At 37.7% G+C, this 72,089-nt stretch overlaps 6 protein-coding genes across 7 annotated transcripts; 3 read left to right on the forward strand and 3 right to left on the reverse strand.

The window, feature by feature from the left end:
• Positions 1–10,831: 10,831 nt before the first annotated feature.
• On the forward strand, positions 10,832–11,890 carry LOC130946616 (LOB domain-containing protein 38-like). Its single transcript, XM_057875418.1, has 2 exons — positions 10,832–11,137; positions 11,225–11,890. Exons 1-2 carry the CDS (start codon positions 10,954–10,956, stop codon positions 11,599–11,601), a joined length of 561 nt encoding a protein of 186 aa, XP_057731401.1. The 5' UTR covers positions 10,832–10,953; the 3' UTR covers positions 11,602–11,890.
• Positions 11,891–14,696: 2,806 nt separating this feature from the next.
• Positions 14,697–15,870, reverse strand: LOC130946967 (uncharacterized). Of its 2 annotated transcripts, none has more exons than XM_057875877.1 (3): positions 15,698–15,870; positions 15,368–15,411; positions 14,697–15,103 (listed from the first exon to the last, which is right to left on the reverse strand). In XM_057875877.1, the coding sequence occupies exons 1-3, from the start codon at positions 15,795–15,797 to the stop codon at positions 14,921–14,923; spliced, it is 327 nt and encodes a 108-aa protein (XP_057731860.1). In that variant the 5' UTR covers positions 15,798–15,870; the 3' UTR covers positions 14,697–14,920. The 2 variants fall into 2 exon arrangements, with proteins under 2 accessions (XP_057731860.1, XP_057731859.1); XM_057875876.1 differs by having other exon boundaries at positions 15,350–15,411.
• Positions 15,871–17,760: 1,890 nt separating this feature from the next.
• On the forward strand, positions 17,761–20,769 carry LOC130945589 (uncharacterized). Its single transcript, XM_057874299.1, has 2 exons — positions 17,761–18,349; positions 18,863–20,769. The coding sequence occupies exons 1-2, from the start codon at positions 17,761–17,763 to the stop codon at positions 20,767–20,769; spliced, it is 2,496 nt and encodes an 831-aa protein (XP_057730282.1).
• Positions 20,770–36,999: 16,230 nt separating this feature from the next.
• LOC130945590 (uncharacterized) lies at positions 37,000–38,052 on the reverse strand. Its single transcript, XM_057874301.1, has one exon. The coding sequence runs from the start codon at positions 38,050–38,052 to the stop codon at positions 37,000–37,002; it is 1,053 nt and encodes a 350-aa protein (XP_057730284.1).
• Positions 38,053–49,322: 11,270 nt separating this feature from the next.
• LOC130944435 (subtilisin-like protease SBT1.7) lies at positions 49,323–51,971 on the forward strand. The gene has a single exon (XM_057872762.1). It carries the CDS (start codon positions 49,404–49,406, stop codon positions 51,708–51,710), a length of 2,307 nt encoding a protein of 768 aa, XP_057728745.1. The 5' UTR covers positions 49,323–49,403; the 3' UTR covers positions 51,711–51,971.
• Positions 51,972–52,777: 806 nt separating this feature from the next.
• Positions 52,778–54,620, reverse strand: LOC130945073 (protein arginine N-methyltransferase 2). Its single transcript, XM_057873736.1, has 3 exons — positions 54,285–54,620; positions 53,659–54,054; positions 52,778–53,225 (listed from the first exon to the last, which is right to left on the reverse strand). Exons 1-3 carry the CDS (start codon positions 54,556–54,558, stop codon positions 52,912–52,914), a joined length of 984 nt encoding a protein of 327 aa, XP_057729719.1. The 5' UTR covers positions 54,559–54,620; the 3' UTR covers positions 52,778–52,911.
• Positions 54,621–72,089: the final 17,469 nt, after the last annotated feature.

Raw genomic sequence — 72,089 nt, forward strand, 5'->3', positions numbered from 1 at the left:
GCAATTCTATTATGGTGGAAATAGCTATAAACCTATCTTGTTGGTCAAGTCAAGGATGCATCTTTTACTCTCAAAAAATCTAAAAAAAATAAGCACATAACTTATTTCATATTCAAATCAACTTCAACTCTATTTCATAAATAAAAGATACATGAGTTATTTGTACTAGTGGGAGAAGAAAAAGCCTTCATAACTTGGACGATGTGAGACTAATACATAACACAAAGTTCACTATTCTAAACAATATAAGACTTGTATTCCCTTCTTACAATTAACTAATATAATTAAGGGCAATTTACGCAAATAAAATGATTGAAGAAAACGTTTACGCAAATACAACATTGGCAATTTCCAGACGCAAATGCAACAAACGCAACTATATATAATCCGCTACACCCTGCAGTGGAACTTAATTGCACGTAATCCGCTACAGGGTATCGCGGATTACGTTGAGGGCGGGGTTACTCATAAACCGCTACACCCTGTAGTGGTTTATGACCAAATGGCTTTTATGCACCTGTAGCGGATTATGAGTATAGTGGGTTGTCTATATATACCGCGTGAGGCTGTAGCGGAAATCATTTGAGTTATTTTGGAAAGAAAGTTAGAGAGAAAAAGTAGAGAGAAGGGAGAGAAAATTTAAAATATTTGAGTAGTTTGGAAGAATGGAGGATGAACGGTGGTTGTACCGGCTCGACGGCATTGCTCACGTAGCCGGAATCATCGATGCAGAGGTAAGTGTCTGTATTTCCAAACACTATTTTAATAAATGTATATTTTATTCAATATTAAGGAAGTAATTCATTAATTAGATAGATAGAGACTTAGTTTAGGTTTTGGTTTGTAAATGAAAATTTGAAATATAAACTTTGACATCTAACATTTAATAGTCAAGGTAGAGAGGTAAATTAGTAATTTCAAAACCCAAGTAGCTTAAGACTAGAAATACAAGCTATAGTTTGGTTGGTGATGTTATTGTTAGAAATTAAGCCGGTGTTCTTTATTTCTGAAAATACTGCCAACCCGATGTGTGTATAGCGTCCGTAGGCAACAGAATATGCCGTTACATGATAGGATCATACCTTACTTAGAGAGGGCTGGGTTGTACCACCTGGCTAGGCTGAACGCGCATTGGTTCTGGTTGGATGAACCTCTGGTTAGCGCATTTATTGAGAGGTGGCGGCCTGAGACCCACACTTTCCATATGCCATTCGGAGAGTGTACCATCACGCTCCAGGACGTGGCATACCAGCTCGGGCTGCCCGTGGATGGCCAAGCTGTTTCCGGGTGCATGACAGACTTCCATATGCACATCGAGGGGGCCAGACCGGCATGGGAGTGGTTCGAAGAGTTATTTGGTGAGCTTCCGCCACCAGATAAGAGAAAATTATACACAGTCCACTTGACATGGTTTCATGAGCGGTTCAAGGTGTTACCAGCGGATGCTTTAGAGGAGACCGTGCGCATATATGCACGCGCGTATATTATGATGCTTCTGTCGACACAGCTGTTCATAGACAAGAGTGCTAATCGAGTCCACCTTCGCTGGTTGCCTTTTGTGGCAAGACTTGATGATATGGACAGCTATAGCTGGGGCGCCGCTGCATTGGCGTGGTTGTGCCGATGCATGTGCAGGGTGGCAAACAGAAACGTCACCAACTTGGCTGGACCCCTACAGTTGCTACAGTCATGGATCTTTTGGCGGTTCCCCCACGCTGAGGCCGCCGGGTTTTGATGCCTTCTCTTTTCCATTGGCATCCAGGTATACTTTAATTCATTCATTCTTTCAAGTTCATTACGTTCTATATTTGAAATTACATACTTACGTGCTATTTCTGCTACTCAGATGGGCCACATATTTGCCCTCTTTTGATGGGAAGGAACGGCGGATTATACAGTATCTTCCGGATGATGCTATACTCAAAGGGTCGTCGCAGGTGCCGACTAGAGTTCCAGCGTCCGATATACCGGATAACAGATGTTTGGAGCGGAGACGACGCATCGGTACACGTGCCATTGATCGCGACTGGCGCTGGCTAGACGACATGATGCAGGAGGAGCAGGTTGGTGGTGATGACGGAGGCCAGGCAGATCATCAACTTCGTCAATCTTCTGCTAGACGACGGGCTGCTCGTGGTGGAGGTCTGGATGAGCACCTCCCGTCGACCACGATGACGAGGCAGGATCGTCCCGTCAGCACCCTACAGACACTCATGCTGGTGGCACCGCGGAGGCTAGTATGGGTGGTACACCTTTTACCCACGTATCTAGCTCTCAGGTACTACATGGGTGTAACACACAGCTGTTAGCCGATCTTGCTACCACTTATTTCACTCTGGATTTGGACGATCAGTTGGGTGGACCCCAGTTCTATGTGAATTTTGATGAGTTCATACGGGGTGACGACGTTCATCAGTACCAGAGCCCGATTCCAGGCGGCCCTTCAGACCCTACGGAGTATAGGCCACAACCAGCGGATATGCCTGAGATCCAGGTTCCTGAGACCCAACTATCGATCGACTTGAATGAGCCCGCAGGCAGCCCGTACGACACTTGGTTCGGGATGGGGGGGACGCCACCATTTGCATTTGGAGTTGGGGCACAGGAGGCTCCGCCGGGAGATCGGCGAGCGGCTAGGGTTAGGCGTTCGACTCGATGTGGCACTGGCTCGCACCTACTTGGTCTATTCGGAGGCGATCATGATGTTGACGGTGACCAGCAGTAGCGTCTAACTCTCTTAATTTCCGACAGTTATCCATGTATGAATTATGACTTATTTATTTTCTGTTAGGGTTAACGACTTGTGACAGTTATATCTGTATTAGTTATGTAGTTATACTTGTATTATTTTTGTACGAGTTACTGCGAATGACGATTATATTTCGTATCAATTCGTGCATTTTGCATCATGGGTTTTAAACCCTAACATATAAACACTACTATACTCATAATCCGCTACAGGGTGTAGCGGATTATGCATAAAAGCCATTTGGTCATAAACCGCTACAGGGTGTAGCGGTTTATGAGTAACCCCGCCCTCAACGTAACCGCGATATCCTGTAGTGGATTACGTGCAATTAAGTTCCGCTGCAGGGTGTAGCGGATTATATATAGTTGCGTTTGTTGCATTTGCGTATGGAAATTGCCAATGTTGTATTTGCGTAAACGTTTTCTTCAATAATTTTATATGTGTAAATTGCCCTATAATTAACCTACTAACTCTACTTGCTCTTGCGTCACAGATCCTAAAGACAGTAAAAATAATAGTGTAATGATAAAAAATTGGATGGCTGTGCTGTCATGGTGCTGAAATGGGAGCAGAAAGCCAGAAAGAGAAAGCGCTATGCATATTTAGGATTAAGGTTATATATTGAGAGAAGTACTAAATTGGGTCCAAATTGAAATTTATCCATGCCACTTTATTGTTGGGAGTGTCCAATATGATAAAAGATGGTCACATTAGCTTCCGACAATTGACTCAGCATCGAAAAGAATAACAGAGATAACTATGGTGTCTAGAACTCTATCTGAGAGATCATTATGGTGAAATTGAAATCTTAGGGACGAAATTGAGTAATTACATGAATCTCAGAAACCATTATAAGGATTTACTCTGCTCGTCTAATTCTGATGAGGAAGAACAGCACTCTCCGCCTATTTCTTGTGTGAAGACAGTGCAGAAAAACTCAAAAAGACTTAAATAACCTTCAATTATATATTAGGTTTGTTTCTTTGTATTAAAAAAATAATCTGGAGTGCATAGATTGTGACTAAATAATCATTTTTGACCATTAAAAAATAAAAATTTAGATGTTAACAAAATAAACTACAAAACAATGAAACAAATATTATAACCATAAAAGATTAATTTTTTTTGTAATACTACTCAATTGTTAAATTTAGAGTTGGCTCTATTAAAATTTTTTCAAAATCTCTAAATTATCCTTGACCTCATCTTTTGAGTTCTAACCCCTTTTTCATCTTCTACAATCATTATCTAACTCATTGCCATAAAAATTAAAGAGCATCTCTTATTTTTCCTTTTTTTCTTCTAGCCACTAATTCACTATCCCTTCTTTAATCTTCTCTGCTTCCTCTCTTAAACCCTTCACCATGCTCTCTCTCTCTCTCTCTCTCTCTCTCTCTCTCTCTCTCTCTCTCTCTCTCTCTCTCTCTCTCTCTCTCTGTTGCCAACACCTGGAGAAGGCAAGTTGGTAGCAAATTGAAAAGGCCCATATAGGGTGAGAGAAGCCCTCGGTAGGGGAGCGTATAAACTGGAACGGCTCGACGGGCGAGATATGGAGAACATGGAATGCATCAAACTTGAGAAGGTTCTACTTCTAGGAGGCGATGTCATGACTTGTTGGGGTTTTCCGGTGTTCTACTCACCTTTATTCTATGCTATTTATATAGTTTGTTTTCTCAAATATTTTGTCCTCTTATAAATTCCATGAGCATTTAAATATGTTAACGAGTTATGATAATGAGTTATTTTTTAAATGTATTAACAAACTGTTTCATGTTGTCTCATTCGTGCTTATCACTTTCGCGGTTCCCGGGACTTATCACCCCAGGGGCTAGATCAAATCCAACTAACGAATGACAAACCACGGTTTATGGCCTGCCAGCCAAATGATTAAGCAATAACGTTTTTTCAAAGGCATCATGTCGGCCTATCAAGTATCCATTTACGACAAAGTAAATAATTCGAAATCTTAGAAATTACAAATGACTTACAAAAGAAGGCGCCTCGTCGGCCCAAACAAAAAGTACAAAGCTGACCAAATTTATAATTCACTTTCTCGGAATGTCAACTATCTTACCATCTTGAATGGTCTTGAAAGCCCCAATCATGGAAGTATCGAAGTCGGAAGATAGCAGCTTGACCTGCGCCTTAATCGCCTCCTCAGTACCTCCAATAACCTCGCGAGCGTTCTTAACAGTTTCTTTGTTTTTCTTCTTCAAATCGACAACCTCTTCCTTCAGGCTTGCGACTTCGACCTTGGCTTCTACTACAGTCGCCCGGGCCGAGGCGGCGCTGAGCTGGCTCTCCAAGGTCATCTCGCGGTCGAAAAGGCGGGCCACCGTACTATCAGATACCTTTAGCTTCTCCTCTATGTCTGCCAACTTGGTCTTGGTGGTCTCCATTTTAGCTTTAAGAACACTGATCTCCTGTAGAGATGAGCGATACTTGCCGTCTAGCACCCCATCTTGGGCTAGAATGGGTTCCGCCTTCCTCGCAATAGTCGCAGCATGGAGCATACAACTATAAACCCACCTAGCCGGAGAGGCCAAGTCGCCACCATGAAAAAAGTCGTCGATTCTTGGCAGAAGCTAAGAGTTAATAAATCCCCCAGCGTCGAAGTTCTTCTCCATCACGGTGAGCACCCCCTCTGGACCAGACGTCGCCTTCCTCTTCCTGGGGTTCTTCACTATGGTCAGCTCGGGACCCTCCTCATCCTCAGGTGCCTCCTCAGACGGGGGAATCACACCGGCGCTGGTGCCGGTGGCTTTCTGAGGAGGCGGTCGCGACTGAACCTCGGGAGTAGGGGAAGGAGAAGCCTCGGCCGAAGGGGTTTTTGAGCTGTCGTTGCTGTTTTCTGGAAGGAACTGGGCCATCAAATTGCTGAGACCTACCTTCTCGGCAGCCATTGATACAGAAACAAGAAAGCAAACCCCAAACATTAGATCACGTTAAGCAAATACACAAGTCCAAACAAATAAACAAATGAGGTAAAAAAAGGGGGGACAACCCGACCACTCACCCACATAACTTCTACTCACGATCGCCCATCAACAAATGGGGTTTGAGATTATTCCTGCTAAAAAGGGCCAATAATAAATTGGCGATGTCCTGATTTTGCTGGTTTAGACCCTTATAGATACTCTTTATGAAAATATTAGCAGCGGCACCGAAACTCCAATAAGTCGGTATCCGGCGTTCCCCCTTTAAATTCAGCCATAAGGGATGCCTGCCCTCAATAGGTCGCACTTTGAAGCCATGGAACGAATCTTCGAACAACCCAAAGATCCATCGACCCTGCACGGCTCAAAACGACATGTACTCTTTCTTATGTTTTTCTTCTTTCGAGTGATTGGTCAGAAGTAGAGGAAGACTTCCACTAAAACTGGCAACTTCAAGTACTCGCAGATCATCTCAAAACAGTGAATAAAAGCCCAGCTGTTGGGGTGCAACTGTGATTGCGCCACATCACATCTATTCAAAAGGGAGATAACGAAATGAGAGAAAGGAAGCCGAACCCCTATGTTGGTGAACATGGACTTATACACCCACATCCAGTCGGCAACTCGGGGGTGTTCATATTTATGTGGTAAATGCGTTCCCGATTCCCAGGAATAAAGGTGTCGTAATGCTCCTCGTCGGGACTCCCTCCGTAGAGCAGGTTGGAGTTGCGAAACTCCTGGAGCTCCTCGAGGGTTATCTTAGAGGTCGTATCCTTTACGTTAGAAGTAACCCAGATGTAACGATCTACGGGAGCTCTCGTAATGGGATGCTGCGCCATACCTACAGTGGGGGCACCACTGAAAGATTAAACTCATGAGGTCGGTACGCCGGGAAAAAAGAAAACTAATGCTATGTGCTGCTACAGCCCTATCGTACACTAATCTATGATTGATCAAAAGCCAAAATCACTGGTAACTCCCTGTAAACTACCTAGTAATGACACACTAAACGCTGGCGAGATTGATGACCAACAACAAAAAGGAAATAGCGCAATAACAGTGGCAAAAGTAAAAGTAGAACCATAACCGTTTATAAGGGTACAAACAATGAAAGCTTACCAGGTAATTATGGAGAAAAGAAGGACGAATTCCAGGGAGAGTGCAAAGTTTGCAGTTGTTGAAATTAACAGAAAGGAGAATGATGGCGAAGGTAGCAATTGGGATGGGAATGAGGAACAAAAGGGAAAATGCAAGGTAGTAAGTGACATAGGAAAGCGCAAAAGTTAGGCGGAAAATTGGTTTTTCACCCAAGTCTCAAATCGGCCATAATGAGCATCAAATGCTCGGCGGGAGAGTCGAGGCGACGTTTCTCATAACAAGCAAAGGCCACGTGCCTTGGGGCACAAACTCCATCACGGATTCCCGTCCCTGCGAGAACTCGACCGGGAGAGGCGAGTAGTTTGAATGCACCAGCTACGAGCTGCGACATACCTGTCACGTTGGGGCACTGTTTCGACCCGACTTGTCAGCGACCCGAGTCCGGACCCGAGCGGCCGAGCCGATGGGACACACCACCCGAACTAGTAGGGGATCCGCCTTCCACTCCTCACCACGTGGAACCTAGATAGCTAGCAGAAGCTTTCAGGAAGGTGAGCCTAACCACAAAGGGCCTACCCGAGTACGGACTATAAGAGGGGAGGGACCTACCCCTACCTAGAGGTACGTCACCTACCCTAACCTTAATAGCGGCCTTTTGTACGGACCCTGACTTGAGCGTTGGAGTCCTTGCAGGTGGCCCCACTGCTTCCTCAACTCGCCAGCCGAAGGGACTTCATCACCAATACCCATTTAGGACCAGTTTTCCGCAACCCTCAACCCCGGCACTCACCGAATCTGACCCATTCAGGACACAACGAACGGAACAGGTTTGATTTTGGTTTTAATTTTGGAAGGGTTTTCACGATTTAGAATTGATTCGGGTTCTAATAATTTTGAAAAGATTTTTATAGTTTAGGAATAATTGTGATTTTGATTCTAGGGGAATTTTCATGGTTTAAGGTTTATTGTGGTTTTGATTTTGAAAAGATTTTCATAATTTAGAATTAATTTTAATTTTGATTTTAGAAAGAGTTTCCATAGTTGAGGGTTGATTTTAGTTTTGATTCTTAAAGAGATAAATGATTGAAACAAAGAGGATAATATATGAGAGAATTTAAAAATTTAACAATTAGATAATATTATAAAAAAATAATTTTTTATAGTTACAATACTAGCTAGTTTTATTTTTCTAAAGGTTAATTTTGTCGACATCTAAATTCTTAATGGTTAAAAATAATTTTTTGCTTTTTAAAACAGTAAATCACTAAACATTGTTAACACACTCTGACAGTTTGACATTTAACATGCACTACTATAGGCTCTATTCCACCATTCCACATGTGAGCCTAATATATGGAAAACACAGCCACCAGACTTAGCCTACATTAATAGCTCAAAACATGAGTGTCCATACAGAAAGGATTAATGTCGATCATATGCCAACGTTTTGCTCTTCTTGAGACACAGAATAGAAAATATCGCTTTTATGTATTAATTGAATTTCTGACAATCCATATATAGGCTTTTATTAACAGTGGATGGTTTAAGTGACATCTTCAGTAGTTTAGCTTTAATGCCAATTGGAAGAGAACCAAAATATTTGTGAATACTAAAATTGCATGGAAATTACCTGAAGATCAAACGCATATGACTAATTAGAATATTAGATATGGGCAAATCGAAAAAACATTGAGTGACATTATGACAGGGTTGTAATAATTCAGCAGCATTCAAATTTGTGGATCTTTAAATTCTGTTGCATTATTACACATTTACACCTGAAGTAATACAGCCATCCTTAGAGGGTACTACACTGAGTTGTGCAATTTGCCAAACGGAGACAGTGGAATCCATGCTCAATAACCTCTTCATTATATGATTAGATCCAACACTCCACCAGTTCCGCCAGGGAACCAGATTATCATGATGTTTTCATCTGGTGTTTTTCATATTTTCAAAAAGGAAATTGGATCCTCTAAATTTTGAATTTTTACTTTAGAGATTAAAGTATGATTCTCACGCTTGAATGATTCCTCTCTTAATTTTCTATCTATAAAATAGATGTGAGAGATCACACTTTATCTTCTAAAATAAAATTCAAAATTTAAAAGATCTAAAACCTTCAAAAAGAAGATTCTATATAATATTGTGTAAAGTGGTTCAATGCTCAATCTTTTTTACATAAATAAGTAATATTTGATGTCTATTGTGGCGAAGATTTCACATGATGTAGTATGGTGGTCACATTTTTCATTCAATGCCAAATGTATTTCTTTGTGCTTTGAAGTGTATTATGTTAGGACGACTGAAATGCCCCATTCCCTGGCCATAGATTCACTAAATATACATAAAAATAACCAAAAAAAAGTTAATTATTTATAAAAAATCAGTTATCTAACAAATTATTATTATTATTATTATTATTATTATATATATATATATATATATATATATATTTTTTTTTTTCTTATTGAAACCACAACCCAACTCAAACTGTTTTTCCATATTTCACAGTAGCGAGTAGCGACTAACATCTCCCAAACTTTTGAATCCTAACACACCATATCTACCAAAGGCACAAGTAACCATAAGATGCTTAAAAGTTTCTACTTCCTTTCCACGCAGTCTATTAGGTAGCGTTTGTTTTGAGGTACTGGGACAGAGATTGGGAGACTGAGACACAGTATCATGTTTGTTGGTTCAGAGACTGGTACTAAAATTTTTGTCTCTGTCTCTAAAATTTCAGTATTTCAATACCTCCAAAAAATAGGGACACAAGGGACTGAAATTTTTAGAGACAGAGACTGAAATTTTAATAACATTTTATACCTAAAATACCCTCATTTCAATTAATTAATTTCAATTTTATCCTTTTTGCAAATTAAATTAGAGTTTTATTCTTGTTTCAATTTCTGTCTCTCACTTTGCACCAAGCAGAATACTGAAATTTATTTCGGTCTCTGTCTCTTAATCTCTGTCTCTCAGTCTCAGTCTTTCAATTTCTATCTCTCTACCAAACGCTACCTTAAAGTGGTCTTTAGTATCCGTCCCACTAAAATAGGCTAAGCTAAAAATTGAATATATAGTTATTCAATTTCACTACATAACTAACAAAAATTTTATTAACTCCTGCTAATTCTTGCTTATAGCTGTGTTTAATGAAAATATCTTTATAAATGTATTTAATAAAAATATCATTTTTATAGTTATATTTAATAAAAGTATCTTTATAGATATATTTTCTAATTATGTCTCTTTATAGATGTGTTTTCTAGTAAAAATGTCTTTAATATTAATTATTGTTGACAATAAGTTGACACATAGTATATTAGTATCTTATATTTTTCTATATTTTATATCATTTACTAATTTGATGGCCGATTTTCAAAAAGTATTTAAAATAATCGATATAAAAAATGAATTTTATTCAATTTTTTTAAAATAAAAATAAATTATTCTATGTAATATGTTTAATAATTATTGAATTAAATGAATTGATTTATCTTGATTAATAATAGTGACATTATTGCTCTCCATTCAGTCCATTGTGTTACAAAGAGACAGGAGTGGAATTTGGTGGGGGACTGTGACTATGCTGGTTTCTTTATTAGTAGAAGCACAGAATGCTCAGTAAGTTTCAAAGTCTATGGATGACAGTATGCAGCTCAAAATTTTAATATTTATAAATTGTAAAATATTATATCTTGGTTAGCTTAAATTAATAAGTTGCCATTAATTATGATAAAGCAACTCATTCCATTTAATAATTATTAAATATGTCATAAAAATTAATTTATTCTTTATTTTAAAAATTGTTGAATAGAATTCACCAATATAAAATATCAAGGTAAAAAATTTACTGATATAATGATGTTGAAAAAAGAGATAAAAAAGAATGAAGAGTGCTAAAAAAATTAATAATTTTTATATTTTGTAATTATTAATTAATTATTAATAATATTTTTAATAGTATAAAATTATATTTAATAGTAAAAAATTATTTTTTTTTTTGGATAATTAATTAAGTATTGACCAACTTTTTGCGAGAGTGGAAAGAGATGGAAGGGCCGCGGAAAGACGGAGGCGGTGCTGGCCATACTTTGGAAAATCTTGTTTGTTTGTGTTAATATAAATAGAGGCAGCGTGACTAGAGTTGGACCCCACTCTGAAATGAGCTGCAACGGTTGCCGGGTGCTCCGCAAGGGATGCAGCGACATGTGCCCCCTGAGGACATGCCTTCACTGGATTCCATCCCCTCAGGCACAAGCTCACGCCACTCTCTTCCTCGCTAAGTTCTTTGGCCGCTCCGATCTCTTCTCCTTCATTTCCTCTGTCCCACACAACAACAGGCCCGGTATCTTCACTACCTACTCTTCTTCCTTTCTTAATTACTCTTTTATTATTTATTTCCTTCATTTTTATTCTACTATCTCTATCTCAGAGCTGTTTCAGTCTCTGCTTTATGAAGCTTGCGGACGAACCATCAATCCCGTCAATGGCGCTGTGGGCCTGCTCTCCACTGGTAACTGGAACCTCTGCGAGGCCGCCCTCCGCACTGTCCTTGCCGGCGGCGTCCTCACCGCGTTGCCGGAGGCGGTCATCATGCCAGTCTTAGACGACTCTTCCGCTTCTCATGCTGCTCTTCATTTCAACAACACAAGCTTATCAGAGGCGTCCAAGAGGCGCAGCGTTAGCGGTGTTTCAACGCCACCCGCTGTGTCAGTTGTTTCGGGAGAACCATCGGAGATGACCTTGATGAGCTTTGATGATGGCATTTGCAGTCACAACCAGAGAAAACTCTTGAATCTTTTCGTGTAAGAGTTACGTACTAGCTAAACTCTAATAATAATAATAATAATAATAATAATAATAATAATGCAATTGCATAGAAGAGATGATAGAGAGACGCAAATAGACTCCATTCCTTTGTGCGGAAATTTTGACACAGCTTTTAATTTTACTGTTATTGTTCTTAATTACTATAACAAAGGTATGGTATCGCGGAAGCCATTGTGTTTTATTTTCATTTAATCTGCTAGCTAGCTCTGTACATATAAATACCTTATTTCTTAACTATAACTTATGTATCCTCGTATATTGCATATCCTTTAGCAGGGTAAAATCTGCTAATACTTTCATGTTAGTTCGTGAAATTTGAGTTTCTGCGAGGCACATAGTTAGTAATAAGATAAATGAAGAATTGAAATAAAGAGCAAAGAATAAATGAAGTAAGAGGAAAATAGTGCGGTGCACGTCATGAAGGCATCAGATGAGGCATGCATGTCTCCGCTAGAAGTGAGTTCCACGGCAAAAGCCACCGTATTCTAAAAAGGGGAATAAGACACGCATATTATTATTCTCCCAATCCTAATCCCTAGCTGCTTCTTACGTATACCTCTCGCCGCGTCCCTCTACTTATTTTTCTCAATGCGGCTCCCATCCTATTCACAATTTGATGAAAATTTGGGTAATTATTAATTTGACTAAATTTTTTAAAAAATATAGGGTTTTAATATATTATCTTATTAATTTATTATCAATAATAATTAATTATCATATTTTAAACATATGTATAAAAAATACATTAAAAAAAAATATATATAAAGACATTTTTATTAGATATAACTATAAAAAAAATATTTTTTAAATACATTCATAAAGACATTTCTATTAAATATAATCATAAACAAGAATTGATAGAAATTGACAGAATTAAAATTTTTATTTAACTATTCTCAATTTAAAAATTGAATGTAATTTTCATCTCACAATTAACCTGTCAACTCAAATCAACTTAAGCGCGCTCCTGGTTTATACTTTATAAGCTTATGCCCTGTGGTCAGTGGCGGAGCTTAGTTCAGACAAGGGGGCCATGGCCCCCCCAAACTTTTTATAAAAAAATTAGTAGTACTTTTTAAAAGATAAAAAATAATTCAATTGGTTTAAATACTTTACTATGACTTAAAGTACCCAATAAGTTCAATAAACAACACTCTCTCTACCTTTAAGTTCAAATATAAAAAATTAGATATTTTTTATTTAATTTAATATTATTTTATATTTTACTATTTATTTAATTTAATTTTTTATATGATAAAAAATAATAGAATATTCAATAAGTATTAATATTATTGTATTGTATAAATTGATTAAAAAAATTCAATAAATATTATAAATTTTTATATTTGTCCTTCTAACTTCTTCTTTATATATTCTACAGGATATATATTCAAATTTTTATATAAAATAATAATAAAAAATCAAAGAATTGATGCATTTTTTAAGAGGAAGGTAATATTTAAGAAGGAGAACATATAAGTTTTACAATATCAACACTTATAGATAGTTCTTCTACTTTAATGAATCACGAAAATAGTGAGATACAACCTTCAAAAGTTCAAAAAGTTACATCTGATGAGTTTTTGACCTTAATTTTTTGAAACGAGACCCTGAAAAACGGCTTTAAATCTGGCAATATCACTCTAACCAGATAGATGAGATTAGACGAGCTTATTTTAAATGGGGTCCATATTAAAAGCATTTTGATAATTATCTTCTATATGGCCCCCCAAAATTTTGTTTCAAGTTCCGCCACTGCCTGTGGTTTTCATATCGCTACAATGCAAATTATTAACACATGACTATACATATCATGCGTTTTTTTGCATATTAAAATAAATTTTTAAAATTAATTATTATGTATTTATATATAAATATATGTATAATTTAATTTATTTTTAATATTTATTTTATATTTTAATATATATATTTTATTTTAATAACTAATTTTAATATATATTTAGCATGTTTGTATTGGATGTTATAGAATCTTCAATATTATTATGAATGGAAAACAAAGGTACGCCATCCCATTCGATAATTAAGGTATATTATAGTTTCAATAGTAAAAGTTTCTACCAGTAAAATGAAATGGCTTATTTTTACTAGCAAAATTAGAAGAAAAGCTTGTGTAATTTATATGATTCTCGTACTTTATCTGTCAAGGCAAATAGCTTTTTTTTTTTTTTTTTCATTTTGTTTATGCACTAAATTGGTATTCAATTCAATTTAACATTTTTTTCGGCTCCATTTTTACAATGCCATTAGGTTTATTAGGAAATGAAGGAAGCAGAGAAAATTTCATTATGGTTGTTCACATGCTTGAAATTCTCCCTCTTTCCTTAAAAGAAACGTTAACAAAAATATGATAAAGGAAGTGCTTTATGTGATTGCATGATACTCATTTATTCTCATCTCCAAATATGAATAAACTCCAATTCACATACAACAAAATCCAAACACAAATAAACTGAAATGGACAAATGGGATAGTTAACAAACAAAGAAAATAGTCAGATCAATTTCTGAAAATTATGCATTTTTTAAATCAGTTCTCAAAAAAAATTTTTTACGCATTTTTTAAATTAGTTTTCAAAATTTTTTTTAATTAAATTATATTTTCAAAGATTTTAAATTAGTCATTTTAGTTCTTTCGCCACTTTTTTGCTAATGACATCAACATTTGTTGATATAACATGTTAAGTGACACATAACATACATCTAATAGTCATAATTAACAGTTAATATGATAAATTTATAAAATCAAATTACATCAATTCTAAATTGAAAATTTTCAATGCTTCAAGTTCTTTTCTCAATTAAATTTTGATTTGATCTAATTTGATAAACTTATCTTGTTAATAGTGAATTAAGATTCCTATATGAAAAGGTGTTATCTTCTATATAAGCATGTTAATTGCAACCGGACAATTAGCTTTCAAGACCTTTGGATCTGACATTTCAATTGCCATCCGCCACAATGCTTGTACTGTGACTAATTTGTATTCTACTTTTGAAGCAAAGTACTCAAAAGATTATTCGAGTTTGAAACGAGGAGTAACCCTATCTCTTTCGTTAGTCATCTCAATAATAAATACATAGATTAACGTTTGATACTTAACTAATGGTTATAGAACAGAGTTGCAGGGTCAAACAAACAATTTCAAAAGCAGAAAATGGCACACTTTAATCTGCTTCCAAGAACTTATACGAAGCCATTTCTCTCATAGGATCAAATATATATATAAGTAGGATTATTATTAGAAGCTAAGGTAGCAAAGTGGAAGAAGAGTGTTTTGTTAATAATAGATAGCAGGAGAAGGAGGAGCCTTTGGGTTAAATCCCCTAGGATGATTGGCACGCTCAATAGATCCATGTCTCACTTTGTCCCTTGAGCCATATGGCACTGGATTTGCCTCACTATAATCATGATCATCATCTACCGACACCCAACCACCTATCACTCTCTTGCTCTCATTTTCCTGAAATTTATTACATTCCATCAACAACTACAATAATTTTGAGAGCTGATTAAAGTGCATTCAAGTATTAATAAAGGTGCGCTCCACAGTACAGATTAAAGTTGTACAGAGAAAGTATAGATTCTTTTTGTGGCTATTTTTTCGAATAATACTATTTACGTCTTTATCGTATAATTCACCGTTAATAAAAGGATCAATATATATATATATATATATATATATATATATATATATATATATATATACCTTAAGTTTCCTGCTTACAGCAACAGCAATCAGTGTTGTTGCATCAGTATCACCACCGTTATCTGAGATGGGATTAAAAACTGTGGTAAGAACTTCAGTAGTGCTATGGTTACTGGTTAGTCAAACACACATCTGGACTATATTGTACAAGAACGAAGAAGAAATAAATAATAACGCAGATAGTGAATAATACTTTTCTTAGTATCCTCAACATTTATGGAGTACTAAAGTAGTAATGTAAAGAGATTAGAAGTTACTGGAAGAGTATGAACATGCTCGTAATTGAAAGCTAGCTAGAAGATATAATGAAATGAAAAATTGCGATAAAGGGGAGGAAAGTAAAATTACCATGGTGAACAATGGGAGTTGAGAAGTTGAAGAATAGGATAAAAGTTGCGGCACCGAGGAAGAGCAAGAACGTTAAAGGCCGGAAGGCAGAAACTTGCATGATGAGTTATGACCGACACGAAACAAGTAGTCAATTCAATTGAAACAAATGGTGATGTATATTTATTGAGAATGTGGATTTTAAATGCGGTAAGTGAAGCAATAAATGAAGGCATGGGTGGATGAAAAAGTAGTGATTAGTAGTAATTAGTTGCTGTGGGAGACGCGGAAATGAGTGATTATGGAATCTTTGTATGTGTGTATCCAGTTGTGTAAACAGTGGGTAACCAACCACAATTTAATGCTCCCCTTAATTACCATACTATTTCTTTTTTTTTTTTTTTTTGGGGTGGTTGTTGGAAATTTTGTGTGTGATGGATTGACAGTCTCAATTTTAATATTATCCACTTACTTACATCACACTCACACAATATTAAAAATTCTATTCATTATTTGGCATCATCTAAATTTTGTATCTGAATGCATTTATTGTAAAACATAGAAGATGATTATTAGATCAAGATTCTGCATACGGTGTTAGAGATCTTAAAACGGAATTTGTATCCTCTAAATTTTGAATTTTTATTTTAGAGTGTAAAGTATAACTTTTTATTCTTGAATAATTTTTTTTTATATTTATTTTTCATCCTACTTACAAAATAAATGATAAAAAATTATATTTTACTCTTTAAAATAAAATTCAAATGTTAGAAGATCCAAATATGTTTAAGTAAAAGGTTTCTGCTATTAGAAATTAGTCATTGACTCTAGACCATCGGGTTAGCTATTGTATTTTTATCGGGTTAGTCATGCCGGTTTCTGACAAAGGCCCACTGCCCGCTAGCATTGGAAGTTCAACGTAGGATGAAAGATGAATGTTTTTAACCAACTTATCTTAATCAATTGATCAGCTTCTTAGCCCGTTTAAAAAATGTCAAAGATTCGAATATCTTTTTATATATGTGATAATGTTAAGACTGACAACACTATTTAAATTTATGGATATTCACTCTTTTTATTCATTCAAAATGAATAATTACCCGTTCTAATGTGAGATGGATTTTCTATGGGATGGAATTTTAGATTGAGCGAGATGAAATCGAATTTAAATAATATCTGTCCTTATCTGTTTTGATTTATATATAATATATGTAAAATAATTAGTAAAATAATTAATAATATTATATTATATTTAAAATTTTTTTTAATTTATGATATGTATGTGATGATGGTTATATAAATTTTAAAATTTAATTTTATTTATTGGATTTTAATAATTATAGAAACAGGTAGAGATATGGTGAACACCTGTAAAAATGGGTTAGGATTCAACTTTTTACTACTGTAAATAAGAGTGAAGCGGATTTTACATAGGTTATTCTAGGGGGCGAGATCGGGTAAGACAAAAATCTATTCTTTTCCATTCCATTGCCACCTTTAGACAATGAATTAGTTAATGATAAATTTTTAAATAGAATTTAAATCTATATCGAATTAGTTCTTAGCCTACTAAGTTAAAAGGCTAATTTTTTCGGATATGATGCACGGTGTAGTGTAACACCCGGTTATGGAGGTTAGTGGTGTTTAACCAGGCTGTGACGGCGGTCAGCGGACGGGGAGAAATCGGACGGTCCGATTTCTTGCAGCAGTCAGGGTCACAAATCGGACCGTCCGATTTGTGGGCGCTGAAGGTGATTTGTTTTGCCCAAGGAAATCGGACCAACCGATTTGAGGGCCTATTTTCAAAATTTTTTATCAGCAAATCGGACCTACCGATTTTGGGTAAGGAAAATTTTTTGGGCGGGCTTTCTGGTAATCGGACCGTCCGATTTGTTTGTTCTTAAAAATTCGAATGGGCCTACATCCGGTCGGATGGTCCGATTTGGGTGTGGTATATATATATAGATGCACCCACTGAATTTAAGCAGCTCATATCATTCTTCTCCTTCGTTGCTACTACTCTCTACAACTCCTCTTTGCAGATCTTTTCTTCTCTATTTGTAGATCTCTTCTTCTCTATTATCATGGATGATAGAGTAAGGTTAAAAGTATATTATGATGGCCATATTTTATTACAAACATCAGAAGGAGTGAAATTTGTGTGTGATAATCCGTTAGATATTGTTATTCCATTCACACTGTCATTTGAAGAATTAAAAGGGATCATATGTGAGAAGATGGATTTTGAAATATCTAGGAGAGTATCGTGTATTCTGTACAGATATCCTATATCTGTCTTTGGTGGGTTCGTGCAATTTCAAACGAAATACGTGACCGACGAGGCGAGCATGCAAGAAATGTTTTCAGTGTATCTTGAAAGTCGGTCGCGAATGACGTTTATCGAATTGTATATCGAGTTCGAGCAATCTGCAGCGGACCGAGATATTGAATTGGAAGAGTACAACAGTGATAGTGAAGAAGACTTCGAAAGTAACTACGAGGTCGTTGATCTAGGTGGAAACGAAGATGAAGATGACGAGGGTATGGTGGCAGATGTAGCGGACGTGGCAAATGCACTAGCAAATCAGCAGCCGTTTGTGGAGCCAAGTTTCATGCGGTCGTTGGATTTGGATGCCATGCATGCACCGGAGTATCCTCAATATTTAAATGCAGGTGCGTCGTTAATTTAAGTTAAGATTTGTGATAGTATGATTTGTGCATGGGTTATTTGTTTAGGACAAATACTTAAGACAATGGTAAGTAGGCAAAATATAGCATGTAATTAGTTTGCCCAGACCGGACCGGCCGGTTCGACACTGGGACAGGGTTGGTTGGTTCGACCGGACCGGACTGTTTGCCCAGACCGGACCGGCCGGTTCGACCAGACCGGACCTGCCGGTCGAACCGCACCAGTTCGGTCTACCAAATTGACCGAGTTGACAGGACCGGCCATCTAGATCGGATCGGCCGGTCCAAATAGCAGAATGTTAGCGTATGAGTTAAAGGTTGCACCGGACCGATTTATTGGACCGAACCGACCCGTTGGACCGAACTGGCCAGTTCGATGACGACCGGCCGGTTCGATAACCGGTTCGGTTTGGAAAAGTACGTTTTCCATTGTTCTGTGCTTATTAGTTTGTTACATTATTAGTTCTGACTACTCTAAAATTTGTGATGTTATTGCAGCAGAGCTTCCCCTTATGCCGGATGGTGAATTTACTGTGGGGATGGAATTCAGTTCTAGGGAGGCAGTAATTAAGGCGATGAAAGATTATACAATCCGCAGAGGTGTGGATTATCGGGTGCATGAGTCAGAACCGACGACATTCTATGCTAAATGCACCCAGTATGGTGCAGGATGTGATTGGCTGATAAGGGTGAGCAAAATGTCCAAAAAGTTCTGCTGGGAGATAAGGAGGTACAACGGTAGTCACACCTGTACTAGGGCCACCATTTCTCAAGATCATTCGAAGCTAGATTCCAACACAGTTGCAGAAGCAATAAAGCCGTTGGTAGAAGTTGACCCGTCTATTAGGGTGAAATCAGTGATTGCGGAAGTACAGTCAAAGTTTAACTACACCATTAGTTATCGCAAAGCATGGTTGGCTAAACAGAAGGCAGTGGAGTCAATTTTCGGAGGGTGGGAAGCTTCGTACGAAGCCTTGCCGATATGGTTTGAGGCCATGTGTCACAAGGAGCAACACGCAGTTGTTCATTTTGAAACAATGCCTGCGTACCAGGGAGATGACTGGGTTCCTAATATTCGTGTGCTAAACCGAGTCTTCTGGAGTTATTACCCTTGTATTAGAGCCTTCAGACATTGCAAGCCAATAGTGCAGGTGGACGGAACTCATTTGTATGGAAAGTACAAGGGTTGTTTGTTGGTTGCAGTCTCACAGGATGGCAACAATAACATCGTGCCGATTGCATTTGCCATAGTGGAGGGAGAGACATCTGAGGCTTGGCACTTTTTTCTCAGTAACTTGCGACAGCATGTTGTGACACGTGACGGTGTGGGTCTTATCTCCGATCGACACGACTCCATTAGGTCTGCTATTGCTCGTAGTCATGGAGCGTGGTCTCCTCCCAGAGCATTCCACATGTTTTGCATCAGACACATAGAGTCCAACTTTCTGAGGAAATTCAAGGCTCTGTATCTGCAGAAGCTTATCGTCAACATCGGTATGAAATTTACTATTACATTTACTCCTGGACTCAGTTATTGTGATGAACGTTTCTTATGGTGGGCCCATTTTTATGTGACAGGATACTCACGGACAGTTCGCGAGTACGAGACGCGTTACCAGCGGTTACATGAGCGAGGTGAGGCTTATACCAACTGGCTGGATCGAATTCCGCGTGAGCAGTACGCCTTGGCATTTGATGGGGGATATCGATGGGGTCATATGACAACCAATCTAGTAGAATGCATCAACTCGGTATTGAAAGGGGCTCGCAATCTTCCAGTCGCTGCACTAGTTAAGGCAACATTTTACAGGCTTAATGAATTGTTCACCCGAAAAAGAGCCGAGGCTGAGGCTCGAATTAATGAAGGACATGTGTTCTCTGAGCATGTAACCTCCAAACTACATGCAAATCAGCTGGCAGCAGGTAACATCCAAGTTAGTTGCTTTGACCGACAAAATGAGGTATTCGAAGTGCGTGAGTGTCCTAGTGGTGTGGAGTATACGGTGGACCTCCGTCAACAAAGGTGTGACTGTGGTGAGTTCCAAGTTGACCGGCTTCCGTGTCGACATGTGTTTGCTTGTTGTGCAAACCAACGTCTTGATTGGCAACTGTATGTACATGATGTCTACAAGATGGACCAGATTCGACGAGTGTACAGGGTTAGGTTTAGGCCACTCGGGAATCCGTCAACATGGCCAGTTTATCATGGACCTCGATTCGTAGGTAATCCATTCCTAAGACGGGTATCCAAAGGTCGGCCAAGGATGACCCGGTTCTTGAATGAGATGGACACTCGGATGTTGCGTGGTCCTAGGCGATGTAAGCAATGCGGGGCCGAGGGCCACAGTCGTAGTAGATGTCGTCAACGTGGTGGGCCAAGTAACCCGGGTGCTACAACGCAATAGAGCTCCTGCCTTAGCGGTTACTCGATTTAGTGTATGACTTTGAGTATTTTATATATTGTATGACTTTGAGTAATTTATATATTGTATGACTTTTAGTAATTTATATGTTCTATTTTTAATGTATCATGTTTAAAACCAAATCTTTTTAGATATTTACTTCAATAGAGACTTTAAATTTTATAAAAATTCGGCAGCATCTCCTCTAAAAGTCGGACTTTGCCACCCTATTCGGGTCCCATCCAAGTATTTCTCAAACCTGTTCTCAACTATTTCCAAACTCAAACATTCAACAAAATTGAACCATTTGTATGAATAAGTATAAAACATGGTACATAAATAAGTCCAACACATGGTACATAAATAAGTATAAAACATGGTACATTAATAAGTCCAGCACATGCTATATAAATAAGTCCAACACATGGTACATAAATAAGTATAAAACATGGTACATTAATAAGTCCAACACATGCTATGTAAATAAGTCCAACACATGCTATGTAAATAACTCCAACACATGCTATATAAATTCAACATCATTTTCTCATCCCCCATTTTACATCTTTGACTAATTTCTTGCATTTCTTTGCAACCTTCTTAAAAGCGGATGGGGTATACCGACTAGCGCTCCGCCGAGGGGGGTCAGCTCTAAGGTTGTATCCTTTTCCCTTTTCGCTAGTGGTTGTACCTATAAAAACATTTGATAACCAAATAGTCAAATAAACTAATCAAGTCAAATAATCAATGACCAACAAATTCACCAAACAAGTAAATCAACAATGAACTCGATTAATGAATACTCAAATCACATAATCGATCACCAACTAATCATATCAACTAATCAAATCGAATAATCAATAACCAACTACTTCAACAAACAAATACTTCCAAAATCAACAATCAAGTAAAATAATCAATTTACTACAACTTGTTTTACCTGCAGTAGGCGCTGAATCATGAACCGGACCATCACCCCCATCATCATCATCCTCAGCATCCGCCTCATCCTCGTCGTCGTCCTCATCGTCATCCGCATCATCATCCTCTTCTTCAACCTCATCCCCATCTGGATGGTCAACCAGAAAGTCATCATTGTCTTCATCAGCTGGCTGGTAGCTCTCTAGAATGAGACTCATTGGAACAGGACGGTCAACGCCGCTCTGTATGATACCCCTCGTGGCATCATCACTCATACCAGAGTCAACAGAAAATCTCCCTCCGGATGTACCAGAGGAAGTGTGCTGTCGTGGTCTCGTATCCAATGACAATCTACCTGGAGCTATCCCACTCGGTTGGGCCATCTGACCGGTGGAAATGTCTCTATAAGCGGGATATGAGTAACCTGGACCAGGAGCCATGAACCCAAGTAGCTGGCTAAAAGAACCTTGTTCAATAGATTCTTGGTGCGGAACACTCCAGTACTGCTGATATACTGGTGGAGTCAGGTAATCCGCAGAATGCGTGTCAGGAATGTATGGAGTGAACTGCTCAGGCTCTTGTTGTGCCTGTGTTTGTGAGGGGGGCGGTGCTGGTGGCCGTGGCGATGGTAGTTGCGGTGATTGTGGGTCTTGGTTCTCCTGGTTATGAATAGGATCACCAGGCTGATTATCTTGCGGTTCCATCTGTGACAGCTGCAAGTGGTCACCAAATGCACCTCGGTACCAATGCAAGTAGATATCTGCCTGATGCTATGAGGGCACCGTGTCATCGACAAGAACTAGACTATACCGGTTCGTCCACTGCATAACCCAGGATGAGTGGGTTCCAGACCAATCCTGATTCTTCGGACCTGTCAATACTTCGCCGTGTGCTTCACCTAGGTCTCGCTCCTGATCAGGAATACCCTGAGTCAAGCCAAACTGCCTCCGCAGTCTATCAGATGCATGCCACTCAACACATTCAAAAGATATAAGTGGAACTGTGGCACTCCAAATAGCAGAATGCTGACGGATGTCAGGAGGAATCACTTCCGGATCGGTCCTTCCAATTGCATAAGGCTCCCAAACAAACTGCACACATTATGCAAGTAATCATACCATTACACACAGAATAATAATACGGCTAAACGAATAACCAAGTCAACTAATCAACTCAAATAATCAATATACAACTCAAATAATCAAACTGCACACATTATGCAAGTAACCGAGGATTACACAATTAATAATAACACGGCTAATTGAAAACAACTACGTATTTATTACAACAGACCTGTCCTTCTTGCAGAGCATCCAGGTATCCCCTAAAATGCTCAAGTTTCGTCAATCTGTAAGGCCAATTCACACGTTCCCAGTTATGCCTCCTAACATCATGCAATTCGTTAATATACATTTATCAACTAAATTTAAGATACATTATTATAAAGTGTTTACTAATTAAGTTTACCTTTTTGCAATCGGAAAGACTCGAGGATTGCTAGGAATCGGCGCAAGGAACGGTAGGCGGATCCAAGCCCAGGCAAGCAAGAGTGTCAACGGACCATCAATCTCCTTACAGTCGACACGAGTTGCCCTACACAAAGCTCTGTACAGGTGTGCTAGGCATGCCGAACCCCAACTGTACTGTATTATCCCGGCAAATTTACGGAGTAATGGGAGAAACTTCCAGTGCACCCCTGCTCCAGACTTATCTCCAAACATCACGGTTCCAAACAATAACATTATGTGGCACTTCACGTACCTCTGAATCTGGATATCATCAACCAACACTAACCGATCCTTCAATGCTCGAAACCACGTCAACTTGATGAAACTTCCCCTACAGTCTGCCTGCCTAGGTGCAACACCAAACTGATCCAAGCATTCAGCCTCTAACGCCTCATAACTACTCAGTGTCGGTCCCGTAACTGGCAAACCATTCGTCGGAAGACCATAAATTAACGCCACATCCTCCAGTGTCACAGCACACTCACCAACCGGAAAATGGAAGCTGTGAGTCTCGGAGCGCCATCTCTCAATCAGAGCATTAACCAATGCCGCCTGACATTGGACAACTCCAATCTGTGAAACATAATAAAAACCGGTGTCCCGTAAAAACCCCTCCGCTATTGAATTGTACCGATCCGGTGGCATGTAGTGGTCACATTGCAACATTCTAGATCCCTAAACAAAAACAATAATATTACTAAATTAACAAATTAAACTTAAAAGAATCGAATTCTCATTATCAAATAATCAGCCACACATAACAATTAATAAATATATTAATAACAACAATACAATACAATACTTTATACAAATAACTATTATGTTATCTACTAATCTACTAATATCCAAATAACTAACTACTCTATTTTATTCTATTCTAAGAGCAAACATTAATAATAAATCAATCACTAACCATTAAAACTAATTAAAACTATTCTATTCTACTATATGTATTTTATTCTATTCAAATAACGACTACTACTAATACAATATTAAGTAAGTACAAAAAAATTATTTATTACTAACAATTAAAACTACTTCACATATCTATATTCACACTTAACAGCACACACATTGCACTACTATATGTATTCTATTCTATTCTACTGATAGTTAAATCAAATTAAACGCTACTAGCACTAATAATAATAATAATTATTATTATTACATTAAGCGTTGTAGTAATAACAATTATTAATATTAATATTACTTATTCTATTTATTTATCAGACATCCAAAAAATTTTATAATAACCGTATTATTATTAATAATATTATTATTGCAATTATTCTATTAATAACAATAATTAATTTATTATTATAATGTAATATCTGAACAATATTAATACCAAATAATCTCTAATATTATTTTGATTGAACTCAAATATCTAAATATTATTACTCCACTAATTCCTCACTAACATTATCATTACAATAAAGTATTACTAATCTCTAACATTATAAATATTATTTTAACTAAAATAAAAAATTTTGGATTGAAAACTTACATAATTAGGATGATCAAGATAATTAGCAATATGGAGTTCCGGACGATTCACATCTTTTATTTTTCTTCTTTTAGGCATCTTTTGGAGCTCAAACCTTCAACAATGGAGTTTTTCACCGTGGCTGGGGGTGGGGTATATGGGAGAAGTGAATTGGCACAAAGTGAAAGTGAAATGGGAAAGGGAAAGGGAAACTGAAACTGGCTTAAGGCTCCTCCGTGGTTGGGATTTGGTCTCCACATTCGGACCAACGTGCATGCGCGACACGTGGCTGGGGGGCGCAAATCGGACCGTCTGATTTGCGTACCTTCCCAGCCAAAAATCGGACCGTCCGATTACAGCAACTCAAAACGGACCGTCCGATTTCTACGATCCTAGCTGTCACACTCTGGTCATACACCATGAACCCCCATATCATTGTTATACACCACTACTCTCCCAATATTAAAAATAAAAAACGAAGTTAAAAAAGTTGTAAAAAACAAAAGAAAAGTTAAATGTTTCTGATCCAATAATTATAATTCTGTCATAACCAGTAAACAACTTAGAAACTACGATAACTCATGTAAGGGTTATAATTTATATAAAAGAAAAGATAAATCTCTTATTCTTATTATAATTAAATAAATCAAAGATTTAAATAAAAATTTATATGTCCAATAATAAGTTTGTAAAAAAAGTTTTGAGAAGGTCAAGATGATTTCTTCTCCGTAATATATTTCATAGAGTTACACTTATCTTTTGTTCACTTGAGTATTACAGTGCGTTTTTGCAGGTACGGAGTTCTTTACTACTATAATACATTTTATTTGTTGAAAAGAAACAAATTCAACTTCATCTAAGACTGAGTTATATTTCAAAGAATTTACTAACAGAAGTACATTTTTCAAAAACTGAGTTAAATATAAGTTTTTCAATGAAGATAAAATATTTTCAAATTTGAATTACTTTATTTATTTAAAGTCATTACAAAAGGTAATTGAGGTATAACCTATATCTTCTAGTTATAGAGACAGGGTTTAGAGCTGTGTTTCGAGTGTTTATTATTACTGGATAACAGGTAACTATAATGAGTAGAAGTGAGTTCAAAGTCCAATTAAAATAATTTAGAAAAGTATAGGTAGACAATGAAAATATTAAATAATATAAATAATGGATATATTGGATATTCAATTCATTGGGTGTGCAGATAGTTATCCTAATATTAAGATTTATGTGGGTAATTTGGAGGTGTTAAAAGAGGTATTGAAAACCCTAACTACTTTACAGTAAATCCAAGCATAAGAAAATTGAGAAGCAGAGAATTATAGAATAGAGAAGATTTCTTGAGAAAAATGAAAACAATGAGTTCTATTGAAAAATGTAAAATCAAAAGAGCTCTAAAATCCCAAATATGCCTTCCTCACACCTATTTATAATTCTTTAAGTATTCAGTAAACAATCTCTCAATACTCCCCCTCAAATTGAGGCACGATTTGTCTCGAAGTCACAGTTTGAACATGTATTTCTTAAACGAACTTAGGGACAATGGTTTAGTTAAAGAATCGGCCACCTGATCTTGAGAGGGTATATTAACAACATAGAGAGATTTTTTATTTACTAAATCTTTTAAAAAATGCAAATCCAGCTCAAGGTGTTTACATCTATTATGTAAAACTGGATTTGCAGCCAATAGACAGGCACTCTGATTGTCACAAAAGATGGTTGGTGACATAGGTTGTGGGATTCGAAGCTCTCCCAAAAGCTGCTGTATGGATATTAGCTCAGTTTGTGCAGCACACATTGTCTTATATTCTACTTCAGTACTGCTCCTGCTCACCTTTGTCTGCTTGTTACTCTTCCATGAGATCAGATTGCATCCAAGATAAACAAAAAATCAAGTGATTGATTTTCTATCATCTAGATCTCCACCCCAATCAGCATCTGAAAAAGCCAACAATCTAAAATCAGTAGATTTAGAAAATAATAATCCATGATCTACTGTACCTTTCACATATCTTAGAATTTTTTTTACACTCTTCCAATGCAGCAATGTTGGTTGATGCATAAACTGAGATACTCTATTAACAGTAAAGGCAATATCTGGTCTTGTCATTATGAGATATTGAAGTGCACCAACTATTGATCTGTATAGTCTGAGATCATGAAAAGATTTCGAGTAATGAGCTGAAAGCTTTGTGTTGGACATCATTGGGGTAGGCATCAAATTCGCAGTCTCCATTCCAGCTCTCTCAAGTAATTCAGATGCATATTTAGTTTGTGAAATGTGAACACTACCTGTAGACAAATATAAAGCTTCTAAGCCAAAAAAATAACTAAACTTCTCCATATCCTTTAACGGAAAAATGTTGTTCAATTGGTAAATTAATTTATCTAATTCTACAGCATTATTACCGATAACAATTATATCATCTACATAAACTAACAAGTAAATCACATTAGAATAAAAAAATCTAACAAACAAAGACACATCAGATTTGATTTCTTTAAATCCAAACTGTTGAAGAGTAGTAGATAATGTTTTATACCAGGCCCTCGGTGCTTGTTTTAGGCTATAAATGGCCTTGTTTAGCTTGCACACTAGTTGTTCACTCTTTGTAGAGTATCCCAGAGGTTGCATCATGTATACAGTTTCATTTAAGGTGCCATTGAGAAAGGCATTATCAAAATCAAACTGTCTCAATGGCCAATTTAATGAAACAGCAATAGTTAAGATAACTCTAATGGTGGAAGGCCTTACCACTGGACTATAAATTTGATCATAGTCTATACCTTCCACTTGATGAAAACCCTGTCCAACAAGTCTTGCCTTATATCTCAAAATATCATCTTTAGCATTTTTCTTTATAGCAAACACCCACTTACTTTCAATAATTGTGGTATTAGCTGGTGGTTCTGTTAATTCCCATGTCTTGCACTTTTGAAGAGCAGCAAACTCTTTATCCATTGCCTCTCTCCAGTGAGAATATTGTAACGCTTTAGCCACAATCCTTGGAGTATTGTGTAGTAGATCAGTTTGTTGAACAGTTAAGACTTTTGGTTTGAACACTCCAGATTTCGATATTGTTGTCATTGAATGAGCATTTGTTGAAGAAATGGAAGGAAAGCTAGTTTCAATACCATTAATAAGAATCATGTCCGGAGAAGAATCGGTATGAGATGCTGAAGGTGGGTGACATTCTGAAATTCTGATCTCCTCATTCTCATGACTAGAAGTAGTGTCATGAGTGTCCAAGCTTGAGTGAGAAAGAGATGTTGTATCATGCAATGATTTACTTGTAATTTGTAATACAGTATCTGAATGTATACTTAAAGACTTTGTAGCTTGAGTAGATGAGGACATTGATTGTGGAGTTGAATCAATGATGGTAAATGTAGGGGCCTTAGGCTGGCTGCCACTCTCTGGATTATTCTTGGAAGAATTATCTCTGCCCAAGGTGTTAGAAAATAATTTTTTATATGGAAAAGTATACTCATGAAACAACACATGTCGAGCCATATAAATTTTACCATTTTGTGCCATACACTTATAGCCTTTAAAATTTGAATCATATCCTAAAAATAAACATGGTTCAGATTTGTAATTAAATTTAGTTTTACTATAAGGCCTTAAGAAAGGAAAACAAATACATCCAAAAATTTTAAAGAAAGTATAATCTAGCTAATGCTTAAAAAGAACCTCAAAAGGACTTTTGTTATCATGAATTACGGTAGGGAGTCGATTAATGATATAAACAGAACTCAAAAAGGTAACTTCCCAAAATTGCATAAGCAAAGAAGTTGTAGCTAAGAGGGAGAGACCCACTTCTGTAATATGCCTATGCTTTCTCAACACTTTCTTGTTGATGATGAGTATAGGGGCATGATTTTCTATGATGTATACCTTCATTTGCAAGAAAATCAGTGAAAGCACGTGACATAAATTCCATTCCCAAATCTGTTTGTAAAGCCTTTATTTTCTGTCCAGTTTGATTTTCTATAAATGTTTTATAATTCTGAAAAGCTACTAAAGACTAAGATTTATTTGTGAGTAAGAAAATGCATGTGTATTTAGAATGCGCATCAATAAAAGAAATATAAAATCTAAATTCACTTCTTGATATTACAGGAGCAGGTCCCCAGATATCCACAAAAACAAGTTCTAAAGGTGTCATATACACAGTATCATTTAAAGAAAAATGTAATCTATGCATCTTAGCTAAATGACAGATTTCACATACATGATTAGCAGCAGAATGAGAACTAAAATGCAAAGAAATTTTATTTATAACATCCATTACAGTTTTAAGAGAACTATGGCCCAACCGTTTATGCCATAAATCCACAGTGTTATTTTGATTACATTTGGAAACAAGATAGGCACTAGAATGTAAAGAATGATTAGCTAGCTGTGTAGTAGTAGTATAAGCACTAGAATACTGAGATCTAGAACTAGACATGTTATCACTAGACAGGTTATCAGGGATCTGTACTGAGGTATTAGACAAATTTTTTGGTACTTGAAGGTTATCAAAAGAGTAAGTGCCATTTCTAGACATGCCTTATAGGAGAAGTTCTCTGGTATCCTGATCATGAATAGCACAATAATCAGGCTAAAATTCAAAGTAGACATGGTTATCAACTGCGAATTTAAAAACACTCAATAGATTTTGAGAAATTTGTGGTACAAGAAGTAAGTTCTTTAAACGAAAAGCAATATTTGAGAAGGAATAAAAAAGAATTGAAGAATCAGAATGAGTAATTGGAATACCTGACCCATTATCTACAAAGAGCTGATCATTATCTGAAGGATTTGGTGATGCTGTGAGGAGATTTCCTGGATCTTAAGTGACATGATGACTCGCTCCTATGTCCGGTAGCCAAGAAGCTTCACTTACTGAAGAGGAATGGGTAAGATATGCCCTAGGTTGATGAAATTGGAGGATGGAGGGGGTGGTTGTGTATTACTATATGGAATTTGCATTGGGGTAGAGTTGGTTGTGGAATTAGGCTGAAAAGCAGGATCAAAACGATGGAAGCAGTTCCACACAACATGTCCTTGCCTTCCACATAATTGGCATTGAGGACGATTTTGGGTGTATCCAAAACGTCCTCCACGATTACTGCGGCCATCACGGCCTTTTCGAAAGCCTCCACCTCTTTGATATTCAAACGATGAGGAGGATTGAGCATAATGAACTACAGGCATACCTACATCAGGTTTCTTGAACCTGTCCAGCATATCATCAAACGCAAGCAGATAAGATTCAGCCTCTACAACCTTGAAGGTTCCAAGACTTGACATTACCGAACCAATGTATATAGTGTAATCTTCATTAAGACCATCGATTATTGCTTGTATGTGATCTGAGTCAGGTACCTCATAGCCGAGAGCAAAAAGGGCGTCGACCACATTCCGAATCTTGTTCAGAAAATCAGAAACAGTTCCATTTTTCTTGCATGATTTGAGTTGGGATTTCAAACTCTGAATTCGTGAAGCGGAAGCATCTACAAAGTATTTTTCAATTCTTTCCCAAACTTCATAAAATTGTGAAAGATGAATTACCTTGTTCTTGATGCTGGTAGTCATCGATTCTACAAGCCAAGTAATGAGAGTTAAATCTTGTAATTTCTATGTCTTGTACTTTGCCGATTCAGAAATTGTTTTGGTCGCTTCATCAGTCACAAACTGTGGCGGAATCTTGGAGCTGTATAGATGGTCTTCCATGGAGAGGCTCTGAATTATTAACATGGCCGTGTGTCTCATGTGCTATAATTGTCTTGAGTGAGTTTGTCTGAGATAGGTGAGAAGGTCTTCTTGGAAGAGTCAGAGAGGATAATCTCCATGACAAAGATGAGCAAGATTATAGGTTCTGGATACCATAAAAAAGGAATTGAAAACCCTAGAAAACTACTTTACAGTGAACCCAAGCAGAAGGAAATTGAGAAGCAGAGAATTATAGAATAGAGAAGAATTTTTGAGAAAAATGAAAACAATGAGTTCTATTGAAAAATGTAAAATCAAAAGAGCTCTAAAATCCCAAATATGCATTCCTCACACCTATTTATAATTCTTTAAGTATTCACTAAACAGTTCTCTCAATAGGTGTAGCATGTTTTTATTTTTATTGGGCCAATTTTAAAACCTATTGTTCACATTATTCACAAAAACTATTATCTACTTAGTAAAATCTAAATAATTTTATTAGTTAACTGAATTATTATAAATAGATATAATAAGAATGTAATTAGAGAACATTAAATTAGTAATTAATATATTTGTTTTTTGGAATTATCTTCTCTTTTTCTCCCTCTAATTTGAATAGATTTTTCTCTAATTTTTTTATATTGATTTATTCTTTACTTATTCTATTTTTTTATGATGGTACTTTCACTTATTAATATTTCCAATTTGCAATGTGGCTTGTCAAACTCAATTAGAAAATAATCCGATACAATTTCAGAATATTATGACTATTTGATAGTTTATACATAAAGTATTGATATTACAGACTCCGAATTCTTTATTCCATGCTTCATCAATGGATTAAAAATTCAAATTCAAAGAGAAATCTATATTAAAATCTTGGTTTAGTGCAAAAATGTGTGAACTGAAATTGAAAGATGAAGAACAACCAAATCAAGCACCAATCCATCAAATTTAGAAAACAGAATACGGAATCACAACCAATTCAAAAACTCAAGCATTTTTATATTCATAATTTCAACTATTTAAGAGCTGTTCCGTGCGTATAGGGCCGAGGCATAGTGACTCCTACTGCCTGCTGCTGTGCTCAGGTGGGAAAGGTATATGTCGGCTGAACTGGAACACCGCGGTGGGAGCATCTGCAAAAAGGACTCCGATGCTCAAGTAAGAACGTGAGTTATAAGAAAATGAGAAGAATAAATCAGAGTGAGTTCTGTGACCTGTCTTACTCCGAGGTTACCTATCTGTTTATATAGGCGTTTGAGGTTGCTTAGTTGGAGTTAGTTTCGGGATTTCCCTTGTTTACCGAGGATATCTTGATGACGTTAATCCTAGTCAGTTGAGATTCTGAGTTCTATTTTAGTCCTCGGATTTGGTGGTGTTTGTTATTTATTTGATTTTGTTAAGATTTGCATTTGTTTGACCAAGGTTTGTGTTGATGAGATAAGGTTTGACGACCGAAGTTGTAGGCTACGTATCATAGCCCCAAGGTCACCTTGTGTTCGTAAGGAAACAGGGGCAAACTTTTTTCTTCATTAGTATTTGGATTTGCTATTGTGGCTTTGTGTTTTGCGTTTGTCTTGGCTTCCTTGGGAAAGAGAAAGGTGAGCATTTAATTGCCGTTTCGTTTCCCGCGCTGAAATGATTGATGTGAGTTTATGGTGCAGTTTCCTGTGCAATCCTGGTCGTTGATCTTTATTGTGGCTTTTGGACGGTTAGGATTGGGGCGGTTTTAAGTTGTGGTTTGTAAACCGTTTCGTTACCCCATGTTTTATTATTGGATTTGTTATAGGTAACTTCTGCTTGATGTTAGTCTGGGTTTCTGCTATCAGAGGAGAAAAAGAATGAGTACCAAAGGTTTGTTTTGAAGGACTCCAGTTTTCCCCTCTTATCTTCTTCCTTATTTTTTGTTTGTTCTACTGTCATGGAAAATGGTAAGGTTCCTGTAGAAGAGGGCGATCCTTGTAACTGGGTTAGTGAGCAGGTTAAGCAGTGTGTGTCTAGGTTTAACGATCTTGAGTTCGTGAGGGTGCTAGGTTCAAATGTATGGGTTAGGGAGGACACAGGATCAGGATAGAGCTTTTACCTTGTGAGGAGGGGGATCGTGTGTGTGAGCGGATTGATGGTTGGTCCTACTTCTATCTGTATTCATGTCTGCTAACTGAGCTGAATGTCCGGTTTCTCTTTATAGATTTTGAGTGTGGTGTCTTATTCTGGTTGAATTGCGCTCCTTCTCAATTACATCCTAACTCTTGGGGCTTTGTTCGTGCTTTTGAAATTTTAATGGGTATTTTAGAGCGGCCTCCTTCCCTCAGGGTCTTCTTTTCCTTGTTTCAGTCCAAGGGGGTCAGGCGGAGATTATGGGTGAATCTTAGTAGCCATCCTCGTCGTTTAGTGTTTTCTTTGTATAAATCTTCATATAAGGATTTTAAGAGAATGTTTGTCAAGGTTAGAAGTGTCGAGGATGAATTTCCTTTTTATCTTGATAAATTCTTAGAGGCTATATTTCCTTTTTCCTGGTCTCCCGAACCAGTCCAGGTGCTTAACGTTGATGATAGGTGTTTCTAATGATAACACTGTGTTAGAATTTTTATTAGAGGCGTTGGAGTCGGTTGGGTTGTTGTCTGTTGCTGAGTTGTTGAAGTGGGAGTCAGATAAGGAGGCAATTTTGGATTATTTAGGTAATTGCTCTTGGTATGGTTTGTTGGTGTATTGGTATTGTTTGTATTGATATTTGGCTTTTGTGATTTTGTTTGCAGCTGAAAAAGCCCCCACCATCACTACTGCTGGGTTAAAGTCCTTTTTTAGCCAGAGGAAAAAGAATGAGAAAGAAGGATCGACCACCGATGCGGGTAAAGAAGGTGGTGCTGCTGTTCAGGCCGATGTTAATCCTCGGTCAAAAAGAAAAAGGGTGAAGACTCGCACCGAGGTAGTTGAGAGTAAAGAGGAGAACTCTCCGGTGTTACCAATTGTTGAAGCTGCATATGAATCTCAAAAGAGGCTTCATGCCTATTGGGAGGATGACAACATGAGATCTTTATGGTCAAGGTTCTTTCCCTTTGCCACCCTTGCTGATGAACTGTGTCGTTTTCCCGAGGACTCTAAGATGATTGAAGAGGTTGGTCGGGCTGGAACTAGCCATTTTCTTCAAGTATCCTCTCTTCTTTGTTTGCTTTTTATCTTTACTTTCCTTACTGAGCCTTCTTTATTGCAGGTTATTGGAGCTCGAATTGTTGCTATTGGGAGGGCTCAGAAGCTTGCTATCGAGTCTGAGGTGAAGGATTTTGTTGACATTGCTGAGCTGTCTTCTGCTGTTTAGAAAAAGGATAAGATGATTACTGAACTTTTGTCGTCTTTAAAGGCGAAAGAGGACGAGCTTATTGAAGAGAAGCGCCTTCACTCATTGGTTGCTGAAAATAACAAGGTTTTGAAATCTGAGAATGATCAATTGGCGGCTCGAGTGAAGGAGTTGGAAATCGAGGTTTACGAGGGTTTTACACAAGGTTTTGAGAAGGCTATTTCTCAAATTCGTGTTTTGTTTCCTGAGGTTGATGCCGATAAGTTAGATGCGACGAAGATCATTGTGAATGGAGAGCTGATTGACGATGAGGTTGATAAGCGAAGCGACAACTCTAGTATTGGCGATAAAATAGAATGATGGTTTGGCTAGGTTCTTTGAATTTTTTGATGTTATTTTGAAATGCTACAATGGTCTTTGTAATATTTGACTTTGTTGTTTAGTTGTTAAGATGCGTCCGACTATGAAGCTCGGTTTTGTTTATTTTGATATGCATACATGTATGTTTGTTTTTGGCTAGACGTCTCTTTGTATAACTAATTTGGTAGTCTTTACTGACCGTTTTTGTTTGTTTGAAAATGTTTGAAAAAATAAAGTATGATGAGTAGCAAGATACGAATATCTTGTTTCGAAAGAAAATTTAGATATGGCGTCTGGCCTCGTTAAAATCCATCGAGTAAAACCCGACTTGGGATAAAAACCTCAAATGGAAAAAAGAGTACCTTCATCCACTTTGTATACATTATGATTGATATTTTTTTAAAGAGGATACATTCCAATTGCCTGATATTGGTTCTCCTAGTAAGGTCTCTAGTTGATATGCTCCCTTGCTGAGCACTTTGTAAATTCGGAATGGCCCCTCCCAGTTTGCTGCTAACTTCCCGTGGGCTTTGGGCTTTCTTGCCTCCTCTATTTTTCTGAGGATGAGCTCTCTATTTTCGAATGTTCTTGGAATGATCTTTTTGTTATGTCATTTTTGTAAGAACCGTTTCATCGCTAGTTGTTTTATCGTTGCTATTTCTCTTTCTTCATCCACGAGGTCTAGGTCGGTTGTTCTCTCTTTGTTGTTTTTGTTCTGATCATATAGCTCGATTCGGAGGGTTGGCACTCCGATTTCTACAGGTATAAGGGCTTCTGCCCCATAAACCAGTTTGAAGGGGGTCTCTCCGGTTGATGATTGAATTGTCGTGTTGTAGCCCCATAGGACTTCTGGGACAAGGTCGGCCCATTCGCCTTTAGCATCATCCAATTTTTCTTCAAGGCCTGCAAAATGACTCGGTTAGCTGATTCTACCTGGCCGTTTGTCTCTGGATGCTCGACCGAGCTGAAATGATGTTTTATATCGAAGTGTTGTAAAAATAGGGCGAGGTGTTGATCTGTAAATTGTCGACCATTGTCGGAGATTATTTCTCTAGGTATACCGTAGCGGCAGATGATATTTTTCCAAAAGAAAGATCTCACCTTTTCTGCTGTTATCCGCGCCAAGGGTTGTGCTTCAATCCATTTTGAGAAATAATCTATCGATACCAAAAGGAATTTTACCTGTCCTGGCGCTTTCGGAAAGGAGCCGAGGATATCCAACCCCAATCTATCGAAAGGCCAACTTACCTCTAAAGTGTGTAGCTTCTCTGTTGGTGTTGTGGATATCATGGCGTGCTTTTGGCAATTGTCACATTTTTTTACTTTGGCTATGCAGTCTCTCTTCATTGTTGGCCAATAGTATCCTGCTCATAATATCTTGGTGGATAATGCTCGGCCTCCAATGTGATTTCCGCACACCCCTTCGTGTGTCTCCGCCATTACTATCTCGGCTTCGCTTTTGTTTAGGCATTTTAAGAGAGGTTGTGAGAGTCCTCTCCTGTATAGGCTTTCTCCGACTACTATGTAGTAGCTTGCTCTTCTTCGAAAGAGTTTTTGGTTTTGCTCGTCTGTTGGGATAACTCCCGTTTTGATGTATTCGAGAAACGGTGTCCTCCAATCCTTATCCTGTGTAATGCTCAATATACCATTTAATTCAAAGCTTGGTTTTTCAAGTGTTAATTGCGAAAGTGTTGGTGTGTGTGAATGTGGCCTTGTTGTTGCTAATTTAGATAAAACATCAGCTCTTGTGTTTTGTTCCCGGTTCACATGTATTATTTTAAACTCATGAAATTTCGAAATAAGATCCTTTGTTATGAGCCAGTATCTCTCTAACAAAGGATCTTTTACCTGGAAGTCGCCTTTGATTTGCTAGACAACGAGTAGTGTGTCACAGTATACGGTGAGATGATGTACTTGTAAGTCTTGGGCGAGCTTTAATCCAGCTAGGAGAGCCTCGTACTCTGCCTAGTTATTGCTTGCTGGAAATGAGAATTGTAATGACTGCTCGGCTATGACTTGTTTTCCTTCTTTAAGTGTTACGCCTGCTCCGCTTCCGGCTTTGTTCGTTGCGCCGTCTACATAAAGTTCATATTCTTTTTCCTTGTCCTCGGTTGTCAGCTCTGAAATAAAGTAGGCTAGTATTTGCAGCTTTGGAGTCTTCCGAGGTTGGTATTGTACGTCATATTCGGAGAGCTCGATGGACCATTTTGTTAGGCGTCCAGCCAGCTCAGGTTTGGTTAGAAGCTGTCGAAGCGGTTGATTTGTTCTAACTATTATACTGTGGCTTTGGAAGTATTGCCTCAGTCTTCGTGCTGTTGTGACCAGGGCTAGGGTGAGCTGTTCTATTCTTGGGTATCTGGTTTCTGCCGGTTAGAATTCTGCTGACGAAGTACACCGGGCTTTGTGTTTTCCCTGTTTCAGAAACTAGCACCGAGCTAATGGCATGGTTAGAAACTGATAAGTATAAATATAGTGGTTTACCGAGCTCCGGTTTTTGAAGGATTGGTGGCGACGATAGTATTTGCTTAAGTTCTGTGAAAGATCGTTCGCATTCTTCTGTCCATTTGAACTTTTTATTCTTGGAGATTGTTTGGAAAAAATGGTATGATCGGTTTGCTACTGTTGGTAGAAAACGTGATAGTGCGGCAACTCGTCCTGCTAGTTGTTGTACTTCTTTTATTGTTTTTGGACTGTTCATTTTGAGAATAGCTTCACATTTTTCTGGGTTTGCTTCAATTCCTCGTGAGGTCAGCATAAATCCGAGGAATTTCCCTCCTTGAACTCCGAATGCACATTTTTCTGGGTTTAGTCTCATGTTATATGCTCGAATTTGTTGGAAGACCTCTTCTGGATCATCACAGTGTGATCCTTGTTCCGAGGTTTTTGCTACCATATCATCTACATAGATCTCCATGCTCCTTCCTATTTGTTGTTGGAAAACCTTGTCCATGAGCCGCTAGTATGTTGCTCCTGCGTTCTTAAGACCAAATGGCATAACTTTGTAGCAAAAATTTTCATGTTCTGTTATAAAGGCTATTTTGTTTTGATCTTCTGGGTACATGAGGATCTGGTTGTATCCAAAGTATGCATCCATGAAGCTTAAACTTTTAAATCCAGAAGCGTTATCTACTAATTTTTCAATGCAAGGTAAATGATACACATCTTTTGGACAAGCTTTATTTAGATTTGTGAAGTCGACGCACGTGCGCCATTTACCTGATTGTTTTCTTACCATTACCACATTTGAGAGCCATGTGGTGAAGCGAAGCTCTTTTATGAAGCCGGCATTGAGTAGTTTCTTTGTATCTTCAAGGGTTGCCTTCATTTTTTCTGCTCTGAGGTTCCTCTTTTTATGGGCAATTGGCTTGCTTGTTTTGTTTATGGCGAGTTTGTGGCAGATTATATTCGGATCTATCCCAGGCATGTCTGCTGGTGTCCAGGGAAATAAGTCTGAGTTGTCTTGGAGTATTCTTATTAGCCTTGCTCGCTCCTCTCCTTCTAGAGCTCGGCCGATATTGGTAAATTGTTCGGCTTTTGGCGTCAGGGGGATCTTCTCAAGCTCGTCCGTTGGTTCTGGCCTTTCTTGAAAATCCTCCCTTGGATCCATTTCCGCCAGGGACAATACCTCAGATGCGGTATGTGTTATTCCCGCCCTTTGGTTAGTCTTAGGTTCGTTGCTGGCTTTCTTTAAGCTGGCGTTGTAGCATTGCCGAGCTTGTTGTCGATCTGAATGTACGGTTGCTACCTTATTGTTTTGTACCTGAAACTTAACACACAAGTATAATGTTGATACTACCGCTCTGAAGTTATTCAGGGCGGGCCTTCCGAGAATAATGTTATAAGGACTAGGGCAGTTAACTATGAGGTATTGGACGTCAATAGTTTTTGATAATGGGGGGTCACCCATAGTTGTTTTCAGCCATATGTGCCCTTTTATCGGGATCCTTTCTCTGGAGAACCCAACCAGTTCTCTGGATGAGGGCTGCATGGCTTTTTCAGATAGTTGCATTTTTACGAAAGTTGAATAAAATAATACATCAGCGCTACTACTAGTTCCAAAAGGACTTTTCTTACCAATAACTCTCCTATCTGGATGGAGATCACGATTGGATCATCAAGGTTTGGGCCTGTTAGGTCATCCTGGCAGAAGGTTATCTCTGGATCTGTCATCTTATGCTTTGTTGTAGGATTTGTTCCTTCAATTGCCAGCATTGCTTGGTAGCTCCTCTTTCAGGCCGAGCTTGTGTCACCTCCTCCTGCATATCCTCCTGATATGCAGTTTATGATTCCCCTGGGAGGATCAGTTGTTGTCCATTTTCCTTTTCCTCTCTCTGTTGACCGCTCCTCTGACTCTTTCTTGGTTTCTCTGCTTTTCCGACCTTTGACATACTTGTCTAAGAGGCCCTGCCGAGCTAACCTTTCTAATAGGTCCTTGGCTATCACACATTCGTCCGTTGTATGTCCATACTTCTGATGGAAGGCACGATGCTTGCTTCTGTCTACGAACCGTTGATCTTGATAGCTTCCTGCTCTGGTGGGAGGTTTGACTTTTTTGGCATTGAGGATCTCCTTGATTATGTTCTCCCTTTTTTTGTTGAATCTGGTGTAGGTATCAAACTTTGGAGTGAGCCTGAAGGGTTTCTTCTGATCTTTCCTGCTCGGTGGTCTGAATGTCTTTTCATCCTCCTTTCTGGTCGGCTGTTTGTCCGTCTTTTGTGCCTCTCGCAATTCCTCGATCTCCATTTGGCCTGCAGCTCTTTCTCGAAATTATTCCAATGTTTTGGGTTTGGTTATTGCTATTGTTTCTCTAAACTTCCCAGGCCTGAGTCCGACCTTGAGTGCATGTAGGTGGACGTTAGGGTCCAAGTCCGGAATCTCAATGGTAGCATCAGCGAACCGGGTTAAGTAATCCTTCAGGCTCTCATATTGTCCCTGTTTGATTGTCCCGAGGTAATCTGAACCGTGGACATAGATCCTTGAGGTGGTGAAGTAGTCAATAAAAGACCTCGTCAAATCCTCAAAACATGAAATTGATCCTGCAGGTAATTTAGAAAACCACAATAAAGCAGCACCATCAAGGTAAGTAGGAAAAGAACGACATAGTATAGGTTCATTATTAGGGCCGTTAAAGAACATGTTAGATTGGAATTTTTTAACGTGAGATCAGGGGTCACCAATCCCCTTGTAAGGTTCCAGGGAGTTAGGCAGAACGAAATTCTTAGGCATCTTGAAGTTCGTGATTTCTTCAGAGAAGGGGTTGTCTAGCGTCAACTTTTCCTTTGGTGGGGTGATGCTTAAGGGGTCTGAGTTTCCCAGGGCCGCGTTCTTGGAGCTACTCTCCTCATGTTTGCCTGTGTTATTCTGTGTGGAGAGCTCGGCTAACCTACGAACTTCCACCTGGAGTTCGGCCATCTGGGCTAGCAGCTCGGCTTGGTTGAAAGATTGAGCTCCATTTTCAGCCATGTCTGGGAGGTCAGAATCCCTGCACACAAGAAAAGAAACAGAGAATATCTAAGAGTAAAAGTGGGGTTAGATCAACCCAGGGCCCCACGGTGGGCGCCAAATGTTTCGTGCGTATAGGGTCGAGGTATAGTGACTCCTATTGCCTGCTGCTGTGCTCAGGTGGGAGAGGTATACGTCGGCTGAACTGGAACACCGCGGCGTGAGCACCTGCAAAAAGGACTCTGGTGCTCAAGTAAGAACGTGAGTTATAAGAAAATGAGAGGAATAAATCAGAGTGAGTTCTGTGACCTGTCTTACTCCGAGGTTACCTATCTGTTTATGTAGGCATTTGAGGTTGCTTAGTTGGAGTTAGTTTCGGGATTTCCCTTGTTTACCGAGGATATCTTGATGACGTTAATCCTAGTCAATTGAGATTCTGAGTTCTGTTTTAGTCCTCGGATTTGGTGGTGTTTGTTATTTATTTGATTTTGTTGAGATTTGCATTTGTTTAACCGAGTTTTGTGTTGATGAGATAAGGTTTGACGACCGAAATTGTAGGCTACATATCAAGAGCCATTAACAAATTCAGAAATAGAAACTCTAGATCTACAATTGGAGCTTTTGAATCTAGTACCAACCTCCCTGGATATAAAAACAAGCTATCTAGATGATAGAAGTCATGAGTGGCGTGGAATAGGCCCCACTGAGGAAGCCGACGGCATCCATGCCGACAAAACCCCTTTGAGTAGTAGTGGCACGATGCATGACCAATCACAACATCAAGGACAACGCTGTTACAAAGGAAAAAGTAAACTCTGAACCAGATCCTGAACCAGCAAAGGTGGAGGAGGGGGTGAATCGACCACACCACCAAAGCCACCTTATTGGTTTACGGACATGGCGGTTTCCGTAGGAACGAATCTATGCTATATGTTACAGTAAATTTTAGAAGGTTAGATTTAAGAGTATTTGTATAGTTTTCTGGAGTGTTTGAGATTGCTCTAAATGGTTTTGAAATATTCTAGAATGTCCTAAAAAGTCCTGGAATACCTTAGAAGATTCTAGAAGACTCTGAAAAGTTGTAGAGTATTCTAGAAGAGTGTAGATTTATATAAGAGTATGAAGAATAGTATGGAATAATCTAGAAGTATTTAGAAAAATTATGGTAGAATAGATGTTTGCAATGAATGTTCTAGATGATCAATCTGGACCGTTTATTATATTTAATCCTAACAATCCATTGAGGAGGTGGATGGTTATAAATAGGGAGTGAGAGTTAGAGTTTGGGTGTATGAGTCATATGTGAATGATTTGTAATAAACACGTGAGCAATACAATGTTCTTTCTACTAAAAACTTTCTTTCTTTTGTGTTCTCTTGTGTTCTTAATTTTCTTGCTAAATATTGAGGGTTAGGCTGACTAGGTCTTAATTCAAGAGGTTGAGGAAGTTCGAGTACCGGTATCGTAGCATTGGAGTGTGTCCAATGTCGTGACATATAGCTTGTGGGAACAAGTGTCTTCACTAACATTTTGAAAAAATGTATGAAAGTATATGTACAAATATATATGTTCCATTGAAAAATTATATTTGTGTCACATTAAAAAGAATACTTATTAAATTTTGTTTTAAAATATTTATTATATATTTTTTAACTTTTTGAATTAAATTTTGATATACTATTAATGTAAAATAGTTTTACACGTGTATCCAATTACGTAACACTATGTCATAAAATATAATTATCTTTTACATTGATTGCATTCGCATAAATAATCATCTAAAAAAAAGACGTAATTAGACAATTGTGTAAAATATTTTACATTATCAATAACTATAAATATAAGATAAAAATATATATTAAACTAATTTAATAAAAAACAAAATATTATTAGAGCATTATTTAATTAACAAATTTATTTAGTTAAAATTTATATCCTTAAAATTTTTTTACTCAACTTTAATATTTACTAATAATTTAAAAAATTTTATACTAGACATGTATTTTGATAATTAGTTCTCAAAAATAAATTAAATTAAAAATTATTTAAAAATTAATTAAAATATAACACATTTTACACTTTTATCTATCTAAATAACTAACTTTATTATTATTATTATTATTATTATTATTATTATTATTATTATTGTTATTGTTATTGTTATTGTTATTGTTATTATTATTATTATTATTATTATGCTTGAAATAAATGTTTAATCTTTTTTTTTATTAAATATAACTGAATAATTATTAAGTAATCTAAAAAATATATAACGAGAATATGAGAGATTTAGTGCATAATTATTTTTCTAAAATACCATTTATTGTATATGATACGTACTTAAAATTTCGGCAACTAAATTCGAAAAGCTCGAACACGTAAGACGCAAGTCAATCATGATAAGTAAAATGGTTTAATTTCAGAACTCACATAACGATATATATGCTTGGCCTGACCAAGATTCTCGGCAAATCTCAAAATTAAATGTCACGACAAACGCTTACTCTATAAGAAACAAAAAGCAATGCACCAGAACACACTCATATTCTTTACTCACTTTTGTTTGTCGATTTTTCCTTTATAGTTAAAGATTCACTTTTGACTTGAGCGTCGAAATATTTTTACAGGTGTTTTCACCTGCAGTGTTTGAATTAGGCCGAGGTATAGCTCTTCTAACAGAAGCAGCCCTTTGGGTATAGAAGTAGCTATAGTTCGACACGACCATCACAAATGGAGCATTTGGCGCCCACTATGGAGACAAGTTATATTAACCCCACCATATTAAATCTCTTCTATTGAACATTATTCGCAGGGACATCAATAATGGTTAACAACAGGATCCTGCAACTGATTCAGTCCGAGCTGCTGGCTCAAAATGCGAAACTCCAAGCAGAGGTTCAGAAGGTAATCGACCTATTAGTCTAGCACCAGAACAGAAAGAAACACAACAGAGATCCCAAAAATACAAACTTAAATGACAAACATGTGTTGAAAGTTTGTGCAAAAGAAACAATCACTCCGAAGGAGAAAAAGACGATATCCAATCCCTTTTCATAGGACATCATGAAATTTCATATGCCAAAGAATTTTACGTTGCCTACGACCTTCAAACCATACGAGGGGTTTGGAGACCACACACACATCCACATCACTAAATTTTAGGCAATGATTTTTTTTTTAATGGTGTTTTTGACCCTATACTTTGTCGTTCTTTTCTAATTTTTTTAGACGATGTTATTTTATTTTGTTATCTAAGTTGTTTGCAGGGTCCATTTCAAATTTAAAGACTTGGCAGAGGTCTTTACTAACCACTTTGCCGCTTCTAAAATATACGTGCATGGATCAGTTTATCTTAGTACCATCAAACAAGGACAACATAAAAATTTCAACGATTATATGACACGCTTTGCCAAAATAATCATGAAAATTTTAGACCTCAGTCCGAATGTACACTTACATGCAATCAAAAACGGTCTTTGTCTCGATAAATTTCAAGAGATTATAACAGTAACAAAGTTAAAGACTTAGTCGAATTTTAAGAAAAAACTGTTGAACAAATAGAGATTGAAGAGCTCTGCAAAAAGCAGAGGATAGACAAAGAACAACTTCGGCGCGGCGAGGAGAAAACTCCCAAGTCACAAAACAACAAGAATAAAAGAGGTCAATGGTTTAGATAAATTTATAGTGCCATAGTGGGATCTTATCCGAAACTTATCTCATCCATCCTGAATAGGGATATCATAATAATGCTACCTCTATCCTGTCTAGTTAAAAATAATACAGTACTTTCGAAAAGAAAACAAAAATGTACAGGACAAACTGCTCAATGGTCAAGCATAACCGCTGAATTGCTTCCCATATCAAAATTATGCTTGTTCCATTAGACGTATGTTTCCCTTGAAAATCCCTTTTCTTTTCTTTTACGTTTTTAATCATATCCCATATTAGTGGTATCTTTCAAAGTCGTATAGTGTGTGCGCCATGCGCGTACAAAACATATGAAAAAAAGTGCATATATGGTCATTTACTAATCATAATTCATATATACAAATATGCAATCTACTTTTATAAAACCCTTTTTAAAGTATAGAAATGGTAAAATTAAATTTTGAAGATTTAGTTACTGTTACTTCAATATAGTTGTGGGCTTGTTGAAGATGGAGATGAAGGGTGGACTAAGGGTGAATTAATAATTTCATACACAAGTTAAGTTGATGGAATTAACAAATGCGTAATTTTCAATTAGTCGGGTTTTTTCTGTTGACAGTTGGTGGCTGATTTAGTAGTGTATCCAGTGGTACATAAACCGTGCTGGCAAAAGCTAAATACTGATCCATATATATAAGCGATTTTTGTGGTTTGTAATTGCAAACATGGAACGTGGTTGGAACTTAAGAGTCATTTTCTTTGATGTATATGCGCCAATGCTTAGAGGCCATACAAAGTCAGATTTTGTGCAATAGCCCAAAACAATTGATAGGATTAATTCTTCTTGTCATTATTGTTACTAGTTCACTAGTGCAAATGTGAAACCATGTTACATATATACATGCTTATCAATCGATGTTAATTAATTAAAGGTAAGAATAAATGACCATTTGTACTCATGATAGATGAAAACGCTGATATTTGTACCCATGAAAGCTCGAAACTAATCTTGTACCCATGATAGATACTCTCCGTGTGACAAAAGTGCCCTGGCTTGGATCTGAGCTTGGTTCGTGGATTTCCGAACCTACGTGGCACTCCCTCCCTCATCTTCAACCCCTCTCTCTCTCTCTCTCACTCACACACTCTCTCTCACTCACACACTCTAATACCCACTCTGGCCCCTTCTTCCTCAACACTCCGCTCCCTCACCATCCAATTCTGCACAGTGCCCTCACATTCTCTACTATACTTCAATAGCCGTTACACTGTCTCTTGTGCCCAGTTTTTCAAACCAATACCCGAATATCCAACCCCAATGAACTCTTCCCACCACTACTAACCTTCTGAAACTTCAACCCTCTCGCATTGTTTTTTCAAACATCCACATGGGTCGCTGCATCAGCAAATCCCAGACCCAAAACCAAAATCCATATCACCAAAATAATCAAACCTCCCAACAATACCTTACACCCTCTCTCCCCAACTCAAACCTTAACCAACAAATACCACAGCGGCAACCACCACCAGTGTTAGAGGAAGATCTGTAAGAGGTCCTATCAGAAACACCCATTGCCAAACGAAATCAAGTTCCAATTTTGAAGCCAGAATCGGACATCCTTCTGCCTCATCTTCAAAACCTGATAACAAAATCGAATCAAAGAACCCACATCCCATTCCCAACCCCATTATCATCAACAAAAGAGAAGGTGAAGTCTCAGAGGTAGTGTCTCAGTTCTCAGAAGAACCAGCAGCATCAGCGGAAGCTTCTCCACGACTCCACCGCTACCACAGTTACGGAGAAGAAAAAGAAGAACCAGCAAAAGAAGCATCAGGGAGGGAGATGAGTCTCCGCTTTGATGAGGTCATGGCTGAGCTAAACGACGTCGTCGCTTTGAAGCGAGAGGCAGCGAGCTTAGTGTTCAGTTGATGTGGAGAGGGCGGTTTCAGGAGTGAGATTGAATGTGCTGTTCGCGAGGTTAGGAGTGTGAGAGAGAAGCTTCTAGAAGCTGAGATGAGAAAGAGGATGTTCGGGAGGAAGCGGAGAAGCTTCGATACAACGTGAGAGGTTGGTAAAGGAAGGAAATGGAAAGAGGGGAAAATTTAGGACTTGAAGAAGGAGAGGGATGGTCTGTGAGGTCACATGAGAAGGTGATGCTGTGAGAGAGAAGCTTCTAGAAGCTGAGATGAGAAAGAGGATTGTTCGGGAGGAAGCGGAGAAGCTTCGATTACAACGTGAGAGGTTGGTAAAGGAAGGAAATGTGAAAGAGGGGAAAATTTAGGACTTGAAGAAGGAGAGGGATTGGTCTGTGAGGTCACATGAGAAGGTGATGCTGTGATTGGGAAATTGAAGGAGGATATTGAACGTGCTGTGAAGAAGGGGTCAGAGTGGGTATTGGAGAGTGAAGAGAGAGAGAGTGTGTGTGAGTGAAAGAGAGAGGGGTTGAAGATGAGGAAGTGAGTGCCACGTAGAATCGGAAACCCACGAACCAAGCTCAGATCCAAGTAAGGGCACTTTTGTCATACGGAGGGCATTTATCATGGGTACAAAATTAGTTTCGAACTTTCATGAGTACAAATGTCAGCGTTTTCATTTATCATGGGTACAAATGGTCATTTATTCTTAAAGGTAATTATTCTAATGAAAATGTCAAAAATATCTTTTTATAATAATTTTTATTTAAAAAATGTGACTTATTTGTTTAGTCTTATTTTAAATAAAATTAAGGCTTTTATAACATATAAAAATTAAGTCCTACAATTTATTTTTAATAGTCAAAATAAAATATTTTCATACAATCACAATTATAAAATTTTTGTTGAAATAACCATCTTAATTAAATAGTATATTTTAGATATTAGTCGGTAGTTTAAGGTAAATATATTAAGCGTCACTTAATAAGTGATGATAAAAAACAATTAATTAGTATTTGCATTTAACAATCCTTCTTTGACATATATATATATATATATATATATATATATATATATATGGGTAAATCATGAAATGAAAAAACGCTGATCTATCAATCGAAAAAGCTTCAGTGATGGTGGTAGAGAACTTCGATAGCATTTTCCTTCTTTTCTTTCAATCCAAAATTCTTTTATAACCGTTCATTCATCAACCATGAGAGCTCCAATGGCTTTTCTCCTTTTCTTCCAATTCAAAATTCTTTTCGCACCTTTGCAAGGCAGTCTTGCTCCATATAATCTATGATTGCTTGCTCCTCCAAGAGAAGGTCTTCCATGAGATCAATGAACCCTTGTTGTTGTGGTTGATGGAAGTAGCAGCAGCACTATTGTTGTTGTTGTTGTTGTTTTTGTTCTTGTAGATGTAGCTTTTGCAGGTTTTGTGGTTGAAGAAGATGAACCAATGATGTCTGGTGAGACTTGAAGGTGCAATTCAATAAAAGAATTGTTGAAAAAAGGCATACCATCTCTTACATATAGAATGAACTCGAAAGGAAGTAAGAGGAGGACGAGGATGCGATCGATGAGTCTCTGAAGGAAGCTTGCTCCATATTTTGCTGTTCATCCATGATGTGGTGTTGAAGGTGCAACAACGAAAGTGGTGCCACTGATGATAACTAAGGTGTAAGAAAGGATGGGGATGGTGATGGTGATGATGAAAATCTTCCATGATTATTCGATAAGAAATGTAATAAGGAAGAAAGAGGACGTGATTTAGGAAAATTAGAATTCAGGATTCTCTCTCAGTACTTTTGGTTGTCAAGTCAGCGATTTTCGTTCATTATCACATCATATTTTTTATGTTTTAGTGTTTTTATCAAATTTTAAAATCTTTTGGGAGTTATTTTGTCTTTCGCGTCTTTTAAGATCTTTTTGTCGGTGTCAAAATTTTTCGGTTACTATTTTGATAGTTTATATATGACTATAGCAAAGTATTTTTTTAAACTCAAACATTTAGGCAATGTTTCTTTCTAGAAGCTGAAATTGTGACTAGAGAATTGAAACTCAGTATTGAATTTGGTAGCCAAAAACTAGAACTAAAATTTTAATCTTGGAATACAAAATTTTAGTCCCTTCTAGAAAGTGGAGACAGAAGGGACTGAAGGCTAAAATTTAAATAATATTCTTTTTTGGAAAAAAAATCTATAGCCTCTGACAAGTACTTCGAAAGACAACGGGACCTTCAATTAAAAAATACTCTTTTCGGCCCCTGACATTTACTTTTATGAGATTGATTAACCCTCTATCAATATTTTTTATCACTGACACAGAGCTAATCAATCTCATAAAAATAAAGATAAAAAGTTGGAAATGATTTTTTTTTCAGAGACCTCGTAGTCCCTTTGAAAAAGTTATCAAAGACCGGATTGAGTATTCACTCTTTTTTTTTAAAATACTCTCGTTTAACTTTTTGCAAATTCCAAATCTATTCATTAATTTTCATATTTATATTAAACTAAACATGATACTTAGACATGACTCAATCTAATACATTTTACACCAAAAATAATACAGAAACTTAATTTAGTCTCTCTCTCAATCTCTATCTCCCAATCTCAATCTCACTTCTAAACAGAGTCTTAACAAATTGTATCCTTACCGTATCCACTTGTTGCCTAAAAGGAAAAAAAGGTGATTGGTGGGTCATTCTTGTTGTAATTTGATTTTGGGTGGCATGGAACATCCACTTGGTCACGAGTGAATCTGACCTGATAAACCTATTAACTATTGGCCACTGTGAACGCAGCAATTAGCTAAGATTTGGATTTCAATAGGTAAGGAAGGTCGAAAGTTCACATTATGTTGCATTTTCATCACTCACTGATTGTCTTTTGTCATGGTGCTTCTTCCTTACCTACAACAAATTGAATACAGCAAATTCAACATGTCGTAATTCTTCAATTTTTGTTGTTTTGGTCCCTGAATTTGTCATTTTCTTGAGTTAAGCACGATCGTAATAACCTAATACATCTTTTGTTCAGACCTCGGTAGTGGCTGTAACACTAGAATCTTGTGGACCATAAGATAAGTAGCAATATCTCAGTGGCCTTATTTGTCGAATTCATACTTAATTAGCATTATCTTAATCTCACGATTGCTCTTATTTCATTGTCTCTACTCTTTACAATATAATTTGGCTATCTAGAATAATTTATTCTTAACAAGTGTTTGCACTTTAAAATACTTGTTATATATTTATATTCAATAAATGTACACATAAGAATATTTTTTATTGCTTAATAAATAACTTGAAGTATTTGTTAGCAACTCTTTTTAGGAAGAATTTGTAAATAACAAGTGATTCTGATGAATTTGTTGATAAAACAAAATATATAGCCAGCCCCAGCGAATAGCTACTATTTAATTTCTCTTTGATTGGATAATACCAATTAAATAACTTTGTTGGGGTTTTACTAATCACATAGAATCTGGTAATATAAGATATTTGTATCGACATAATTATTTCATGTCACTAACCCACTAAGATGATGTTAATCATAGTAGCTAGAATCTTGATTTAACTCTTAAAATCTTCCGATATTACGATTTTAAATGAGTCTATTGATTTTACAAAATTTGTATTAAGTGTGACGATTTTAAAATTTAAATCTTGTTAAGATTTTACGTTTTATATTCTTAATTTACTTTTTCGATTTCAAGTAAAATCTCAATTTTCTCTACCTTAAGCCTGAATAATTGTGATTCGGTCATTCCAAAAAAGCTATCTATTTTATGTGATCCTTCACATACTTTCCTTCTCATAATTTTTAAAATCAAAGTGAAAGTGATATGTACACCTTTTACGGAAGAGATATAAAATTTGTTATAGTGGTACACGAGTTTAGTGTTTCCCACTTTATTGTATACAAATGCACAAGAAACATTTTCAAGCAACTTGAAGCATGATATAACACTTGAGAAAGAGTATTTTAATTCTCCCATACATACATATGTATTAAAGTGGTATATCAGCAAAATAAACCATATCTACTCAGACATACAGTAGTATCCCATTTGCCATTACCACTAGGGCCTAGGCCAACTCCTCCTTTTATAAAGTTATAGAAGGGAAAACTGAAGTAATTATTGGAATAGGACCCAAAAGAATAAAAAAATAAGTAATAATTGGAATGTGTGTTTACAGTAAAAGAATCTTCTTTATCTATGCTGACTATGCGCACTCAATAATTCAAATCTAATTATAAATAGCAGCTACATACTATTACTATCCCTGCATCTAAGAAGCCATAGACTAAATTGGCTTACACAGAGAGAGTTAGAGTGAGAGAGTTCTGTGACATGATGAATTCAATGATTTTCAAGTGTGTTCTGCTTATGGTTCTGTCCTGCAGATACACCATAGCAGAAACCAAAACAGAGTACCCCAAAAAGAACACATATATAATTCACATGGACAAGTTCAACATGCCATCAAGTTTCAATGACCATCTTCAGTGGTATGATTCATCTCTCAAAGCAGTTTCGGAATCTGCAGAGATGCTCTACACCTACAAACATGTAGCTCACGGATTCTCCACAAAGCTAACTGCTCAAGAAGCAGAATTACTTGCCAACCAACCGGGAATCCTCTCTGTTATCCCTGAAGTTCGATACGAGCTTCACACAACTCGAACACCAGAGTTCTTGGGGTTGGCAGAAAAAACATCAACTCATGCAATTTCCTCTGACAAACAAAGCGAAGTGATTGTTGGAGTGCTTGACACCGGAGTATGGCCTGAACTTAAAAGCTTCGACGACACGGGGCTTGGACCGGTACCAAGCAGTTGGAAAGGCACTTGTGAGACAGGTAACAACTTCAACTCGTCAAATTGTAACAAGAAACTCGTTGGTGCAAGATTCTTTGCCAAAGGATATGAAGCAGCCTTTGGACCCATCGATTTGAAGACAGAATCAAAATCGCCTAGGGATGATGATGGCCATGGAAGTCACACTTCAACTACAGCAGCAGGATCTGTTGTTTCAGGAGCTAGCCTCTTTGGTTATGCTTCAGGGACAGCAAGAGGAATGGCCCCACAAGCACGTGTGGCCGTTTACAAAGTGTGCTGGATTGGAGGGTGCTTCACTTCAGATATCGCTGCTGCAATCGACAGGGCCATTGAAGATGGTGTGAATGTGCTTTCCATGTCTATTGGGGGGTCTGTAACTGATTACTCCAGGGACATTATTGCAATTGGAACATTTGCAGCCACAGCACATGGAATTCTAGTATCCAATTCTGCAGGAAACAGTGGCCCTAGTGAAGCATCCGTGTCTAACGTGGCTCCATGGATAACCACCGTTGGTGCTGGAACTATAGACCGTGATTTCCCTGCTTATATCACCCTTGGAAATGGAAAGAAATACGCGGGGGTGTCTCTTTACAACGGAAAACTACCATCTAATTCTGCAGTGCCACTTGTCTATGCCGGCAATGTAAGTAGTTTATCCAGTGGACGTCTATGCACCAAGGATAGTTTGATTAGCAGTAAAGTTTCGGGCAAAATCGTGGTGTGCGAGCGCGGAGGAAATCCAAGAGTGGAAAAGAGTTTGGTTGTGAAGAAGGCTGGAGGAATTGGGATGATTCTAGCAAACACTGCAGAATATGGGGAAGAGCTAGTTGCAGATTCTTTCCTCATCCCTGCAGCAGCATTAGGCCAGAAAGAGAGCAATGAAGTAAAGAAGTATGCAGCCTCAACTCCAAATCCAACTGTCAAAATTGAATTTGGAGGCACGCATTTAGGGGTTCAGCCATCCCCAGTGGTGGCAGCATTCAGCTCCAGAGGACCAAATTTGCTCACTCCAAAAATACTCAAACCAGATTTGATAGCGCCTGGAGTGAACATCCTAGCTGGGTGGACCGGAGCAGTTGGACCAACCGGTTTGTCTGTTGACAAAAGGCATGTGAGCTTCAACATCGTCTCTGGCACTTCCATGTCCTGCCCCCATGTTAGTGGCCTAGCTGCCCTTCTTAAGGGAGCACACCCTGAATGGAGCCCTGCAGCCATAAGGTCTGCCCTTATGACCACATCCTACACATCCTACAAAAATGGACAATCCATAAAAGATGTTGCAACCGGACTGCCAGCTACGCCATTCGATTATGGTGCCGGGCATGTGGATCCAGTGGCTGCTCTTGATCCTGGTCTTGTCTATGATGCTACCGTGGATGATTACCTGAGCTTCTTCTGTGCCTTGAACTACACTTCATCTCAAATAAAGCTTGCCACAAGAAGAGTATATACCTGCAGCAAAAGAAAGACCTATAGAGTTGAAGATCTCAATTACCCATCTTTTGCTGTTCCTTTTGACACAAGTTCAGGCATAGGTGGTGGTTCTAACGCACCAACCACTGTCCAATACAAGAGGACTTTAACCAACATGGGCACCCCAGCAACATATAAGATTTCGGTGTCATCAAAGTCTCCATCCGTGAAGATTGTGGTTGAACCAGAAATACTTAGTTTCAAGGAAGTGAACGAGAAGAAGGGCTACACCGTCACATTCACAGCATCTTCAATGCCGTCCGGCACCAACAGCTTCGCTTTTCTGCAATGGTCTGATGGGAAACATAATGTTACCAGTCCTATTGCTTTCAGCTGGACCTGACAGTGAGAGAGATTTGAAGGCCCTAACTCTGAATTACATATGCAGCAATACATACATGGTTGAGTACAAGGGTTCATGTGATGCTGTGTATTTGGTCCAGCAAAGTAGGCCTAAGAGAACAGCTCCTGACTCATGATGATGTAATGTATCTCTTATGTTGTTCCTATTTGAAGCTAGTCAAACAATAATTGTACAGAAATAACTGTGCAATGGCACTTTTATAATGTAGCTTATATAATTGTACTTCTGAACTTATTTGGATTTTTCCTTGGCTCGGTAAAAAGAAAAAAGAATACGAATCAATCACTGAGCAGAAACTATACAAGCGCCAAGATACTATAGTCTTGTGCACATTCCTTGGATCATACGTCCACTCCTCAAAAACACTACGAAACAAATTCTAGTAGTTTAGACATTGACAGAATCAAGACCATGCAAAAATAGTCTATTTCGGTATCATATGATCAATACTAAAGTCAAAAAAATAATCACTTCAAACGAGGGCATAATGATGATGGGACTAATAACTACTACGTTTGAAAGAAATTACAGCCATTCCAAGAATTAAAATCACCTATCTTAATCAGAAAATAGGGGTCCGTCTTTTGATCAGAATCCCAAGTGTGAAACCTCAGAGTCACACGTCATTGATTATATTTGACTTCTTTTCTCTTATGCATCCATTGTTGATTGGGAACATGTCCAGTAACATTTGAGAGGACGATAACTCTTCATACTTTTTCATTTCTTCTCAAGCTTGTGTATTTTACTATCATTATGATTTCAGTTCTTACATTTATCCCCATTTATTTGTGTTTTAATCCTTAACAATTTTACCTATAACAGTACGACCCTTAATTCTTTACCTTTTTTGAGTGAATAATCAATATTTACGGTTTTAATTCCTAGAGGACTAGAGTTGTAAAAAACAAAATGGCTATATAGGACTTGGGAGCTAAGATTTAAATAAGTTGAAACTAAGAAAATCAATGGTTCAATTGAACTGCAACTTCATACGCAAAATCTTAACAAAAGGAATTGTAATGAAATTTCCAAATAAAGCTCAAGATTTCATTATGAAACTAATGGTAACATTACAAAACTGTTTGGTAAATTACACAAGCAACAGCATATGAATTATGATGTGTTGGAATAATTTTGAATATGTAACTAAAATAAAGGCTCACTCCTAGCATGAACATCACTCGGGATCCTCTAAAGACTGACAGACAGGGAGGTAGTATGTATCAAGCTGCCAATATCTGTGTTTTACACCTTCCCAAACTTCTTCTCCCAAACAATCCTTAACGGGCAAAGGAATCAATTGCGTGGAATAACCCAAATTCTCGAGCTCAAGGGAAACCAAATGGCAATACACAACATGAAAAAATGCATTACCACCACAAAGACCATTGAAGAATGAATAGATCCCACCTGGCTTCAACAGTGCAGGAAGATGTTGGTGGAACTCTCTCAGGTCTTCATAGTACTCCCCATAGGTATCGAAGAAAATTCCTACAGCACGAAGCGGCAAATGAACCATAAGTAATATTTAAGAAAGCTCAATTCACTAGGAATCAGAAAAGAATGAATAAATAGATAAAACAAAACACGTTTCCTATATTTTTAACAGAATCAGCAGTTAAAAAGGTGGGAAATGGCCAGGTTCACTATATACTTTACTCTAATTTGGAAGGCTTGATCATCAATACTTACTTCAATACAGCCTTAGAATATATCGGAGACCAATTAGTTTTCACAGAATTCCAAACACCATTATTCATCATAGAGTAGTAGCAACAATAAGCAAATGAGTAAAGAGTTAGGAGTTATCACTTATCAGTATTTTAGACATCAAATTGAAAGACAATCCTTCTGAGTAGTGAGTATTGATGCTTAAGCTCATGAGATTGAGATTGAGATTGACTGATTGAGAATTAGCAATTACCATCATATGTTTCGAGCTGAGACAGAACATCTTGCCAGCGACCAAAAACAATCTTCACATTTTCCTTCTTCCCCCATCCTGTACCAAGCATGCGCTCATAAACCTCTGGATGAGCCTCAACAATGGTGTGAGTGGCAGGTGCATACTGCTGAATGGCTGTATCGACAAGACCCATTCCAAATCCAATATTGAGTATGTGACCACCACCCGAACAAACAGCTTTAGCATGAGCCTCCATCAAAGGCTTCTCCCATGCCATCATCACAGCCTTGCTATCAGTGTCCATAAGTTTGTCTTCGCTGAAACTGACCCTATCTTCCAAGTAATCGTGATCAGAATCGGCATTTTTATTTTCTTTTCTTGCAATTGTACCCAGGACCAGTTCAGCCTGAATCCCTAGAAAAGTGAATATATAGAAATCAGATCCCAATGGTATTAAATTATGGATTCAGACTCAAATTACTCTGTGTATTACAGTATCCAAACAAGTTGTATTTATATACATGAAGAACTAACTTGTAACTAACTTGCCGGCTAAGATAAACTACTAACTAACTTGAATAACAGACTAACTAATAAATTATAAATTCTGTAAAGTCATAACAGAAAGAAAGGAGGGTGCGCACCGGCATTGAGGAGGAGCTCGTAGGCGTCCTGATGGCCTGCTTCCATGGCGAAGTCACCGGCGGAGAGGTTGGAAGGAGAGAGGGCGTTCCATGGGGCGCCAGCAGAGAGAAGGATGGAGAGGATGTGTGCGTGCCCTTGCTTTGCAGCGTGCATAAGAGGAGTGAGGCCCTCCGCGTCGAAGTGGCTAATGTCGGCGCCGGAGTCTATCAGGGACTTCAGCTTTTCGGCGTCGCCGTTCCTGGCGGCGTCGCATAGTTGCTCCCATTCGTTCATGGTTGCTCTCTGCTTAAACCCTACTCTCTACTGGCCTCCAAAATCTATCATTTCCTTCTTTATTTTCCTCTTCTTTATTTAAATTGAAGTTACAGTCAATCAACCACTAATTTTAAAACTTCTATAAATAAAGATTGATGTAATTCTAAATAAAAATAGAACACGGCTACACCTAAGAATAAGGAATTTGGATGTTCTAAATTTTAGATTTTTTACTTTAAAGGATAAAATAAAATCTTTTATTATTAAATATTTGTTCTTTCATGTGTCAGTTATCTACTAAATTCAACACAAAATCTGGTTAACTCTTCATATTGATCTTTCGGTACGCATCTCCAGGAAGAATTATACAAGTCATAGTACAATTATCTCAACAAAAAGTGCCGTCTCACTTTTTCCATAAAAGTATAAACCGTACCAAATAACAGAGAGTGCTGTATAACATCAACAGAGAGTGTTGTCTCACCTTTCATCCGAGAGAATGATCCTAGTCTAGGACATAGTGTCCATGCACACTTTTCTATCATAATCACAATCTATATGAGATATAATGTCTATGCACACTCTTAAGATATAATGTCTGCCACACTTTTCAATCATAATCATAAGCATGGTCAATCTTATTCATAATCAAAATCAATATCAAGATCATAAGTTTTTATATTCATATTTATCACGAGGATAATCGTCCTCAAACTGTGAGATGGATACACCACTATCCTCATCGTGGACGGGATAAAACTACCATATCCACGAATCTACAACGCAATAAACAAGTGGGATCGTGCCACCATCCTTATCAGACAACTAATAAATATTACAATTCAAAATCACACATTGACACCTTTCTTTTTTAAGAATCATACTTAATCCATTTACTTTAATAACAATATATATTTAGTTCACATTATGTCAATAATCACCTTCATTTCTCATTTAATCTAAAATTCACAGTCTGATTTCCATACCATTTAGAAACTCAATTCATTAGATTTTTCACACTCATTTCAAAGCTTATGAATTAGTTATCAGGAATCACATGGGATTTACAGGGGGTTACAAGCTTATTGAAAAGGATAAACAGTCAAAAATAGAGTTCTTTCAAGAAAACAGAACGTGTGTGCACGCAAAACTCTGTGTGCATGCACATATCAGAGCCAATTTTTCAACAGGTGTGTACGCACCACCCTGTGCGTATGCACAACTTGCAACTTTTTCTTGGCGTGCATGCACACCTCCTTGTGTGTATGTATAGCCTCCAACACACCCCTGTCTAGTGCGCACTTATGCCTCTGTGCGTATGCACACCAACAAAATTCTAGTGTGCTGCAAAATTTTGAAATTTCAGTTTTAAAGTCCAATTTTCAAATCTTCATAATTTTTCCTATAAAAATCATTTTTCGTTCGTTTTTTGAACGTCATAAACTAAACAAACCTAGTTTTCATTCAAATCAAGTTTTACAAATTTTCGAGATCCGATGGCCAAGTTATAACCCGCCAAATTTAACCAAAATCTTTAAAATTGTAACATTTTCTGGAATCCTCCAAAGCAACTTTACTTAAAACCAGTTCTTTTCATAGAACTCATTTTTCACTTAACCAAAATCTCCAAACTAACTTCAAAACCATTTCAAGTTTAAACCTCTTTTAAAAGACTAAAAAATCATACTGTTCACAAATTACAAGCTTAATAAAATATCATAATCATTTATTCTTAAATTAATCACTTAAATTACCTTAAATAAGGATTTATTAAATTAGACTACACGGCAAAGTCTCTAGACTTTAAGGGGGCAACAACCAATCTTATTTTTCTTATTATTCAATTTAATCCAAACTTATAAAAATTTCAGCAACACCTCCCCTAAAACTCAGACTTTACCACCCTTCAAAGGTTCCATCAATCACAACAATTGACTGATCTTTTTTCTCAACAACGATCAAAACAACAAGGTTCTCAATCCATTCAATTTAAAAAAAGTAATATTATGGGTTAAGTACAATTTTGGTCCCTAAGGTATAGGCTGAAAATTTTTTTGTCCCCAACCTTTTTTTGCATACAAAATCGTTCCCTAAGGTTCAACATAATTTTAAAATCATCTGTCGGACCAAAAAAACCCTTCTCTTCTTCTTTCTCCTCTTCTTCTTCACAACATCTCTTCTTCTTTATCAGAAGCAAAAACAGAAGCAGAAACAAACGCAGAAACAAAAGCAGAAAGCCAAGGATACCTCTTTCTATTCTAGAAAACAGAAGCAGAAATAAACACAGAAACAAAAACAAAAACAAAAACAAACGTCGTTCCTCCTCCTCTTTCTCTGTCCCCTCAAAGGAGCTATCCTCGTAGAAACAAATACAGAAATAGAAACATAAACAAATGCAGAAACAGCCGCTCATGGATGTGCAATAAGATCAAATAAACAGAATCCAAATCAAAAGCACAAGAACAATAAAATCAGAATCAGAATCAGAAGTACAAGAATAATAAAATTAGAATCATAATCAAAAAGCAGAAGATCAAATCAGAAGCAGAACCCTGGAGAGGACCAGTGGCAAGGACCAGAAGCACCGGCGGCAGTGACGGCAGTAGGGGATGCGAAGCAGCGGAGGAGCTTCGGCGACGACAGTGGGCTCAACAGACGACAGCGGTGGCGACACTCCTCCTCTACCTTCAGCTGCGCATCCCCCCCCTCTCTCTCTCTCTCTCTCTCTCTCTCTCTCTCTGTAGTCAGCGGCGGTGGCGGATCTAGCGATGACAGAACAGGTCAGAATGGCGACAATGACGCGGCTTAGTGGCGGCGACGATCCCAGTACGACAACGGTGGTGGCCTCCCTTTCCTTCCCCTTTCTTCTTTCCCCCGTCCCCGCTGTGTGATCCCTTCCCCATTTAAATTATTTTTTTATTTTATAATTTTTTTAGTTAGGAGTAATTAGTAATAAAAATTAAAATTTTAGTAAAAAAATATGATTTTAATATTAAGTTAAATCTTAGGGACGATTTTGTATGTAAAAAAGGTTAGGGACGAAAAAATTTTTCGACCTATACCTTAGGGACCAAAATCGTACTTGTTAAGTTAAAAAATTAACTAAATTAATTAGTGATGACAAACATTATTTTTGGGCAAAATAAATAATTAATGTTGATTAATTGTATTTATTTTTTACTAATTGTTTATTATTGCAGGCCAAAATTTCAATAGCCCAAATGGAATAAAAAGCAATTAGCAAGGATGATTGGGCTGAAAGCAAAAATCAGAAGCCCAAGAAAAAGCAAAAGATAGAAGCCAAAGAAATCAGATGGGCCAAACGGGTTACATGAACCAAACCGATCCAAGCCCGTATTCATCCCACAAAGCTTCTCTTGCAAGATTGAATTCTTCACTCCTCCAAAATGTGCAACGTATCTCTTCTCTCTGACCAAGTCAAATCAGCTTCAGAAAAGTAAGAAAGAGAACGAGAGTGAAAGAGCTTCTTCACCAAGCAAATCACCAAAGAAGCAAGAAAGAGAAACTAAGCTTGAAAGGCAGAAGTCATCTTAACAAATCCAAACCAAATCAAGCTTAGGTTATAGGTAAATCTTTTCCTCATACATGCAACTCGGTCTCATCTCTTCTTCCCAACTCTCTGCTCTATCCGAAAATGGCATTCAAGGGAAAGTTGTTCTCTGCCCTATTCTGTTTCACATCTACGGTCACAAGTGATACTTGGGGACCAAGTAGTTTTTCAATGGCTAAGATCAAGTTGACCATGAGAAGATTTCTATGGTTACTGCTTTGTGGCTCTCGGTCAAGATGAGGAAGTCAGAGGAAAAGTTTCTACTCTGGGGATTAAGGTGAAAAAGTGAAGCTGTGGGTTGGTGAAGCTCAAGGCTCAAGGTGTTGACCTTGGAAGAAGAACCCAGCAACATGCAAGGAGATAAAAGAAGATTTTCTGTTCATTCAAAGGTAAGGAGAGAAAACCAGAGTTTGTGAGTTGTGTTCTGTAAAGTTCCTCTACTTGGATAATGCTCTCTTTCAAAGAAGCATTCGGCCAACACTGAAGAACTGTATCTGATGTTTGCAAATCTGGTTTTGCACATAGCAAAGAGGCTACTGATGAAGTCAATCTCCTTCATGTTTTACTGATTGTAATGTACTTTTCCAAGTTTATCTTTCTGTAATTTCTTGTGAGAAAAGGCATTGTGAGAAAGCTCAAGTAAAAGCCATGAGTGGAAAAAGACTGAGTGATACACTTGAGAGAAAAGCCTAGAGTTAATTTTCTGATTTCTTTAGGTTGGCTAAGTGTCTTGTATCTTGTACCTGTTTGGTATCCCTTTCTTAGTTGGGTTAGCACTAAGAGTAAATAGTTAGGAGTTAGCATAGCCAATGTCAAGTTAGGATAGATCTTGAGTGTGAAATTGGTGTATGTAATTCTGTTAACTATAGTGAAATTCTTCCATCATTGTGGAGGAGACTGGATGTAGGTTGCATAGCACAAGGCAACCGAACCAAGATACATGCTGGTGTTCGCTTTTCTCTTCCCTGCTGAGTTCTGTTTTCTGATATTCATGAGACAAAAATAAATTGTCTCATAAATTTCTGCTACTGAGTTCAAACAGAATAAGAATTGTAATTTTGTTTAAAAAGGTCATAACATCAACTTAAAAGGAAGGCATAGATTCAACCCCCCTTCTCTAAGCCTACCACAACCTTCAATTGGTATCAAGAACTAAGGTCTCAAGAATCAAGCTTAACCACTTGGAGTAAAGATCCAATGGCAAACAACTTGAGCACAACCACAGTTGCTTACACCCTCACTGAAGGCCAGTCAAACAATCGGCCACCTTTCTTCAACGGGAAGAACTATTCCTACTGGAAAGAAAGGATAAGGATCTTCATTCAATCCATTGACTACAACATATGGAAGATCGTTGTAAGCGGTCCAAAGATCCCAACAAAAACAAGTGCTGAAGGAGTGGTGACTCCAAAAGAAGAAGCTGAATGGAATGAAGATGACAAGAAGAAGATAGAGCTGAACGCTAAAGCAATCAACCTTCTTCATTGTGCTATCAGCTTTGAAGAGTACCGGAAGGTGTCTAGATGCAAGACAGCCAAAGAAATCTGGGAAAAACTCCAAGTTACACACGAAGGCACTAAACAAGTCAAAGAAACGAGGATTGATATGCTGCGAAAAGAGTACGAGATGTTTAGCATGAAGGATGGAGAAAGCATTGATGAAGCGTTTGAGAGATTCTCAATCATAATCAACAACCTTGATGCTATGGGTACAAACTATGCAGAACAAACCTTGGTGAGAAAACTCCTTAGAAGCCTCACAAAAGAGTGGAAAAACACTGCCACTGTCCTAACCGAGAGTAACAACATAAGTCCCATAACCTATGATGAGCTGAGAGGAAAACTCCTTGCCTATTGATGAGCGGATAATTTATACGCTTTTTGGCATTGTTTTTAGGTAGTTTTTAGTAAGTTCAAGCTACTTTTAGGGATGTTTTCATTAGTTTTTATGTTAAATTCACATTTCTGGACTTTACTATGAGTTTGTGTATTTTTCTGTGATTTCAGGTAATTTCTGGCTGAAATTGAGGGACTTGAGCAAAACTCTGAAAAAGGCTGACAAAAGGACTGCTGATGCTGTTGGAATCTGTCCTCCCTGCACTCAAAATGGATTTTCTGGAGCTACAGGACTCCAAATGGCGCGCTCTCAATGGCGTTGGAAAGTAGACATCCAGAGCTTTCCAGCAATATATAATAGTCCATACTTTATTAGGAAATTGACGACATAACTTGGCGTTAAACGCCAAGTACATGCTGCTGTCTGGAGTTAAACGCCAGAAAAACGTCATGATCCGGAGTTGAACGCCCAAAACACGTCATAACTTGGAGTTCAACTCCAAGAAAAGCCTCAGCTCGTGGATAGATCAAGCTCAGCCCAAACATACACCAAGTGGGCCCCGAAAGTGGATTTATGCATCAATTACTTACTCATGTAAACCCTAGGAGCTAGTTTATTATAAATAGAACTTTTTATTAGTGTATTAATCATCTTGGGACGATTAGTTCTCAGATCATGGGGGCTGGCCATTCGGCCATGCCTGAACCTTTTACTTATGTATTTTCAACGGTGGAGTTTCTACACACCATAGATTAAGGGTGTGGAGCTCTGCTGTACCTCAAGTTTCAATACAATTACTATTACTTTCTATTCAATTCTCTTTTATTCTTATTCCAAGATATACGTTACACTTAACTTTGATGAATGTGATGATCCGTGACACTCATCATCATTCTCACCTATGAACGCACGTGATTGACAACCACTTCCGTTCTACTTTAGGCCGAGCGCATATCTCTTAGATTCCCCAACAGAATCTTCGTGGTATAAGTTAGATAGATGGCGGCATTCATGAGGATCCGAAAAGTCTAAACCTTGTCTATGGTATTCTGAGTAGGATTCTGGGATTGAATGACTGTGACGAGCTTCAAACTCCTGAAGGCTGGGCGTGATGACAAACGCAAAAGAATCAAGGGATTCTATTCCAACCTGATTGAGAACCGACAGATGATTAGCCGTGCCGTGACAGAGCATAGGACCATTTTCACTGAGAGGATGGGATGTAGCCATTGACAACGGTGATGCCCTACATACAGCTTGCCATGGAAAGGAGTAAGAAGGATTGGATGAAAGCAATGAGAAAGTAGAGATTCAAGAGGAGCACAGCATCTCCATACACTTATCTGAAATTCCCACTATTAATTTACATAAGTATTTCTATCCCTTTTATTTTCTATTTTATTATTAATTTTCGAATCCATAAACCAATTTAATCTGCCTAACTGAGATTTACAAGGTGACCATAGCTTGCTTCATACCAACAATCTCTGTGGGATCGACCCTTACTCACGTAAGGTATTACTTGGATGACCCAGTACACTTGCTGGTTAAGTTGATTGGAGTTGTGATCATAAATTCCAATAGAGCCAATTTTTAAATCTCATGCAAATACAAAGAGGATCACAATTTCGTCCACCAAGTTTTTGGCGCCGTTGCCGGGGATTGTTCGAGTATGGACAACTGACGGTTCATCTTGTTTCTCAGATTAGGTAATTTTCTTTTCAAAAATCTTTTTCAAAATTTTTTCTTTTATTTTTCGTTTTTCTAAACTTTATTTTCGAAAAAATTAATAAAAATCCAAAAAAAATTAGAAAATCATGAAAATAAAAAATATTTTGTGTTTCTTGTTTGAGTCTTGAGTCAATTTTTAAGTTTGGTGTCAATTGCATGCTTTAAAAATTTTTCTTGCATTTTTCGAAAATTCCATGCATTCAAAGTGTTCTTCATGATCTTCAAGTTGTTCTTGATAAGTCTTCTTGTTTGATCTTGATGTTTTCTTGTTTTGTGTCTTTTCTTGTTTTTCATGTGCATCTTTGCATTCATATTTTCCAAGCATTAAAAATTTCTAAGTTTGATGTCTTGCATGTTTTCTTTGCATTAAAAATTTTTCAAAATTATGTTCTTGATGTTCATCATGATCTTCAAAGTGTCCTTGGTGTTCATCTTGACATTCATAGCATTCTTGCATGCATTCATTGTTTTGATCTAAAAATTTCATGCATTGAGTATTTTTGTTATTTTTCTCTCTCATCTTTAAAAATTCAAAAATAAAAAAATATATCTTTTCCATATTTTCCTCCAAATTTTCGAAATCTTGGGTTGACTTGGTCAAAAATTTTTAAAATTAGTTGTTTCTTACAAGTCAAGTCAAAATTTCAATTTTAAAAAAACTTATCTTTTTAAAATCTTTTTCAAAAATCATATCTTTTTCATTCTTTTTTTATCATTTTCGAAAATTTCAAAAATATTTTTCAAATTACTTTCAAAATCTTTTTCTTATCTTTACATCTAATTTTCAAAAATTCACTAATAATTAATGTGATTGATTCAAAAATTTGAAGTTTGTTACTTTCTTGTTAAGAAAGGTTCAATCTTTAAGTTCTAGAATCTTATCTTGTAGTTTCTTGTTAGTGAAGTAAGTAATTTCAAATTTTTAAATTAAATCTTTTTATCTCTTATCTTATCTTTTTCAAAATTTTATCTTTTTCAAAATTTGATTTCAAAATATCTTATCTAACTTCTTATCTTCTTACCTTTTTTTAAAAAAAAATTTTGATTTCAAATCTTTTTCAATCAACTAACTAACTTTTTGTTTGTTTCTTATCTTTTTCAAAACCACCTAACTACTTTTCCCTCTCTAATTTTCGAAAATATCTCACCTCTTTTTCAAAAATTCTTTTTAATTAACTGATTGTTTCATGTTTTAATTTTAATTACAATTTATCTCTAATTTTCGAAAATCATTAACCCCTTTTTGAAATTATTTTCGAATTTTCTTCCTCTTCTCTCCTTCTATTTAATTATTTATTTACTAACACTTCTCTTCACCTCTCTTCATCTAATTATCCGAATCCCATCTTCCACATTCTTCTCCCCTTTTTTCTTCTACTAACATAAAGGAATCTCTATACTGTGACATAGAGGATTCCTCTTCTTTTCTTGTTTTCTTCTCATTCATATGAGCAGGAACAGGGAAAAAGGCACTCTTGTTGAAATTGATCCTGAACCTGAAAGGACTCTGAAGAGGAAATTAAGAGAAGCTAAATTAAATTATTCTAAAGGTAACCTTTCAGAAATATTGGAACAAGAGAAGGAGATGGCAGCCGAAAATAATAATAATGCAAGGAGAATGCTTGGTGACTTCACAAAGCCAACGTCCAAGTTTGATGGAAGAAGCATCTCCATTCCTGCCATTGGAGCCAACAACTTTGAGCTTAAGCCTCAACTAGTTGCTTTAATGCAACAAAACTGCAAGTTTTATGGACTTCCATCTGAAGATCCTTATCAGTTTTTAACTGAGTTCTTGCAGATCTGTGAGACTGTAAAGACGAATGGAGTTGATCCTGAAGTCTACAGACTCATGCTTTTCCCTTTTGCTGTAAGAGACAGAGCTAGAATATGGTTGGATTCACAACCCAAAGATAGTCTGGACTCCTGGGATAAGCTGGTCACTGCCTTCCTGGACAAATTCTTCCCTCCTCAAAAGCTGAGCAAGCTGAGAGTGGATGTTCAAACCTTCAAACAAAAAGATGGTGAATCCCTCTATGAAGCTTGGGAAAGATACAAGCAGCTGACCAAAAGATGTCCATCTGACCTGTTTTCAGAATAGACCATATTAGATATATTCTATTATGGTCTCTCTAAATTTTCGAAAATGTCATTGGACTATTCTGCAGGTGGATCTATTCACCTGAAGAAAACGCCTGAAGAGGCTTAAGAACTCATTGATATGATTGCAAACAACCAATTCATGTACACTTCTGAGAGGAATTCCGTGAATAATGGGATACCTCAGAAGAAAGGAGTTCTTGAAATTGATGCTCTGAATGCCATATTGGCTCAGAACAAAGTGTTGACTCAACAGGTCAACATGATCTCTCAAAATCTGAATGGATGGCAACATGCATCCAACAGTACTAGAGAGGCAGCTTCTGAAGAAGCTTATGATCCTGAGAACCCTGCCATGGCAGAGGTTAATTACATGGGTGAACCTTATGGAAACACCTATAACTCATCATGGAGAAATCATCCAAATTTCTCATGGAAGGATCAACAAAAGCCTCAACAAGGCTTTAACAATGATGGACGCAATAGGCTGAGCAATAGCAAGCCATATCCATCATCTTCTCAGCAACAGACAGAGAATTCTGAACAAAACACCTCTATTTTAGCCAATCTAGTCTCTGATCTGTCAAAGGCCACTTTCAGTTTCATGAGTGAAACAAGATCCTCCATTAGAAATCTGGAGGCACAAGTGGGCCAGCTGAGTAAGAAAGTCATTGAAACTCCTCCCAGTATTCTCCCAAGCAATACAGAAGAGAATCCAAAAGGAGAGTGCAAAGCCATTGACATAGTCAATATGGCCGAATGCACAAGGGAGGAGGAGGATGAAAATCCTAGTGAGGAAGACCTCCTGGGACGTCCCTCAAGCAAGAAGGAGTTTCCTATTAAGGATCTAAAGGAATCTGAGGCTCATATAGAGACCATAGAGATTCCATTAAATCTCCTTCTGCCATTCATGAGCTCTGAAGACTATTCTTCCTCTGAAGAGGATGAAGATGTGACTGGAGAGCAAGTTGCTCAATATTTAGGAGCTATCATGAAGCTGAATGCCAAGTTGTTTGGTAATGAGACTGGGGAAAGTGAACCTCCCTTACTCATTAGTGAACTGGATACCTGGATTCAGAAAACTCTACCTCAAAAGAAAAAAGATCCTGGCAAGTTCTTAATACCTTGCACCATCGGCACCATGAGCTTTGAAAAGGCTCTATGTGATCTGGGGTCAGGGATAAATCTTATGCCACTCTCTGTACTGGAGAAGTGATGAGCGGATAATTTATACGCTTTTTGGCATTATTTTTAGGTAGTTTTTAGTAAGTTCAAGCTACTTTTAGGGATATTTTCATTAGTTTTTATGTTAAATTCACATTTCTGGACTTTACTATGAGTTTGTGTGTTTTTCTGTGATTTCAGGTAAATTCTGACTGAAATTGAGGGATTTGAGCAAAACTCTGAAAAAGGCTGACAAAAGGACTGCTGATGCTGTTGGATTCTGACCTCCCTGCACTCGAAATGGATTTTCTGGAGCTACAGAACTCCAAATGGCGCGCTCTTAATGGCGTTGGAAAGTAGACATCCAGGGCTTTCCAGCAATATATAATAGTCCATACTTTATTCGAAGAATGACGACGTAACTTGGCGTTGAACGCCAAGTACATGCTGCTTTCTGGAGTTAAACGCCAGAAAAACGTCATGATCCGGAGTTGAACGCCCAAAACACATCATAACTCGAAATTCAACTCCAAGAGAAGCCTCAGCTCGTGGATTGATCAAGCTCAGCCCAAACATACACCAAGTGGGCCCCGGAAGTGGATTTATGCATCAATTACTTACTCATGTAAACCCTAGGAGCTAGTTTATTATAAATAGAACATTTAACTATTGTATTAGACATCTTTTGACCACTTTAAACTCTTTATTCATTCGGTCACTTGATCATGGAGAAGGCTGGCCATTCGGCCATGCTTGAACCCTTTGCTTATGTATTTTCAACGGTGGAGTTTCTGCACACCATAGATTAAGGGTGTGGAGCTCTGCTGTACCTCAAGTATTAATGAAATTCTATCTTCTTTTATTCAAATGCTATCTTAGTTTTATTCCAAGATATTCATTCGTACCCAAGAACATGATGAATGTGATGAGTTAGATAACCCTCATTATTATTCTCACTTATGAACGCGCGTGATTGACAACCACTTCCGTTCTACATGCAACCGAGCTTGAATGTGTATCTCTTAGATTCCCCAACAGAATCTTTGTGGTATAAGCTAGATAGATGGCGGCATTTATGAGGATCCGGAAAGTCCAACCTTGTCTGTGGTGTTCCGAGTAGGATCCTGGGAATCCGGAAAGTCCAACCTTGTCTGTGGTGTTCCGAGTAGGATTCCGGTAATGAATGACTGTGACGTGCTTCAAACTTGCAACCTGCTGGGCGTTAGTGACAGACGCAAAAGAATCAATGGATTCTATTCCAGTAGGAGCGGGAACCAACCGGTGATTGGCCGTACTGTGACAGAGTGCGTGAGCATTAGCTTTCACTGCGAGGATGGGATGTAGCCATCAACCATGGGTGATGCCTCCAGACTGGTTAGCTGTGCGAGTGACAGCCGCATAGGATATTTCCCCGAGAGGATGAAAGTAGCCACAGCTGATGGTGAACCCCTATACAAAGCTTGCGATGGAAAGGAGTAAGAAGGATTGAGTAGAAGCAGTAGGAGAGCAGGCGTCCGTGAGCTCTACAGCATCTCCATCCGCTTATCTGAAACTCCCACCAATGAATCTACATAAGTGTTCTATCCCTTTTATTATTTCTATTTTATTATTTGAATCTAATCAAGTATCATGTTTAATCCGCCTGACTGAGATCTACAAGGTGACCATAGCTTGCTTCATACCAACAATCTCTGTGGATTCGACCCTTACTCACGTAAGGTTTATTACTTGGACGACCCAGTACACTTGCTGGTTAGTTGAACGGAGTTGTGAAAATAAACAGTGCCCTAAGGGTATATCCATACAAAGACAAACAACTTGAAAAGAATAGTGATCACAATTTCGTCCACCAAGAAGCTGGAGATCATTGAGGTACAACCTGCCCTGTTCTCATTACAATTGGCAGACAAGTCATTGAGACAAGCTTATGGAATAGTAGAGGACGTGTTAGTAAAGGTTGAAGGCCTTTACATCCCTGCTGATTTCATAATCTTAGACACTAGGAAGGAAGAGGATGATTGCATCATCCTTGGAAGACCTTTTCTAGCCACAGCAGGAGCTGTGATAGATGTCAACAGAGGTGAATTAGTCCTTCAATTGAATGGGGACTACCTTGTGTTTAAGGCACATGGCCATCCCTCTGTGACAAAAGAGAGTAAGCATGAAGAGCTTCTCTCAGTTCAGAGTCAAGAAGAGCCCACACAGTCAAACTCTAAGTTTGGTGTTGTGAGGCCACAACCAAACTCTAAGTTTGGTGTTAAGACCCCATATCCAAATTCTAAGTTTGGTGTTGGGACTATACAACATTGACCTGATCACCTTGTGGCTCCATGAGAGCCACTGTCAAGCTATTGACATTAAAGAAGCGCTTGTTGGGAGGCAACCCAATTTTATTTATCTATTTTTTATTTTATATTATTGTTATTTTGTGTTTTATTAGGTACATGATCATAAGGAGTCACAAAAAAATCATAAAAATTAAAAACAGAATCAAAAACAGCAGAAGAAAAAATTCGCACCCTGGAGGACGCACAGGCTGGCGTTCAACGCTAGTAAGATGCATCTGGCCGGCGTTCAACGCCAGAACAGAGCATCATTCTGGCGCTGAACGCTAGAAACAAGCAACATTCTGGCGCTGAACGCCAGGAATGTGCCCAGAGAAGAAAAACTGGCGCTGAACGCCAGGAACAAGCATGAAACGGCGTTCAACGCTAGAAACATGCTTTACATGGGCGTTGAACGCCCAGAACATGCACCAATGGGCGTTTAAACGCCAGAATGGTGTGCAAAGGCATTTTACATGCCTATTTGGTGCAGGGATGGAATTCCTTGACACCTCAGGATCTGTGAACCTCACAGGATCTCCACTTACCTCGCCCTCTCTCTCTCCATTCATGGTCATCCCTTCTGTTCTTCATTCACCACCTACATTTATCCACTCTTCCCCATACACCCCACCTACCTTTACAATTCAACTTCTCTTTCCCACCCAATCCCACCCATATAGCCGAATCCATCTCCCCTCACTCTCCTCCATTTTCTTCTTCTTCTTCTTCTTCTCTTCTTACTCCTCTTGCTCGAGGGCGAGCAATATTTTAAGTTTGGTGTGGTAAAAGCATAGCTTTTTTGCTTTTCCATTACCATTAATGGCACCTAAGGCCAGAGAAACCTCAAAGGGAAGACAAAAGCCTCCACCTCTGAGTCATGGGAGATGGAAAGACTCATGTAAAGGGTTTATAGCTCAGTGGTAGAACATGTGGCTGCAAATCAAGAGATCCCTGAGATACCTCAGGGGATAAGTTGTCCTCCACACAAATATTGGAAGCAACTAAGGGTAGAAACACCAAAATTACTAGGAATCATTCAACAGAAGCAAGGAAGAGACATAGAGGAGCTCAAAGAGCACCATTGGACCTTCAAGAAGGTGCCACCCTCACTCAGGTGGATTCATTCCTTGTTCTTATTTCTTTCTGCTTTTCAGTTTTTATGCTGTGTTTATCTATGTTTTGTGTCTCTACTTCATGATCATTAGTATGTAGTAACTATGTCTTAAAGCTATGAATAAATTCCATGAATCCTTCACCTCTCTTAAAAGAAAAATGTTTTAATTCAAAAGAACAAGAAGTACATAAATTTCGAATTTATCCTTGAATTTAATTTAATTTTATTGATGTGGTGACAACACTTTTTGTTTTCTGAATGAATGCTTGAACAGTGCATATGTCTTTTGATCTTGTTGTTTATGAGTGTTAAAATTGCTGGCTCTTGAAAGAATGATGAACAAAGAGAAATGTTATTGAGGATCTGAAAAATCATGAAATTGATTCTTGAAGCAAGAAAAAGCAGTGAACAAGAAGAAGCTTGCGAAAAAAAAATGGCGAAAGAAATAGAAAGAAAAAGAAAAAGCAAGCAGAAAAAGCCAATAGCCCTTAAAACCAAAAGGCAAGGGTAAAAAGGATCCAAGGCTTTGAGCATCAATGGATAGGAGGACCCAAGGAAATAAAATCCAGGCCTAAGCGGCTCAACCAAGCTGTCCCTAACCATGTGCTTGTGTCATGAAGGTCCAAGTGAAAAGCTTGAGACTGAGTGGTTAAAGTCGTGATCCAAAGCAAAAGAGTGTGCTTAAGAGCTCTGGACACCACTAACTGGGGACTCTAGCAAAGCTGAGTCACAATCTGAAAAGGTTCACCCAGTTATGTGTCTGTGGCATTTATGTATCCGGTGGTAATACTGGAAAACAAAATGCTTAGGGCCACAGCCAAGACTCATAAGTAACTGTGTTCAAGAATCAACATGCTTAACTAGGAAAGTCAATAACACTATCCGAAATTCTAAGTTCCTAAAGAAGCCAATCATTCAGAACTTCAAAGGAAAAAGTGAGATGCCAAAACTGTTCAGAAGCAAAAAGCTACAAGTCCCGCTCATCTAATTATAATTAATATTCATTGATATTCTGGAATTTATAGTATATTCTCTTCTTTTTATCCTAATTGATTTTCAGTTGCTTGGGGACAAGCAACAATTTAAGTTTGGTATTGTGATGACTTTTTGGCATTGTTTTTAGGTAGTTTTTAGTAAGTTCAAGCTACTTTTAGGGATGTTTTCATTAGTTTTTATGTTAAATTCACATTTCTGGACTTTACTATGAGTTTGTGTGTTTTTCTGTGATTTCAAGTAATTTCTGGCTGAAATTGAGGGACTTGAGTGAAACTCTGAAAAAGGCTGACAAAAGGACTGCTGATGCTGTTGGAATCTGACCTCCCTGCACTCAAAATGGATTTTCTGGAGCTACAGAACTCCAAATGGCGCGCACTCAACGGCGTTGGAAAGTAGACATCCAGAGATTTCCAGCAATATATAATAGTTCATACTTTATTCGGAAATTGACGACGTAACTTGGCGTTGAACGCCAAGTATATGCTGCTGTCTGGAGTTAAACGCCAGAAAAACGTCATGATCCGGAGTTGAACGCCCAAAACACGTCATAACTTGGAGTTCAACTCCAAGAAAAGCCTCAGCTCGTGGATAGATCAAGCTCAGCCCAAACATACACCAAGTGGGCCCCGGAAGTGGATTTATGCATCAATTACTTACTCATGTAAACCCTAGGAGCTAGTTTATTATAAATAGAACTTTTTATTAGTGTATTAATCATCTTGGGACGATTAGTTCTCAGATCATGGGGGCTGGCCATTCGGCCATGCCTGAACCTTTTACTTATGTATTTTCAACGGTGGAGTTTCTGCACACCATAGATTAAGGGTGTGGAGCTCTACTGTACCTCAAGTTTCAATACAATTACTATTACTTTCTATTCAATTCTCTTTTATTCTTATTCCAAGATATACGTTACACTTAACTTTGATGAATGTGATGATCCGTGACACTCATCATCATTCTCACCTATGAACGCACGTGATTGACAACCACTTCCGTTCTACTTTAGACCGAGCGCATATCTCTTAGATTCCCCAACAGAATCTTCGTGGTATAAGTTAGATAGATGGCGGCATTCATGAGGATCCGGAAAGTCTAAACCTTGTCTATGGTATTCCGAGTAGGATTCTGGGATTGAATGACTGTGACGAGCTTCAAACTCCTGAAGGCTGGGCGTGATGACAAACACAAAAGAATCAAGGGATTCTATTCCAACCTGATTGAGAACCGACAGATGATTAGCCGTGCCGTGACAGAGCATAGGACCATTTTCACTGAGAGGATGGGATGTAGCCATTGACAACGGTGATGCCCTACATACAGCTTGCCATGGAAAGGAGTAAGAAGGATTGGATGAAAGCAATGAGAAAGTAGAGATTCAAGAGGAGCACAGCATCTCCATACACTTATCTGAAATTCCCACTATTAATTTACATAAGTATTTCTATCCCTTTTATTTTCTATTTTATTATTAATTTTCGAATCCATAAACCAATTTAATCTGCCTAACTAAGATTTACAAGGTGACCATAGCTTGCTTCATACCAACAATCTCTGTGGGATCGACCCTTACTCACGTAAGGTATTACTTGGATGACCCAGTACACTTGCTGGTTAAGTTGAATGGAGTTGTGATCATAAATTCCAATAGAGCCAATTTTTAAATCTCATGCAAATACAAAGAGGATCACAATTTCGTCTACCACCTATGAAGCCACACACACAAACACAGACTCAAAGAAAAAGGGAATAGCCCTCAAGTCACAAATAGAACCAAAAGAGAGTGAGTCTAGTGATGGTATTTCAGATGACGAGCTTTTGTTTTTTGCTAGGAGATTTAGAAGGATGATGAAGAGCAAGGGCAAATACAAGGGTTCAAGTTCAAAGGAGCACAAGATAGACTTGAGCAAGGTGACGTGTCATCATTGCAAGGAGGCTGGACACTTCAAATCAAACTGTCCAAAGCTCAAAAAGGAGGACAAAGGAAAGAAGAAAAGGAAGAGAGTACTCATGCCAGCTTGGGAGGATCTTGAGAATGACTCAAATGAAGAAGAAGAATCTGAAGGAGATGACAAAGACTGCTTCATGGCTGGAAACAACAATCTTGATGAGGTAAACTATTTTGATTTGACCATTGAGGACTTGTATGCTATTATTGATGATCTCACTTTAAACACATCAAAATTGCTTGATAAATACAATGAATGCAGATCTGAAAGAGATGTGTTAAGAGCTGAAAATATTTTTTTAAAAGAAAAAGTGAAGGAAACTGAATGTGCATTGGACATCATTGAAGAAAACAGATTTCTAAAATCTGAACTTGAAAAATTAAAAGGAAAGCACATTGTGGATCCTTCTCATGAGTTAATTGCTGAAAATGAAAGATTAAATGATAAAATTAAAAGGCTGAATGGTGACTTAGCAAAATTTGCTCAAGGTTCCAAAAACTTGGACAAATTACTTGCAAGTCAAAGACCATTGTTTGAAAAATCTGGTTTAGGCTACATAGCCAAGGAAGATGCAGTTTCTAATATTTCCTCTATAAAATTTGTGGCTTCTTCATCAAATACCAAAACCATAACAAACAAATCTGGTATTGAAAATACTCTAACACTTGAAGAAAAATTTGATGAAGTATACACAAGTGAAACTAAGCCTTCACCAAGAACTGAACCGAGTTCAAACCGGCCAGGTTTGGGTTACATTTCGAAAA

The sequence above is a fragment of the Arachis stenosperma genome, chromosome 8 (assembly GCF_014773155.1).
Source record: "Arachis stenosperma cultivar V10309 chromosome 8, arast.V10309.gnm1.PFL2, whole genome shotgun sequence".
NCBI classification, from domain to species: Eukaryota; Viridiplantae; Streptophyta; class Magnoliopsida; order Fabales; family Fabaceae; genus Arachis; species Arachis stenosperma.

Bases quoted from the DNA above. Each gene is read 5' to 3' on its own strand.
- LOC130945589 (XM_057874299.1), top strand. From the start codon at position 17,761: ATGGATGATAGAGTAAGGTTAAAAGTATATTATGATGGCCATATTTTA. The intron at 18,350-18,862 runs GTGCGTCGTTAA...ATGTTATTGCAG, and splicing joins TCCTCAATATTTAAATGCAG to CAGAGCTTCCCCTTATGCCG.
- LOC130944435 (XM_057872762.1), top strand. From the start codon at position 49,404: ATGATGAATTCAATGATTTTCAAGTGTGTTCTGCTTATGGTTCTGTCC.
- LOC130946616 (XM_057875418.1), top strand. From the start codon at position 10,954: ATGAGCTGCAACGGTTGCCGGGTGCTCCGCAAGGGATGCAGCGACATG. The intron at 11,138-11,224 runs GTATCTTCACTA...TCTCTATCTCAG, and splicing joins CCCACACAACAACAGGCCCG to AGCTGTTTCAGTCTCTGCTT.
- LOC130946967 (XM_057875876.1), bottom strand. From the start codon at position 15,797: ATGCAAGTTTCTGCCTTCCGGCCTTTAACGTTCTTGCTCTTCCTCGGT. The intron at 15,412-15,697 runs GTAATTTTACTT...ATCCCATCTCAG, and splicing joins AACTCCCATTGTTCACCATG to ATAACGGTGGTGATACTGAT. The intron at 15,104-15,349 runs GTATATATATAT...AATAAATTTCAG, and splicing joins CTGTAAGCAGGAAACTTAAG to GAAAATGAGAGCAAGAGAGT.
- LOC130945590 (XM_057874301.1), bottom strand. From the start codon at position 38,052: ATGCAACTATCTGAAAAAGCCATGCAGCCCTCATCCAGAGAACTGGTT.
- LOC130945073 (XM_057873736.1), bottom strand. From the start codon at position 54,558: ATGAACGAATGGGAGCAACTATGCGACGCCGCCAGGAACGGCGACGCC. The intron at 54,055-54,284 runs GTGCGCACCCTC...TCACTTTTCTAG, and splicing joins CGAGCTCCTCCTCAATGCCG to GGATTCAGGCTGAACTGGTC. The intron at 53,226-53,658 runs GTAATTGCTAAT...TTCGTGCTGTAG, and splicing joins TCAGCTCGAAACATATGATG to GAATTTTCTTCGATACCTAT.